General features: G+C 36.6%; 3 protein-coding genes and 1 long non-coding RNA gene across 4 annotated transcripts; 3 read left to right on the forward strand and 1 right to left on the reverse strand.

Annotated features, from left to right (window-relative positions):
• Window positions 1–24201: 24201 nt before the first annotated feature.
• LOC113333895 (expansin-A10-like) lies at window positions 24202–26029 on the reverse strand. Its single transcript, XM_026580261.1, has 3 exons — window positions 25734–26029; window positions 25293–25605; window positions 24202–24997 (listed from the first exon to the last, which is right to left on the reverse strand). The coding sequence occupies exons 1-3, from the start codon at window positions 25864–25866 to the stop codon at window positions 24691–24693; spliced, it is 753 nt and encodes a 250-aa protein (XP_026436046.1). The 5' UTR covers window positions 25867–26029; the 3' UTR covers window positions 24202–24690.
• Window positions 26030–39578: 13549 nt separating this feature from the next.
• Window positions 39579–40835, forward strand: LOC113334046. Its single transcript, XM_026580394.1, has 4 exons — window positions 39579–39790; window positions 39863–40573; window positions 40661–40789; window positions 40831–40835. Exons 2-4 carry the CDS (start codon window positions 39964–39966, stop codon window positions 40833–40835), a joined length of 744 nt encoding a protein of 247 aa, XP_026436179.1. The 5' UTR covers window positions 39579–39790; window positions 39863–39963.
• A 459-nt stretch (window positions 40836–41294) lies between these two features.
• On the forward strand, window positions 41295–42561 carry LOC113334047. Its single transcript, XM_026580395.1, has 3 exons — window positions 41295–41671; window positions 41767–41866; window positions 42079–42561. Exons 1-3 carry the CDS (start codon window positions 41322–41324, stop codon window positions 42559–42561), a joined length of 933 nt encoding a protein of 310 aa, XP_026436180.1. The 5' UTR covers window positions 41295–41321.
• Window positions 42562–43813: 1252 nt separating this feature from the next.
• On the forward strand, window positions 43814–44758 carry LOC113334226. Its single transcript, XR_003352661.1, has 2 exons — window positions 43814–43940; window positions 44043–44758. It is a non-coding gene; the product is annotated as an uncharacterized LOC113334226 (long non-coding RNA).
• Window positions 44759–72089: the final 27331 nt, after the last annotated feature.

Genomic DNA, 72089 nt, shown 5'->3' on the forward strand with positions numbered 1-72089 from the left:
CACAAACAGGTGGCAATGGACAATTGTCCTTGAGTTTTGGAATAATGAAATGATTACCGTTCACGAACGCCAAAACAACTCTTCTCTTCTTAAGGGATCCTTCGCATTTTTGCCACTTTGGGGTAAATGTTACTTTTACGGTGGGGGTAAAATAATGAACAACACATCTAAATGTATCCGCCACTAGATGCTCACAAAGCGGCATTCTCATCCAATATTGAGAAGGAAGAAAGTCCATCTCTTGCTCGGGCCCTAATACTTGGGCATGCATATCATCAAACCCCTCGCCTACACCAACCAATTGCTCATAAAAGCTCCTCTTGTTCACAAGTTGTTCGTCCATCCTCGTTCTAGCATATCGGCATGGTGTCATACCTCTACTAACCGCCGTGTCAAAGATTCCTAATTGTTCTGTCACAGCATGATAGCCATAATTTCCATCTCCATCGACATCATCCGTATATACAATATACTCGCGAATAACCTCAGGAAGTTGGTCTATGTAAGACTGTATCTTGGTATGATAACTTCTAATTGTCCTACATGTTCTGGGATCCTTATACATCTTCATATTACCCTTTTCTAACTTGATTATATCCAAACCATGCAATCTCTACACTTGCAATGTCTTTGATATGTGATGGGAGTCCATACTTCCTTGGACTACCCCTTCGCCTTGGAACTAAAACTACATCAACTTTGCTATCACTTGGGTTTGTCACCACCTTTGCCTCGTCACCTTGTTGTTCTATGTCACTTGATGTTGATACCTTTGGAGGCCTACCCCTTTTCCTTGGAACCTCCGCTAGATCGACTATGGGTATGGCTTCGGAATGCTCACCTTGTTGTTCTATGTCACTTGATGTTGATACCTTTGGAGGCCTACCCTTTTCCTTGGAACCTCCGCTAGATCGACTATGGGTATGGCTTCGGAATGCTCACCTTGTTGTTCTTGTCACTTGATGTTGATACCTTTGGCGGCCTACCCCTTTTCCTTGGAACCTCCGCTAGATCGACTATGGGTATGGCTTCGGAATGCTCACCTTGTTGTTCTTTGTAACTTGATGTTGATACCTTTGGCGGCCTACCCCTCTTCATTGGAACCTCCGATGAGTTGGCTTTTGGTGTGGATACGGAATCCTTCGTTTGTTGTTGACTTGATAGCGGTTCCTTCCTCGGCCTACCTCTTTTGTTTGGAACCTGCGCTTCCACAAACCTTTGTTCCGAAATCTCACATGCGGTTAGATCTCGTTTCTTACTTGCCGCGAGTTCTTCTTCACGTTGAGTCATTTCTTTCAATTCTACCCTTTGTTTTCTCCTTGACGTTTTAGTTTGTGGTCTACCTATTGGATCTCCCTTTCTTGGCTCTTCTTTGTGTTATCCATGGACGATAATTAGCCTTAGTTGGCTCAACAATACTTGTCGGCAGCCGAGTTGCCACGTGAGTAAGCTTCAAGAATTCCTTTGCTCCTTTGTATCCCATGGTGATTGCCAGGAGCTCCGAAAGGGGGGGGTCGAGAGATAGTTGCTTCCAAAACGGATCAATAACCTCAATAGGTATAACTTCTTCATACTTCACAAGCATATGACGACATGTAATCCCTAATGAAGACATGTCGGGACAAATACACACATCACCCGGTTTTCCGTAATTTTGCTCATATTCAATTTGTCTCATCATATGTTTTATTTCCCATGAGAGACGTTGAATTCTATTCCTTGGAGAAACTTACCATAATGAAGAAATTGAGTCATCCTTTCCATTGAGATTTTCTCAAAAGCCTCCTTGATCCTATTGATATCATCCTTAGAGTATTGCTCCATTGCCTCGGTGAGCGTAACCACATTGCCTTGACCGGACTGGATGAGATCTTTAAATCTCCCATGAGCGGACTCCGCTGCACTAGTTGCTTCACTCTTGAAGTGTCTATACCGGTTTTTCCATGCACACCCAAATTTTACCTTGAACTTATCCAACCATTGAGTATAACAATACCAGACGGCAGTCGGATAAACTTCGTTCCAATCGGCAATAAACTTCTCCAATATCTTTTCGTACCTAACCTCGGTAAGAGACCAATAAACTTTTTCCTAATCTCTTAGAAATTCCAACCACTTTTTATGATTTTCCGCATGTTCTTTGTCCACTCGCTCCTTTATCTTGCATCTCTCATCTTCTTCTTCTTCGGGGGATAGTTTGTTCTTTCGAACATCTTCCTCTAGTTGAACAATCATTCTCTTCTTCATATCCGCCTTAGTGGGTTCAAACAAGGCATGGCAAGTTTTTTTGACATTTTCACGTATATGATACATACATAGGAAATTTTGTGCGTCCGGGAAGACGTCGGATATTGCTTTCATTAATGCGTCATCTTGATCGGTTACGATGACCCTCAGAAGTTGATTTTCCCTGAATAATAATTTCAATTGTCGTAATGCCCAATGAAAATTATAGTCCCTCTCGTTTTCCATTAAACACCAAGCCAATGTGAATGTTACCTCGTCCGAGGTTTTACCCACGATGTTGAACAACGACATATTGTATTTGTTTGTCTTGTAGGTACAATCCATCAAAAGTACACCACAACATGTATTTGCCAATTGTGAAAGAAAAGGATGCGAAATGAATATTTGAAGGGGCTTCTCGTCCGGACCTCTTTTAATGATACGCGTGTAGTTGTAATCCCAAGCTATCTTCTCAAATTCTTGCATAACGGACCTCCCTTACCATTCCACCCTTCTAATAGTTGCTTGTGCACTATAAATTGTACGTAGAGAAGACACGTTAGACTCATCCTTTTGCTTGAAGCCTCTGAGAATTTGTCTCTGTTTGATAAGTGCTTTGGTCAATCTTTTTACATCCTCGAACTCATGAGGTTTTAGCTTCGCAACTAGGGAGTGACCAACAAAATCTATCGGATCCGGGTGGTTATGACAGCCACACAAAACCTCACAATCCCAATTATTCATGTAATTTAAACGGAATACAAGCTTAAACGGGCAATTATTCTTCCTCGTACGAGTATTGTATACCCTATTAGTCTTCTTTGGATATACATAATCCTTTCTCTTGTGGATATTCTTCTCCTTGTATTTCCCACTTCTCTCGCAAGCCATCTCAAAACGCCTCTTTGAACGTTCGGTATTCCTCACCAACACACACATGTTCTTAAGATCTGTCTCTTTAGCCCAAGCGATTACTTCATTTCAATCTACTATTCCCTACATAAGATCAATTTCACGTTCATTAAAAGGTTCATTACTAGCAATACATTAGTAAAATTCAAGATACTAGGTGAAAAGTATTCTTTGGTCACATACCGGAGGTATTTTATAGTATTCCGACGTATCCCGATGAAGCGGCTTTGCATTTGTTGGATTAATATATGTCACCACCTAAAGATCGAATGAAAATTAGTTCCAAACGAAATTACAACACTATGCCGGAAACCCGTACCGGCATGCTCGACCAATGTTCCGGCGTAGTCGAACTTAACGAAAACTGAAGACCAAATTTGAAACATATTCCGGCATAAAAGATTCATTAGACAGCAACGCCGGAAGCAAAGGTGCCTACATTCTCGTAATTTATTGTCCCAAGTCGGTACACGCTTCCGGCATTAAAAAAAATTCATATGTAATGCTGGTATTTAGCTTTGGAAAACATTTATTCCTGTATTTTTTTGGTAGGTACCGGCATTGTAAATTTGAAACTTAACAACGCCGGTTGCGCTACCGGCATTTTCGGTATTGATGGTACCACGCCGGTACGGAGTTCCGGCGTTGATTTTTATTAATTTCCCATGCCGGTATTTGGTTTTAGATGGAAATGTTTCCTGTATGTTTTTCATACAGTTCCGGCATGGTAACCTATCAATGAAACCATGCCGGTTTATTATTCCGTAGTATATTCCTTGGTATGTAAAAAAGTTAACTGCGTACCGGCATAGTTTTTTGGTAGAATACTATGCCGGATCAATATTCAAAATGGGGGATATCGCTCTACCGGCATAGTATTCATGTAATGAGTCTGCCGGCATGGTATTCATACCATTTCTATGCCGGCACCGAGGTTTTACAGTTGAAAAAATGGCGGGTTTAAAGAAAAAAATCGATTTTTCGACCTCCTAGCAGCTTTACCTGTGTACTGGGGATGCTTGCATGTGTGCAAGTTTACTTTCTTGTGTAGCTTCTTCGAAAAACTCTCCATACTCGTCAAAATCATCATTCAAGGTTGTTGGCTCAACAAAGAGTTGCAATTGAGAGTTGTTATCGTTAGCTGAAGATTCAAAATATGCTCCTTGTTGTAGTTGAGCTAAAGATTCAGCAGCTGCAATTCTCTCCTCACAATCATCTTCCATTTTCACAAAAAAAATTCCACTCAAAAATATTTTTCCCTCCTACTCTCACCTCACTCACCCAAATTCAAATAAAACACACACTAATCATTTATCAAAAATCTTATGATTTTACTAATTATTATTAATCACTAATCCTGATTAGTGAGGGGTAGATTAGGTAATGCGTAAAATACTTAGATAAGGAGTGACCCCGAATTGATATCTGGATCCAGTTTTTGTCATTTTCTTATATCTCCAATTTTTTTTTTATCCCCGATTTGGCATTCTGTAAAAATTATGAATCCATTGTACTTATGGGCTTGTGTAGTATCGGATCCACTATACAACTGGGATAAAGTGTGTCATTTGGATTATTTCTTGAACTCTTCTAAAGAAGAGATTCATAGCCTTTATGGCGGTTCAATCTATTGCATCAATCGGTATTTAGTTCAAAATGACAGATTAACAAATCACATGGTATTTCTCTGATATCATTAGATTTACATTTGAAATCCATGTATTTGATACTTAACTTTTTTTTTTTTTGATTAATAATGTATTTGAAGGTGTGTATGAATACTTATTACTTTCTGAATTCCATTCATGGAAGTGTCTTTCTACACCAAGAGATAACCAAAATGTAGCTCATGAATTAGTTAAACATGTTAGTAATTTGGACGGTGAGGAAGAGCGGCAAGAGTGTAGTCCATTATGGATTGGAGATTCTATCAAGAGGGATAAAGATGTTTCAAACTCTAATTAATTGTAATAAAAGAATTCTCTTTTCGTATCAAAAAAAAATCTGGCTTGATTGGGATATACCCAAATTAATTGGGTATACCTAACGAGACAAAATCCAGGTCATTTAGAAGTAAAACAGGCCACCCCTTAACCATGTATTTTCTAAATAGCTAATATACCCTTGTTTAATTAACACTAAAAAAATCTGATTAAGTTAATTAATTGAGTTTAGATTAATTAATTGGGTAGATCAAAACTTTTGAAATTATGAATTAAAGTTATGAAATTTTGTTTTTGATTAAACTCATGTGGGAAGATTTTTGATGAAGTTTTTTTCTTTCGAGAATATTTTTTCAACGAAATGAAAGCATACTAGCCAAACACTTCTAAAAACAGGATTGCAAAGCTGATGTATGAAATCATACTCAAAATTAAAGAAGATATCAACACTTTTAGTTCTGAAACTATGAAAAGTCGGCAAGGTCGACGAATGAAGAAGATGCCGACTAACTTTAGCCGGCAAGGTCGACGAATGAAGAAAATGCCGACTAGCTTTGGCCGGCAAGGTCGACGAATGAAGAAGATGGCGACTTTATTATTTTTGACACACAGGAGACTGTTGTAAATGCTTCATTAGTCGGCATCTTATTGATTTCTTACCTTTCCGGCTATCTTATAGTCGGCAAGGTCGATAAAAAATACCCCGCTGACTATAGGATTTTTGACATACAGAGAAAGGTGTTACAAATGCATTAGTCGGCAAGGTATTAATTTCATAACTTGCCGACTAAACTATAGTCGGCAAAGTATAGGGATGAATACCGTGACGACCTTGTAAATGCTAATTTCAGAGATGAAAAATCGTCACGATATTCAACCTAGGAAGCTGACGACTAGTATTAGTCGGCAAGGTCGACAAAAAATTACTCTGGCGACTAGTTTTAGTCGGAAAGGTCGACAAAAACCATACCCTGTCGACTTTTGTAAAAATTTGGAATCATACATGATTTGAGATTGGGTATGATTTCGTACCCAATCTCAAACCACGTATAAATTTGTACTCAGTTTGAAATTGGGTACAAAATCATACCCAATCTCAAATCTCGTAGGCATAATTTTTTTTTTTAGTTCCATTTTGATTTTTGATTTCATCACATTGGGTTAGAATTGGGTTGGAATTTTGAAGATAGATTTTGAAAATTATTTGGGTGATTTATTTGGATGATCATTCGGCAGGGTATTAGTAGTAAGGGTAATTTGGTCTTTAAGCATCTTTTAGACACCACTTAGCACACTACCTGGGGATGACAACAAAATGGATATACCCTAAGTAATCTGGGTATGCCCACTTGGCCAAGAAAAAAAGATCTCTTCCTCGTAAAAAAAATAAATAAATAAAATAATTAAATAGACAGGGATTGAGATAGCCGAAAATCACGGTGTTTCACGTGCATCTTGCAACTAAACCCTAAAATGTGAGCCGTCCGTCTTGCATGAGAAACAGAACAAGCATGACATCTCACGTATCTTTGAACGTATCCTTCTGGCGAAAAGACACGTGAGAGAATGACGTCCTACCTTACGATATCTTGGTATTATGGTCCGGCGGGTCAGTGGGACCCGACAAACAGACGTGTTGATTAGAATACAGAAAAAGAACGACACGTCTCCATCACTCAAGACCTAAAATTGGATACGTCGATGGATATTTTGCCATTCGTGATTGAACCCATACAGGCAGACCTACTGTCTAGCTAGAGCCCTGTTTAGGCTGGGGCACACAGCATTCAAACATTCAACTAGCTTTGAAATTTACCGTTATGTTAAATGGTGAATAGTGCTTTCTGTCTTGCTCTTTGTATGCGATTATGCGTCTATTCATGGTACAGGAACTAGTTGCAGTGGTCCAACACCCCATGTGTATCATGGCTCCATTCTCGTGAGTCGTGAATGCTTATGCTCTTTTTACATGAGTTAAAAAGGGATGCTATTAGATTTTGCGGTGGAATGTTTTTGGAGATTACTTTTGCAGCCTTCGTTTTTTATCCTGTCCATTTCATAAATTTACTGCCTGAAGTCTTGAACCACATAAGCCTTAGTTGGTAAGAGTCAGACTCCTAGTTAGTTATTCTTTTATAATATTCTGAAGAAAAAAAATAATAAAGGTAAAACACACAAAACTAAATCAAGGTTATCTATATTGAAGAGGGCACAATTGGGGATACCTCCATATTTATACTCAAAAAAAAAACATTATGAAGTAGTTGAAGTACCCCTTATCTAATGTGTTTGGGAATACTTCAAATGATACATTTTGATTAGATGAAAAAGAGGAAGGATTTTGGAAGATTTATGTGATATGAGAAGGTGCCTAAATTGATTTTAATGACTTCTAATTGCACCTTTTTTAGACAGTCAAACTTTCATCTATGAAAAAACTCCAAACCAAATCTCAATTCAAACACTAAGTCAATAAAATTTTGCATTTACAGATCCACTTTTGGTATTGTATTCATCTGGAAAAACAATACCGAAAGTACTTTCGGTATTTTATTCATCCGACAAAACAATGTCGAAAGTATTGTCGGTATTGTATTCATCCAACAAAACAATACCGAAAGTTAACCTGCTACTGAAATTCAAATTCGACTTTTTTTATTTAAATACAATTTAGACTTTTTTTTATAACCTATGTTAGAATACGGGCATCCAACTCAAAACCAACTGGCGATGAGTGGAGAGGCCCATAGGATTATAAACCGCAGGATCTTAGGAAACCCATACAATGTGGGACTAATAATCTCAACACGCCCCCTCACGTGTAGCCTCGTTGGGTCTAACACGTGGACAATAATAAATCGGGTGACGCGGAGTAAAGCGCGGTCAATGACTCGTCGCTAGATTGCTCTGATACCATGTTAGAATACGAGCATCCAACTCAAAATCAATTGGCAATGAGTGGAGTGGCCCATAGAGTTATAAACCGCAGGATCTTAGATAACCCAGACAATGTGAGACTAATAATCTCAACAACCTAGATGGTTTTGATTCAAATCATTTTGATTATCATAATTTGCGTCGTTACTCAAAATGATTTTTTTGATAACCTAAATAAAAAATCATTCATCATGATTTGTGTGATTTTTTTTGATGAAGAAGAAAAGTGAAGGGGGATACTAAAAAAAAATATGTTTTTAGTTTTTCTTTTTAATTTTTATTAGGGTAAGGATAATATGGTTATTTCACAACTAAAAAAAAGGACCCTTTAACCAAAATACAACCCCATTTAACTTTGAGTATCCCCCAATTTGTGGAGGTATCCCAATTGCGCCTTCATATTGAACCATGATCAAACATAAAAAGGTAAGAATTTAGCCGTAGATGGTCATATACCGAGTCCCATTTGCTTTCGCAACAGTGAATTACAAGAAAATGCATCATTTGACTTTACGATAGATATCGAGTCCTGGGCCAATTCCCATCGTGCTAAATGCACTATAATGATGCATTTTAGTTCTTTACTTCTTCAAAAATCTAAGTTTGGATAATTCTCTGTCTCACAATAATGAGCAGATTAGTTTTCATTCAGTATATATATGATTTACAAGAGAAGAATTCTAAACCTAAGTAAACAAACTGTACGACATTGCTGGAGATTCAAAATAAATTGTTACAAAAAATATCTTCTTATTAGTCGGAGGACTTGAATATGTACAGACTTCTTCTTCTAGTCATCAGGCTTGATAGGTGCAACGGACTTGGACTATATCAGTCTTGGACTTGTACGTTAGATATGTGTTGTGACCGCACATATCAATGTAACCTGTACATACGTCTTATACCCCCCCCTCAAGTTGGTGCCGGAGGAGAGTCAGGACGAAGGCCCAACTTGCTGGACAAACGTCAAAAATGATCCACGCCTAGAGGTTTAGTAAAAAGGTCAGCCAATTGATCAGCCGACGGAATATGAGTTGGTTTGATGAGACCAGACAATAGTTTTTCACGAACAAAATAACAATCGATCTCGATATGTTTAGTTCGTTCATGAAATACTGGGTTCTCAGAAATATGAATTGCGGCTTGATTGTCGCAATAGACCGGAATAGGCTTCGGAATACTGATTCGAAGATCCTGGAAAAGATAATGTAACCATTACAGCTCAGAAGTAAGTCTTGCAAGGGCACGATATTCCGCTTCAGCAGATGAGAGTGATATGGTTGGATGTTTCTTGGATTTCCAAGAAATAGGACTATCGCCTAGCATTGTAAAATATCCTGTCGTCGATCGACGAGTTGTGGGACATCCTGCCCAGTCAGAATCAGTATAACCGGCAACAGACAAAGTACTAGTAGCAGAAAGAAAGATGCTAGTGCTAACAGTACCCTTAAGATAACGAACAACATGATGAGCAGCCTCTAAATGACCAGAACAGGGCTGCTGCATGAATTGACTCAAGTAATTAACTGAATAAGTGATATCAGGACGGGTGACCTGAAGATAGAGTAGTCTACCGATGAGACGACGATAGATACTTGTATCAGTTAGTGGAGTACCCGAAATAGGTAGAAGCTTAACATTTTGTTCCATGGGAGAAGAAGCAATCTTAGCACCTAAAAGACCAGAATCATTAACAATGTCAAGAATGTTTTTACGTTGACAAAGAAAAATACCTTTTGGAGACGGAGAAACCTGAATCCCAAGAAAGTATTGTAAGCGACCAAGATTCTTAAGAGAAAATTGCGACTCAAAGTGTATCTTTTAGCTTTTGAATGGCAGATTCATTGTTTCCTGTAATAATAATGTCATCGACGTAAACTAAAACATATAAAGAAACATTACCAGAAAAGAAAGTAAAAAGAGAGTAATCTGCACGCGACTGGCTAAAACCAGCATTAATTAAGGCAGCAGAGAACTTAGCGAACCATTGGTGAGATGCTTGCTTGAGTCTATAGAGAGATTTGTTGAGTTTATAAACACGTGTTTCACCCTTTTTCTGAAAACCTAGAGGAATTTTCATGTAAATATCCTCAAGTAGATCACCTTGCAAAAAAGCATTGTTAACATCGAGTTGATGCAAATGCCAGTTATGAATGGCAGCAAGAGACAATAAAACACGCAGAGTAACTTATTTTGCAACCGGTGCAAAAGTATCATGAAAATCAATGCCCTCTTGTTGTGTATAACCTTTAGCAACAAGACGAGCTTTGCGACGTTCAATGTCACCATTCGGTCGATATTTTATTTTAAAAACCCATTTACATCCAATGGCAGTTTTTCCCGGTGGAAGAGGAGTGAAGGTGAAAGTATCATTGTCTCGAAGGGCTGTATGCTCCTTAACAATTGCATCACGCCATTCCGGAATTTTGATGGCCTCTGTAAAACTGCGCGGTTCATCATTGGCAATGACGGAGGAGAGAAATGCACGGTGTTGTGCAGTAAATTGATCAAAAGAAATATAATTAGTCAGAGGATAATTAGACTGTGAAGTGCATTGATTAACAGAACATATATAGTCTTTCAAGTGGGCAGGTCGGTGATGCTCCCTGGTTGAACGATGTAATTCAGGGGTCTGCAAGGAATCTGAAGAAGGTAAAAAATTGCTGCCAATAGCACGAGCTGAGTTAGAAAAGGATAACATAGGAGAATCTGTGGTCTCCCTGGCAGGGGATTCGCCGTCAGTGCGTGCCGAAGAGTCATCAGACTCGGAAAAGACATTAGACAAAAAATCACCAGATTCCCTGGCAGTAGACGCATGGGACTGTGAAGTGGATTGGGACATAATGGTCGCTGGAGGCAAACATGATTGGGAAAGAGAAGTAGCCTCATAAAAAAATCTTTTTGAGGAACTGATCGAAAGGAATCATATGTACGTATTTGTGCATCTTTGAAGGGGAAGATACATTCATGAAAAACAACATCTCTAGAGATGAATATAGACTTGGTAGACAAATACAATACTATATAACCTTTATGGTTGTATGGATATCCTAGAAAAATACCAGGAGTAGCACGAGGATCAAATTTATTGACAATTTTAGTATTGCGAGCGTAACATAGGCAACCAAAAACACGGAGGTTACGATAATCAGGTTGCTTACCCAACAAGACTTCATAAGGAGATCGTTTAGAGAGTATCGGAGTAGGTATCTTATTGATTAGATAAGTAGCAGTAAGAATGCATTCTCCCCAATAGTTAATAGGTAAGTTTGCTTGAAAACGAAGAGTACGAGCAACAGTCAACAAGTGCCGATGCTTTCGTTCCACTACTCCATTTTGCTGGGGAGTGTAAACGCAGCTATGTTGGTGATGAATACCATGATCATGCACCCAGGCCTGGAATTCATGAGAAAGAAATTCTTGACCATTATCAGATTGGATGCCTTGCAAGATAGGCAAAAAAGGTAAAGAGGCACCAGTAGATATATTAGTAAGTTGTGTTGAGTATTGAGTAACAACATACTTGGCAAAAAAAAACTTTATGAATTTGCAAGTTTCACCTTTGGAATGCATTAAATAGACCCATGTGCAACGGGAAAAATCATCTACAATTGTAAGGAAATATTTTGCACCTGTGAGAGATGGGGTAGAAAAAGGTCCCCATATATCGCAATGAACAAGTTCAAAACAACGTTTAGAAGAAATACTATGTTTATTAAAAGACAATCGATATTGTTTAGCCAATGGGAATACATCACAAGTAGTAGAAAAAGTAGAGTGCATATAATTATGCGAATTACATAAATATCGAAAACGATCTAAACTGGATGGCCAAGTCGACAATGCCAAACGTCGAATGGCGTTTTATTATTAAATAAAACTTTAGGTGATGATGAAGAAACTCGGAGCTGATATAAACCTTCATGAAGATCACCCCGACCAATCACTCTGTTCGTTGACAGGTCCTGAAAAAGAAAAGAACTGTGTGTAAGAAGAACCACACAATGGAGAGCTCGAGTCAACTGACTGACAGACAATAAATTAAATTTGAAGTTCGGAATATGATGAACATTGGATAACTTAAGAGTGGGTGAGAATACGACTTCACCAATATGTTTAACAGTGGAATAAGTACCATCTGGGAGTTGCATTTGAATTAACGTTTTAACAGGTGAGTACGAACTGAAATAAGAAAGGGAGTTGCATATATGGTGTGTAGCACCACTATAAACAAACCATGGTTCATAAAAACAGTGAGAAGCTTACCAGCAAAATTGACTCTCGGCTCCATAGGAGTGTCTTCAGCTGGAGTGTTGATGAGAGCTAACAGGCGCGAGTACTGTTCAGCTGAAAAGGCAGGCATGACAGCTGTTGTGCAGGTTGGTGTTCCGGAGCAGCAGAAATATTAGCAGCAACAAGGTTCGATACTGACGAATGTGGGAAACCATGAAGCTTATAGCAGCGATCACGTACATGGCCATGACGATTGCAAAAATCGCAGTGAGGCCTTGGGCGTTTATTCTGACTGGCAGACGGACGAGCAGCAGATTGAGATGAGGCAGAGTGATGAACATACCAGTTTGTATTGAGTGCAGAAGATTCGATGTGAGGGAGAGGACTCGCTTGAATGTGTTGTTGTTCTTCTTCCTGCTGCACCATATTGAATATGCGTAGAGCAGTAGGAAAAGGATCCATCATGAGGATCTGAATCCTGAGGTTGGAGAAGCGGTCATGTAAGCCCTGGAGAAACTCCATGGCTCGTTCACGTTCAAATATTTCCAAAAGGGATTTTCCTTTTCCACAGATACAAACTTCGGTGACAGCTACCAGGGAATCGTATTGATCCCACAAAGTTTTTATCTTTGTGTAATACATAGAGACGAACATCGATTCTTGTCTAATAGCAGCTATAGCAGACTTAAGACGAAAAAGAATAGGTGCATTAGATATACAGAATCTCACCTGGATATCCTTCCAGATTGCATGAGATGACGGAGCATAAAGACAACTTGCTCGAATATCAGGTTGACAGGAATTCAGTAACCAACTTCCAACGAGATCGTCGCACCTTTTCCAACATTGAAACTGCAGTTCATCCTTAGGTGGAGGCAACGAACCATCCACGAATCCAAGCTTACCCTTAGCATTAAGAGATTTGGTTATTCCCCTAACCCAGGAACCGTAATTATCACCTTGCAAAAGAGGAGAAGATAAAACTGTAGCAGGATTATCACTTGGGTGTATCACGTAAGGGTCTAGGGTTCGAATGTTCCCTGAAGAATTGATTTGGGTTTCAGTATTGATTTGAGTTTCATGATTGATAGGACTTTGATGAGGTGTTTGATCAGCAGATTCCACCATTGTGAGAAAGAAGGAGAAAAAAATATATATCAGAGTTTGATAGATGTGGAAGAGATAAATTTAGGTCCTGGGATAGATCAAGATGATACCATCAAAAATCTAAGTTTGGATAATTTTGTCTCACAATAATGAGCAGATTAGTTTTCATTCAGTGTATATATGATTTACAAGAGAAGAATTTTAAACCTAAGTAAACAAACTGTACGACATTGTTGGAGATTCAAAATAACTTGTTACAACAAATATCTTCTTATTAGTCGGAGGACTTGAATATGTACAGACTTGTTCTTCTAGTCATCAGGCTTGATAGGTGCAACGGACTTGGACTATATCAGTCTTGGACTTGTACGTTGGATATGTGTTGTGACCGAACATATCAATGTGACCTGTACATACGTCTTATACTTGTGTACCTTCCCTATATTAGACCGGGTACTGTTCATATCTACCCCCAAAAGGGAGTAGATTTGAGGAGAGGAGCTTGCCGGAAGAAGAGTTTCTAGGGTGCCTGAAATCGCAGGAGAGAGGGGTAGAAAAGATTTTGGGGATTACTTTTGCAGTCTTCATTTTTTTTAATGCCCATTTCGTAAATTTAGTGTATCGAATTTGAACCACATAAGCCTCAATTAATAAGTGTCGGATTCCTTCGGTTAATACTAGTTGGTAATTTTTATAATTTTCTATAAAAACTAGTTAAGATGAAACATACAAAACCAAATCAAGGTTCATCATGTTTATGTTGAATCAAGATCAAACATAAAAATTACATAAGAATTTCTGAGTAGATGGTCATATACCGAGTCCCACCTATTTTTGTGACCTTAAATTACGTAAAAAGATATCATTCAGCTTTATGATGTATATTCACTTCGGGTCAATGTCCGATTTATGAAATTCACCATAATGATGCATTATAGTTCTTTACCATCTTCACTTTTCTATATAAGTTTTATTCACATATCTACGCTTGGAAATTCGAGAGTTGTTTTACACTCATAAGGCCAAGCACTATGGGAGGGGTTATCCCTTCTCTATCCCTTAAATGTGGGGAAGGGACATGGATCAGAAGGCGATCTCATTATAGTATGCTTTTATCCCTTCCCTACATTGCACGGAAACTCAGTTTTCGTGTAAATAGTGCCAAACGGACACTCATTATCTGCTTTTTTTTCCCATTTTTATTTTCGTTGAAATATTTGTATAAGTAAAAAATAATGAGATATAATACGTAAAAAAGTTTTAGTAAAGAAAGTGTGAAAAAGGAAAGATTTAGGGTAAAACTTGGAAAACCAGAAACAAATACTTAGTTTCCAAGTCATGGATATTAAGTATCCGTTTCAATTGAAAAACGGAAACTGAGTATCCGTAAAGCACAATTTTACACAAAAATTCAGTTTCCGTGCTACTTCCCTTCCCTACTACCTGGATCAGATTTTAAATCAGGTTTAGGTTTCCCAGGAGGTGTGGGGATTAGGTTTCCCAGTTGCTAGAGTTCTCCTTTATATAGATTTCAAATCATGGTTTGCAATCTAAGTTACCTTGGTAATAAAGCATTCAATATTCACCGTTAGATGAAAACCTGATTAGATTCAAGCTAATATATTTCAACCGTTAGATCGAACTTAGCTTGTTATACACAAATGAAATGTATCTTCATTTAGGTTTGAGTAACCGTACCTAAACGTGTACACTTAGTCGATTCAACAATAGTTAACCAATGGTTAACCATATGAGCACTTTCATATCAACCTTATTCATCTTTACCATAACTAGTTCAAATGACTCAAATGAAACTAGTTAGAGAGTTGTTCAATTGCTTAGATCTCATAGAAGTATACAAGACACAATCAAAGAAAAATCGATTTTGATTCCTTCGAATCAATTCATGAACATTATAGCCACGGTTTGCAAAGATTGCATTCCTTATTATATAAATGTTTTAGTTCATGAACAAACCGATTTTAGAAAGTAACCTAAGTATGCAAACGGGTACGCATACTCAAGTAGCCGGATTGAGTTTTTTTTTTTACTTCCAAACTCCAGCAGAAATTCACGGACGTGAAACTTCCGCCAGTATGCGTACGGGTACGCATACTTACCCGGATTTCCAACAACCGCCGGTACGCGTACGGGTACGCATACTTTAGGTTCCCGTTTTTGGACTTTTACGCAAATGTGAGAACACACTATGTTTATATCCAAACATGGTTACTTGTTCTAAACTCTCATTTCAATCTTTGAAACTTTCTTAGAGGATGTCAACATAGTTTTTATCCACAAACTATTAGCATCAAAGCGATTTTCAAGTTATTGAAATAATCAAAATGACTTTCGTCACGAGTAAAGATGAACTTGGCTGAAGCGAAAGCTTACCAACACATATTTTGAGAAATAGATAAGCGACATAAAATAAGCTCGAAATAGCAAATGTGTATAATTTGAAGTCTATATAGCAATACGACTTTTGTATCAAATAGGAGATAGAGTAGATATACTTTTGAGTGATAGATAAGTTCAAGTCTCCACATACCTTTTGTTGACGAAGTTCCATAAGTTCCTTTGAGTAGTTCTTCGTCTTCATTCGATGAACGCCGTGGAGTCTAAAGCTCAACTACAATTACTATCCTAATCCGAGACTTAGTTATAAGTAGACTAGAAATCAAGACTTATAGTTTTGGCAACTAAACTTGACAAACAACTTTGAGATAGCAACGGTTGCGAGTTCGGCCGAGCAATGCTGTAACAATACAATCACATACTCACAAGACAAAATGACATACCACAGCCTAAAAAAAAAAAAAACCTCAATGAGGTTAAAAAATTACTTCATTCCAGTTGATGGCGAGTTGCTCTAACAAGATACCACGAAAAACATCAAGAAAAGGTCGGAAACAAGCCAACATTCCAAACTGAGATATACCATCATAGACTCACAAGACAAAATCACAAACCACAGCCAAAAAACAAAAAAAAAACTCAAGGAGGTTAAAAAATTACTTCATTCCAGCTGATGGCGAGTTGCTCTAACAAGATACCACGAAAAACATCTATAACACCTTTGAAATCTCTATCGCTCCTTTCATTCCACAAACATCATATAATTGTTGTAGGGATAAATTTAAGGTCCAGGGTTTCCCTTGGTGAATCAGCTCTCGCCGGCCACGATCTAACTAGACTAATAAGGTTCCGAGGGGTCACCCACATAGCAGATAAAGAAAGAAACTCCAAATATCCCAAGCCACTTTACAGTGAATGAGGAGATGATTAGTTGTTTCTTTATCTTCTACGCAAAGATAATAGTTATTTACTTACTCGCAGGACCAACCTTTCTTGCACATCACATCTTGGGTAGAGATATTTGAGTAGCTTTCCACCCACATAAAAAAATTGAATTTAGTAGGCCAAGATCTCGACCAAACTCTTTTCTTAGGGAGGAAAATGATAGGATGTGAGGTAGAATTATGGAGCCAATGAAAACAAGAACTAACAGAAAATACTCCATTCGACTTCTCCTAACACCAAACCCTGTAGTATAATCATTAACACCCATAGATTGTAAATTATCAAGTAACGGAAACAACGTTGTCAGTTCATTGATAACCCTATCATGTACTCTTCTCGAAATGTTCTTGTGTTGCTAGTTCTTTCGAGAAGGTTCGCATGAATTGCTAGTTCTATTCGAGAAGGTTGTTGCTTGATGAATAATAAGTGCTGGTGTATGAGAGGTATTTGGTTTTTGTGTGCTGGTTGGGTCTCCGCTCTACGCATCGAACGACAAGCCTAATTAGCTCCTATCGAGATGGCCACAACCCGCGAACTCGTGAATCTAAGATGCGGGCGGGGATCTAGTTAACCTTATCCCTATGCGGAAAAAAAGGAATACATGGTATGAAAAGCACCAAGGATTAACTCTGCATGTGTATCTTATTCCTACACAACCTATCCTCAGCCAAGATAAAACAATAAGGTAATGACAGGTTTGGGGAGCCAACATAAAACTCAGCCATATTAATCATGAGATCAAACCCAAAATATATAACGTTGGGGCATTACCCTCTTTGCAACGCATTCTCTTGGTTTATCTTAGCTTTCATTTTTAGCATACATCAACTTGTCTGGGATTATTTTCCCCCAGTGCTCTAACATCTTTGATATACTTTTCTTAAGATTGAGTCTCACTGTATAGTTGATTCTCTTAAAAGTATATTGGAGTTAGTCCATATAGATTGCTAAGCGAAATATTGGGCATGGTTGTTAGACCCCCGCTTTTTCGACTCCACCTCTCACTTTCCAAATATGTCGTACAATTATCCTTCATTTTTTTCTTGGAGTATATTACATAATTTATATCATATCAAGGTTTACGTGCATTCATACCTGAATTTCAAAATTGCATTATTTGAGAAAAAGATTTATCATCTTCATTACAAAGATCGCATTTCGTATTAATGTTAGGAGAGGTTGCAACAACTCTCATACTTGTTGGTAAGATTGATTGAGTTATTTTCCAGATTAAAAGCTTTATAGTTGGTATTATTTTTTTAATCTATATCCTGCCCAATGTAGTTAATATCGGATATCGGTTCATCTCGGCCGGGACCGATACACTGGTACGATTTTATGTCGGGGATATTATCGTTGAAATATCGGTTCTACATTTAGAGACTATAATTTTATATTAAACATTTCTCCACACATTTTCGGATAAGATATAATAGATAACATCAATTTTATCAAAAAAACAAAAGAGTAACTTTAGTAGACTTGCTTCGAGAGCTACATGCACCTCTACTACCACCTGGAAGACTTTCTTCGCCAAAATTACCCTTAAACTTTATAGAAAACGACCAATACCGTCTCATATCAGGAAATATAGGAAAATTTCGTATCGACCGATACGGCCGATATTTGACCGAAACGGCCGATATTCGACCGATACAGCCGATATTATCGGGCAAATATCGTATCTCCGATATCCTTCTTATCGTATCGTTCTGGGCCGATATCCGAAATATCCCCGATATATCGGCCGATACGGCCGATATTGACTACATTGATCCAGCCCAATCAGTTGTTATTATTTCTATTAATATTTACTGAGTTATATAAAGATTTAACTGTAAATTCACCATTTTTTTCCAAATTATAGTGAGAAATCCTCTAGATCATTTAATAAAAATAAGGACTTCTAGTATTTCGTTGACAGTAGTTTTTAACAAGTTTTAAGTTTGTTTTCATCTCAATTTTTGTTGTTTGTGAATGGATGAGATTTGGTTTTCCCTATTTCCCACCTTCACTTTTCCTATTTCTCATCCCCTTTACAATTTCTAAAATCAATAAACTTTTTAATTCTAAATTTTCCTATGTACCATCCGTAAAAGTCAAATTGACTCTAACTATGAGTGTTATCACTTTAATTTATCTTCTTCTTTGTTAATCTCTCTATGCCATGAAAAAAGATCCAAACACGATCAAGTTATAAACCCTAAGTTAGATTTATAAATATTGTTATACTTTACTTATATGATTCATCATGGAAGATTCCATTATTGATTTTAGGGCAGCTCAACACTGGTTCAATCAAATATCTAAAAAGATTATGGTAATTTTGTTGATTATCGAACAAGGTTAGTTATTAACATAATTTTAATCACCGATTTCCAAACTATCCCACACCCTTCCACTATAATTATAAATGAAACACCAACCACATTATTATGCATATTCTAGTCGTCTAAAACTAAAGTACTCTCTGTACTGTATTTGGTGCTCATAGTTTTGCAGCTTTAGAATCACAAGAAAATGCATTCAAAAGGAAGAACCAGTGGTCCATCCACTTAACTGGTTTGCGTGAAGGAAACAATTTTATCTCCACTGTGATGTATTTTTCACTTGTAAAGAACTTGTGATGATGAGTTATGGAGATGGAGAAGCAGTCAGCCAGTGGTGGAGATGGAGATGACGGAGACGGAGACGTGAGTTGTTATCTAGGGTTTTTTTTCTTCTTTTTCTAGGGTAATATATTATTGGGTGTGAATAAAAAGTCAAAGATGATATTTAGGATATATGAGATTTTGTATGGACTGTACTTAGGATAATTGGGGATAGGAATTAAGGTGAATTGGAAATAGGAAAAATAGGGATGGGAAATAGGGAGAACCTGAGATTTTTTTTCATATTTTCAGTACATGTGCTTGGTTTTTGGGGTGAGAAATAGTATTTGATATCCATTGATCCTCCCAAATATCAATTAGCTTCCTATTTCTTACTTCTCGTCTACAATTTTTCTTTATTTTTTCAACTATGTATCCTTTTCCTTACCTATATATCCTCGTCATTTGGTTTAGGCTTATTATGCACGTAATATGTCACATTCAATCTCCACCGTATCTTTGCAATCATTGCCAGATCAAAATCTTGTGTGTTTCGTATACCTAAACCTCATTTTTCGAAAGATTTACAAATTGAACCCCGTGCTTCTTAAGTATACTTTATTCTTTCTTACGCCCACCAACAGTTTAGTTAGAGTTTTATAAATTTTCTTTGGAATTTTAAAACAATTCGTTCACTGCGAATGAAGATGTTATATTCTCAAGCATTACAGTTCTTCCCGCATTATTCTCTCTGTCTGGGACCACATGCTGACATGCTTAGTGTTTGGTTCTTGATTTTTGGTTGGTAATGAAACCTCACCCTTTACCAATTTTAATTTCGATCATTAATTTTCAACGGTTGATTTTTCAAAGCGATGAATGGTGATATTGTACGTCTAGACTTGTGCTCATTTTATGTAGGATTACCGAGTTTCATAAAAATAATATATCAACAAAGCATTGCCTTCAAATTTTTTTGTCATTTGGACTCGAAAGAAAAATTTGATCTAACCCATATTACCTCAGTTTCAAAATAATAGGTAGGACGGAGTATAAAATAGTATCCATATAAAATTGTTCATGCATCCTCCTTTACTAGTAAATTTACATGCAATACATTACTTGCCCCATAAAAATATTTAATGCCCAGAAGATTATGAGAAAGTAGACATTTTACTCTGTCACTGTAACAATTTGGATTTTCCACCGAACCATTTCTTATACGCCATACACCCCAAGTCTATGTGGTAGCTAGTCCATCACCGTGGTGCTGGCAACTGGCATAGTTAATCGCATTTGCGAAGTTTAACCTTGGTTAATTTCGTATTGTACTGTCATGGTGTATCTATTTCGTATCCACAATGACATGACTGAGTGGACTCGGGGTCTCTTTATCCTCATTAATTTTGTTGTTGCATTTTCCTTGAGAGTTATTGCACTTGTTATTTAACCAACAAAACATAAACACCCTGGTTGGTGAAACAAAAACTCTAAACCTAGCTATTTATTTTAGTAAATCCTGGCTAAATTGGGACCTATACCACTTAATTGGGGTCTATAGCTAGATGACAAAAAAAGTCATTAGAAATCACCTACGTACCACCCCTTATCAAAATAATTACCTAACTACCTATTTTATCCCTGATTAATTAGCACTAATCAATCGTATTATGGATTAATTTTGTTTCGGATGTGAGATTAACTAATGTTAGAGAGTTCATCGAAACATCAAATGTTTTGATTTTTTTTTCGTAAACAGTACCCAGAATCGGTTTACGTTCATTCACTTGTAAACCGACTCTGGATTGGTGTTTACGAATTAACAGAGGACATCCATAATCGGTTAATTTTGACATGTTTATAACCCGATTTAGGGAATCGGATTTTACTTATGACACATATAAACCAATTGTTTCCTTTCATTACCAATTTTCATTCATTGCATTATTATTGTAGGATGCATTTAGCACATGCATCAAGCCTTTAAACCTCTAGGCGACCCTAGTGGACGATTTATAGTCTCGTGAGGGTTTACATAGAGGTCTACCCACAAAACCTATGCAAAAACTTCTAAAGCCATCAATCTTCCTCCGACGAAGACGATATAGCATCCAAGTAGTCCGGGTTATCCTTCGGGATTCTTTTTGTCAAGAAATGATAGCTTGCATCGAATGCGAATGCTTCCCCCTTTTCCTCCAAGTAGCGCGCTTTCACGACTTCGTGCTACAAAAACACAAAAACAAACTTACATTTGTTAGTGGTGTTTCATTGAGAGATTAAACAACATGGGTTACGTAAAATAAACCACAAAATTACTCACAAATTCTGCAATGGACAAGGTGAAGGGGCGAATGTTAAAAATCCGAGGTTGGAGAGCTAAAAAAGCAAGCATCACATTTTCGATTACTAGGTGCCTAGCGTGCACTTGTTGAACACTTCTTGCGTTAGGATTCCCAAACTCTTGGCTAAATTTGTTGTGTACCCTAGCCAAAAAGGTTGTGGAATCCACCCTTTCGGAGGATTGACGTCTAAGTCGATTTTCCGCATACCATGCTTTGGTGATTGCCAAATCTTCGATTGAATCAAATGAAGCCATTTCTTGTATGTAGATGTATGAAATGAGTAGTTGTGGAGTATATGGAGTGAGGGGAATAAAATGATCAATTTTGGGGCAAATGGGGTCCAAGCGTGAGGTCTCTATTTATAGACAAAGTCCCAAACGGCTATTTTTTTTTTGAAAAACGTGAAATAATTTGAATTAATCGGTCTTTTAGAAGGACTGCAAACCTCGATTGTGTTTGTATGCCACAAGGAATCGGACTTTCTTGCAACCAACGTAGACCGATTTAAAAAAACATCAGGAATCAGTTTATATATATTCATATGTAAAAACCGATTCTAGCTTGGCTTGAAAACATCCAGGAAGAATGGCTTGCACAATCGGTTTATGTTGACATATTGAGTAAACCGATTGTTGGCATGTCAGGCTAGAATCAATTTAAACATTAAGTGCATTAAGTTCAACACAAGATCATCCAAAATAAAAACATCAACCACACAAATATCATCCAAAATACAAACATCAACCATCCCAAAAGAGTTAAAACAACCACAAGTCTTGTAAACTTAAAGTTTTAGTATTTAAAAGTTAAACTTAAAAACTTAAGGAGCACCAGGAGCATATGCAGCAGCAACAGCATCAGGAGCAGCACCACCACCACCAGCACCAGCATCAGGAGCAGCAGCAGCACCAGCACCAACAACAGTATCATCAAGAGCAGCAGCTTCTGCATCATCCATGGCTATATGTTCAGCCATTTGTTCAAACAGACCTTCCAATTCTTGGTGGCGATCCCTCTCAGCTGATATAATGTTTCTCCTCGTCCTAGCGAACCTCATGACCTCAACAAGCTCTTCTAGTGCAAGCATATCAATCAATGCGAGGGCTTGTTCAAGACGGGTCTCAGCTCCGAAAGCAAACTTATATAGGCTTCTCTCTGGCACTCTTTGTGGTTTCCTCAGAACATCCTCCAAGGTTACCTCTCGATTGTAAAATGCTAGGTGTGCGAAGTCCATTCTACAAAAAAAAAAAAAAAATACAAAAAAAAAAAAAAAAAGTAAGAAATCGATACATATATAAACATAAGTAGTCTGATTCTGAAGAGACTCAAAGAATCGGGTTATGTGGTACATGTATAAAACCCGATTATGGCAAGGAAGATGAAGAGACTATAGTAATCGGATTATACATATTACATATATAAACCAATTTTGGTGATGTATTTTAAATATTTCATTTCTACCACACATCGGGCTATGTTAATCACCATGTAAACCGATTACTGTGCATGCTCTTCATGGACGAAAACAAAACCCAGAATCGGTTTATTCGATAGGTCAATAAAAATCGATTCTTGGTGCAATCAGAATTTTGATTTGTCAAAAACGAAGATTTAAACATGTAAATCAACAAGATATGAAGAATCATAGATTGGGTTGATGGAGATTTACCTTTTTCTTGTGTGGATCGTAGATTCGTTGGAGAAGAAGATGAAAATTAGAGTTTTGAGAATTTGGAAAGATTATGATGGAAATAGAAATTTTTTTTTAGGTCTAAGTTTTTTTTGCTTTTGGATTTACTAAAAATAGAATTATATGAGAGAGTTTTAGTAATTAATGTGCGGTTAGATTAGTATTTTTTAAAACTTTGGATGCCTATAGTAATTTGGTGGTTTGGGAAGGAAAATTTGATAGGCCCAATTATATGGTATAGGCCCCAATTTAGCTAGGTTAGCAAACTAGCAACAACTCGCTGCTCTATTTAATGCGACTCTGTATTAAGCATGTAGTAGTATGGAAGCAAGAGCGTAAGAAGAATCATAGAGAAACTGTGGCCAACAACGCCACCACGAGACACCTTCTAGCCTTCTAGGTGCTTACTCACTGCATGCCATCAAAACGGCTCTACTTGGACCACCGACCACTTAACTTAATCTAGCCACTCGCGTTAACTTGAAGGTACACGTATCTTCCCAATAAAAGGCTATACTGAGTCCGCACATGTAAAAAGAGTGTCACTTACTACTTAATAGTAAATATAAGTATCAGGTGCATGTTTTCTTGCTGCCTTCCTGGTGGAGTCACTGGCGGTGGGGTTGAGCTTGCTCAAGGTAAATTAAGTAGTGAAAGCATGTGCAAAAGACCAAAAGTAGGAGCATGTGCTGCGCTTTTCTTACAAAAGCAACATAGACCAGCCAGCTTGGTTATGGCCGTGTACTTTTTAGGAATGCGCTATGCCTATAAGCTAGCCAATTACATTCCAAATTTATTATCAACACTCACATCAAGCGCGCTATATAATGTCAGTCCCAAGGGCCTAGTCCCAGATTTGAAATCTAATACAGGACCTGTGGCTGTAGCTGCACATGGTAAAAATTCCAGACAACTGATAATATATAAATTTAATTCTCATTAATAGTGCAACCGAAAATTTTACAATTACACTCCGATTCAACACAACCTTATGCATAGAACAAAATGTAGAACATATTAGGTTCGTTTCATATTCTCATTTTTGACCCCAAACAAAAGACATAAACAAAGTAAGCGCGGGTGGTAAAAGTCCACCACTGCCAACATTCTGCCATAATTATGATAACAGAAATCCCTACTAGAATTTAATACTACTGAGTACTGACCCATATAATAAAATAGTTAAAAAGAGGTCCTTCAAATGAAAACTAATCAAAGGACCTTCCCAAAAAAAGAGATAATAAAGAAAAACCCACAATGACAATAAAAAGGACCATTTTAAAATAAGCCCTTTTTTCAAGTTGACCCCCCCAACTCATCCTCATATTTACTGTTACTACTATAAAAACTAGTACTATATATCATCACTCCCACCAACTGCAAAATAGAGTTTTTTTTTAGGCTTTTCAGCGGAATTGAGCACCACTGTAAGTCTGACCAAAAGACCAACCGGAAGGGGCAACATTGTAAGAAGTAAGAGTTCTACCATCACTTGTAATGACCTTGAATGAAAGACTCTGTCCATTGAGGTAAGAATTGCTTTGCCAGTTTTGACCCCAGTTTCTTGACATTGCTTGCCAACCAGTCCTCGAACCTTTGATGAATGCAGCATGAACATCACCAGCTCCACCAACATTTGTTATCAAAACCAAATTGAAGTAAGAATGCCCATTGATTGTGAACCTAATTCCTCCTCTCTTCCTGCATGACACCCTTCAAAATCCAAAAAACAACAAACAAGATTTTTAGCCTTGAGAATTAAGAAAAGTGAAAAAGAGGCAAAATGGACAAATAATTATGAAAAAAAGGCATTTTTCACTTGTCTTTCATTATGGTCTAACCACCACCAAGGCCACAAGAAAAGTGAAAAGGGGACTACATAGTGGGGGGCTAAGGTTTTGATTGGTTCAGGGTTCACAGAAAAAAAGTAAAACAGAAAAAAGATCCTCAAAGAGATGCACCTAGACTCACATGGAGTAGAAGGGTAAAGTGGAAAATTGCATCATACCTTCTGTAAGCAACAGGAACAATTCCGGCCCGGTACTGAGCAATGTGTTGGTAAACAGGCTGAGAAAGATCAAAATGGTGTTGAGGAGGGTTGCACCAGCCTCCAGCATTGTTAGGAAGAGCATTATTTGGTGGGCAGAAATTAGTAGCTGTGACCACAATGGAACCAGGCAGACACCATTTCCGGTCATTCACACACTTGATTTCATAACAAGATCCACATGATAAACCATTGTTGAACATTGCTGTACTTAGAGCTGCTGTGTTTGTTCCATAACCTTGGCTGTAAAGATTCCCATAACCACAAGCACCACCTGAAAAAGGCAGCAGCAACCACAAAATTGTCAAAAATGGGTCTAACAAGAAAGGGTTTTTGAAAACAAAGAAAAAAAAATCAAAAAATTTCTACAAAGGATTATGTTTTGGGAGATTTTAGACATACCCATTGTTCCAGATGCATCACCACCACCATAAAAGGTAGCATGAGCACTAGACCATCCACCACCATACCCATAAACAGTGGAAGCCATCGAGAGTAAACCCATCATCACTAACAAACCAAGAGAGGCGGCCATTTTTCCTGCACCGTTGAATGCTAGAGATGGATAGAGATGATAACCTTGAAAGTTGAAACAAAGGAAGAAAAGGGAGGAGAGAGGAGAGAAGACTGGACTGTGGAGTGAAGGAGTGTGGATTTGTGGTGGAAATGAGGGGATGGGGTGGGGGGAATAAATAGAGTTTGTGTGGGAAGAGTGAGGGTCTGTAGAGTGATGTCAAAAAAGAAAAAGGCTACAACTGACTTAAGTTGAGCTGTTGGGACCAAATACCCCCCAAGTGGTTTCAAAATAGTGTAAAACAAAGGACACTCATGGATTTTTATCAACAGTGGTTTTGTGGGTTTGGATTTTCTGAAACCGCGTGGTTTTGAGGAGGAAAAAACCTGTTTGGGAAGGGGTTTTTTCTATTTCTTGAGAGGGGTATAAATGTCTTTTCCACATATTTTGAACCAGAACCGGTAATTAAAGTAAGTATTATTCTCTAATATGGCAGGCAAAACTTTTGATTAAGCAATCTTTTTTCAATGCGACTTTAGCACTGATTCCAGTCAGTTTTCTGTTAAAATTTGATTCTAAAGAAACATAAAGACCAAAAGTAAAACCATAAAATTATCATGTCTAGTGGATATAATATCAATTTGCAAAAAGAATAAATCCAATGACTCGAAAAACCACAAATTAAGCGGTAATCTGCTCTATCGTATCTGTAACTGTTGATACTGATCCAAGATCCTTATTTTATCTGTATTTCTGAGTATCAGTTTATATCTGCCGATACTAATCGTATCTGTGTCGTCCGATCCGTTTAGCCATGCCATTGGAGATGAAAATTTCGATTTTTTTTTTCTTTTTTTTTTTTTGTGAGGCATGAAAATTCAGAAAATGTGAAAGGAAGTTTCCTTGGAAATTAATATTGGCTCACATTTTCTTCAACATAAAACTTAATTGTACTATATCCACTGCCAGGACCACTGGGCTCAGTATATTCAATCTATGTTAGGTACAAAACACTAGTTCTAATGCTGCAGACAGTAATGCCAATACCACATGGGTGTTGACCCTCTAAATTAAATAAAACATTTTACCTTACATTTGAAAGAAGTTATTAAATGCTGATCTTCTCAAGAAAATAAAATAAATTTCCAAAATGGGGATTTTTTTTTTTCTTAAAAGAAAAGGCTGAAAAACTGCATGGGGTAACATTTGGTTTCATCTGTTCCGCACCAAATATCTCTAAAACCGTAGGTTTTTTCTTGTTTTAATTTTTGCAATGAAGACAATAACTACTACTTTTTCTTTTAGGTATAACTAACTTTGTTAGTTGCAAGATTAAAAAAATAATAATTGTAATAAAGTCTTCAAGAATTGATAAATAATAATTGAATTTAATTTATAAAGGAGAAGAATTGCTTACAAAATCATGGAGCCGAGAATCACGGTATCAATTTTTTAATTGAAGCATGAAAGGAGTATCATTGTCTCTAGTCAAATACTTGTTGGGCTTTTTACTAAAGTGACCATGTTTTTGTACTATATTTAAGAAACTGGCCGTTATTTCAAATCTTTTTATAAAGTGGCCGATATTGACAATTTCATCCCGTTTTTTTAAAAAAACGGGTAACTGCAGTTAACCGTGTATGTGTCCGTTATTCTACTTAAGAAAAGACATGTTAACCCCTCTTTTGAACTAACTCGGTCGAACCTAGTTAAACGGTACCAAGAGACTAGCTAGGTTACTACCTAGTTAAACCATGAGCGATTCATGTTCTTCTTCCTGTAACGTGTTCTTCCCCAAATTGAATCATTATCAAGAACCCTAATCAACCAAAGCTCTTAAGTCTTAACACATCACCAAAAGTCCTACCACATAAACTCTAAATCATCCATCAATCACCTAAGACAGAGAAATTTATTCACTTCTCCCTGTCTTTTCTCTGCCAAAATTGATCAAGCTATGATATTCTCTCTCTGTCAATTTATCATTGCAAATTTCGAATCATCAATTCATTAAAAACACAACTATCCGCATCTTGAATTAGTAAAAAGAAATTCATATATGATAAAACCCCTAAATTTCTCAAGAACCCTAATTAAGAGAGGATCCCCAATTTAACATTCAAAAATCCTAATTCATGAAATTAAATTCAAACAAACATGCATAAGATGAATCAACACAAACCCATTGTCTCAAATTGAATCAATTAATGAATCATCAAAATCGTCAAAAAAAATATATAACTACCAACTTACAAGAGATTAAAAACAATTGAGACAAAGAAGTTCTGCTGGTGGTAGATCGTTCAATTCTCACAATATTAGAAACTCCAAAACAATCCAAACTTCCAACCTATATCAGAAATCAAAACCACTCAATTGAAGAAGAAGATGGAAGAACTTTCTGCAGCTCTCCTCCTTTGATTTCTGATATCTTCCCAAAACTTCAAACATCTTCTAAACATAGTACTATTGATCTTCTCCTCTTAATTTCTTAAAACTTTAAAAATCTTCTAACTGCTCACCAACTACGTCTCCTTCTACATACTACAGCTCTCGCTCTCCTCTGCTTGAGATTTTTTTTCTGAAACGAAAATAGGGTGGACACAGTAAAGAGATATCTAGGGTTACTTAGGATATGGTGGTAATTTTGATGGGGATAGTTGACTAAATCAAAATGGTTGACCATTTTGGTGGATCCGGTTGGAAAATCTAACGGAAAGGCCATTTTATAAAAGAATTTGAAATTCTGGCCGGTTTATTAATTGTATGCTCGGAAGCTGGTCAATTTCTTAATTTGCCCATACTTGTTTTATTGTGAAAGAAAAAGAAGGCGCACAAATTAAAGAAAAAACGGAATTAGGAAGTAAAGAACCACATACACTACAAAACAAAAGGTTTCTTGGGACGGCTAAAAAGCGTCCCAAGAAGCCCAAATCCGTCCCAAGAAGATATTAGTGACGTTTTTCTGACCGTCTCCTGTTCCACCGTCACTAATACTATTTGGTCGTCATTTCTTTTAGGGACGGTCATATTGTTTCCTTAATTTAAAAATTTGATCACTAATAGGGACGATTACTCCATGAACGTCCCAAATAATCCTCTTTAGGGACGGTTTTGAAAAAAAAGCCTGTCCCTACAAGCTACTTATTTTGTAGTGATAACTTCAATGCTTCATAGTTTAAATAAGAATTTGGGAGGGTGTTTTTGTTTGACTTGACTATTGTGTTTGTATTTCTTGATAATCTTCGGAGCCAATCTTATGGGTAGTCCTCAAATGAAGTCTATCTCTTTCGTATGAAAGAGTACTCGTCCAATAGAAAGGATGAAGCTACTATGGTCAAAATTGAAAGAGGACACTGTACAGGTAATCATCTCTCGTTTAGTTTTTTTTTTTTTTTTAAATTTAGTAGTAAAATAATGGTTGGAGGGAAAAATTTGTTTTAAAAAACTGATTTTCAAGCATTCACGGGGGACAGTCCTCCGTGAGATAGTGAAAAGCATTATAGACGGGGGACAGTCCCCCGTCTAGTGTACACTACCGACCACTCGTTCGTGTGAACGAGCGTATGAACGTGTTGGGGTGGAAATAGGTAAAAACTACCCATAACAGCTTCTAATTAGAGCAAAATGGTAGTTCACTCCTTCAAATGAAAGAATGACACTACTCATAGGACTTGCTCTTACAAAGGCTAGTACCAAGGAGTGGATGATTTTCTTGAAAATCACCCATGAGTATAGTCATCGTTTAGGCCTTTGATAAGTAAGAGCGTTCACAGTCATGAAAAGATCAAACATTGTACTAAATCCTAAAGTAAGTTGGTATTTTTAGGCGTGAAGGGCAGCACGAAAAAGAATAAATTTAGTCATGTACACATTGTACTTGCGTTCGGTGATCAGGCGCACATTATATTTGTGCCTGATGGTTAAGGTGGATGGTTGTCTTATCTTTCGGTGGGTTGTGTTTAGGCAGGCAAGCCGGCGTAAAAACTTTTGCCACACTTTTACGAGACGATTCTTCGCGAGATAGTCTCTAGCCCTACCCGGGACTTGTTCCTGGACAAAAGGGCTTCTGGTTTCTGGTTAAGGTAGTTGGTTAGGCGCATATTATATCTACGCTAGACCAGAAGATGTTGCTTCAATCTGCGCCTAATACGTTATGCTCATAATCTGAAGTACTCACTATGTCGACGCTCGGAGAAGTGCGCATATTATATCTACGCTAGACCAGCAGAATGAAGTCATTTTCGGGTTCGGACGAAGAAGTACGGGAAAATATTCAAGGAGAAAAACGACGATCTATAGCACAAGAATCGGCATTGCTATTAACAGTGCGGATTGTAACACTAATTCAGGCAGAGAAGTCATATTTTTGACCCTTATATTCGGAATTTCTCATTGAAAATCGACCATACCGACTGGAGCAAGTTCTGTGGAAGAGATTTAGAGTATTTTGACCCTAGAATCGGCACGGCTCATTGGATTTCGACCACGTCAACTATGGTAAATCTAACGGATATGCTTTGACGTATTTTGACTTCTGCAACAAGGAAATTTGGGTATAATGGGATTCTAAATTCTAAGAAGAGGTGCTACTTGGGGTCCAAATATTGAAGACTATCAAAGAAGACATCCAAGGCTCAAACAAAGGACTTTAACATCTCGGGAGAATTAAATCTCTACCTCTTATAGTTCTCTTCTTCATCACAAACCTAGGGTCCCCTTATGATAAACCAATCTTATTCTTGTATATTTTTCATGAGTTTTAGTAAACCCATGACTAGGTAACTTTGTTATATTGGTTGGAGATGCAGTTAGAAATCCTAAACAATGTAAATCATTCTGGATGGTTAGTTTTAATGTAAATGATCTCTTTTATTGCTTATGTTATACTATTTATACCGTCATATACGATTGAAGACTTGTTCTTTTGAGTTACAAATTAGATGAACATATATTGATATCTAAAGCTAGACTAGATTTTTGAGATCCGGAATTGTCGAAGAACTCTATTTCACAAGTAATATACATAGTTGTTAACGAAGGGATGTTTCCATGCGATTATGTACAGAAGCTTAACCTAAGTTAAATCTGTATGGCTCTTGCGCCGGATTGCTTTGAATAACCTCAACTCACGAAAACTATTGCTTTCATTGGGTTAAACTTGAGCGGCTCTTGTGTCGAGTTATTCATTGAGAAGAATTCAAATAGTGGATCTTGGGCCTTTGATGATAGAAGGAGTTTTGCCGGAATAAGCCCGCGATAGGACGCTTTAGGGTTACTGGTATGAGAAGAATTGAATGTTAACTCGAATTGATTGATGGGCATGTTTGGTGATGGAAGATGAAACCTCTAACCGGTATACTCTTCCCTTGATCTCAATCTTCATTTACTTTGTTTTATTTTATTAGTATTATATAGTTTAGAAATTCTATAACCACGTTTGGTTAGATAAGAAGTCAACAACATATAACAATTAGACAACTCTTCGTGGGATCCTTACTTCTTCTGTAATACTACTTGTTAGTATTAGTGGGAAATATTTAAACTAATTTGTTGCGTGAACGACACGGACCAGCACGCAACACATGCCTGAGATGTTGCTTGATCTCGAGTAATGACACATTCTATAGTATGCGTTATGCGAAAAATACAGATGTTATACCACCCCTCCCCCCACCCTCATCAACCTCTGTCTTTGGAAATACTTTTCAGCATCACTTTTTGCACAACACTGTTTTTCAGCAATCAAGAGGTTATTTGGCTGAGGTCTTAATTTTGGCACTTGAACTTTAGGATTTTGGCAATTGATTTGTATTTCTTAGCATATACCACTTCTCTCCTTAGTTTGATCATCACTTGAGTTCTTTTCCCTTTTCAACCGTGCTTTCTTTATGTCAAAAGTGAAAAGAAGAGGTGCCAAGTACATCACTAACTTTTTCGTTCGTGAACTTGTATGTACAAATGGAAAATCCATTGACAACCAATATGTATACTAACACCTGTAGTTTTGGCATGGCTCATGCTCAAAGATGTATCATTGTCTTACGTTGCGTATTAATAGTAACATTAGAATAAGGCCAATGATGCACCACTATGGTGCATTTTGTAGGCTATATTTCCAAAGGTCAACGTCGCACCATAATGGTGCATCACGCCAGTAGGATGGCTGGCCCAGAGAAATGTAGCGCCACCATGGCGCATCACGTAAACTATATTGGCAACAACCAATATCTCACCACTATGGTGCATCAAGCTAGAGCAGAATGGACGAGGTAATGTAGTGCCAACATGGCAGAACATTCAAGTAGGCTTGCGGGTCAGAAACCGAAATACAGCCATCTTGGCACTTCACGATATTTGGCCTTGACAACGATCATGAATAGTAAAATTGTCACTTCGTGAATGTCAAAGTAGTCCCTAACTTCTAGTTTTCTAAATATAAATAAGACATATATAGGGTACTTGGGTAAATGTATATATGTAGATTATGAACAAGTAAGCTTCATAACTTAGACGGCATATGATGCCTAGGCATCACCATGCCATGTTACGAACTAAGCAATGCATTGCCTTGATGCTTTTCCAATGGAGTGGACAATGATACACATTCTTGCGCATCATTTGCAAATGAACTTTTGGTCTATATGGACTAGGCCTATTGCCTGGCTTTGGCCTTGCATTACGAGTTGGTTTTAGTTGCTTGTCCTGACGTAGATGACTACGGTCAGTGCTTGATATCTTCAAGGTACGAAGGAGAGTACGTAGGCAGCTGCAATGAGTTGCAGTATTGATGGTCGAGCACGTTGTCTCTCATATCATCTAATTGCGAGATGATTGTGACACCATGGTAACTCATATTGTCTAGCTCGGCAGGGAGATACAAGGGATGATTATTTCCATACTTGATGAGGTAAGTTGTATTTCATTCATTGGATGCTCATACTTTATATCAAGGCGTTCAACGTACCAAGAAATTAAGTTTTATCTGTATGCAAGTTAGGTGATTTTGCATAAGCAATTCGCATCACAAAGATGATGCAAGGATAGTAAAACATGAGCCTGACTGATGCACCCTTGGTACGAACAAGATCAGTGCACACTTCCAGCTCGATGCCCAACTGAGGTAAGCAGAAATAAGCCTGTAATGGCCTATGTGCGAGATCAAGGTATGCACTACATCTGGACAAAAATCGACATCCAGCGATGCATGCAAGGCATCAACATCAACCTTTATGGATTTAAACTCTTTGCAAGAAAACAATAAATTGGAATGGTGCGAAAGCTAAGTTTAGCTGCATCATGCTTGCCATAAATGCTTGCAAAGGCAAATGGACGTGATTTTGGATGGCGTGAAGTGAAATCTTAAGGACCGATTACTATCATCAGAGTGGCGCATCGGGGAGTTATGCGCTGCGTTCCCTGGCGCGCTAGGCATAATATTTTGGTCCGTCACATATAAGATTTTTCAGAATAAGATCCTTGTACCTGATTGTAAACACAAGTTCAACCTAGTATGTATATGATCCTTATACGAACCGAGTTCCAACAAAAACAAGTCTTGCAATATTTATTTCTAGATGTGAATGCATAAGTATAAATCTTACAGGTTGTTTACAAGTAAGCTAAAAACTATCTAGGTTGATTAACGTATTACTTGTGATATTTCAATCATAAATATAAACAATATAATGGGGACAATAATTAAACGTCAAAACACCAAAAATTATGTTAACGAATAAAGTTGCACATGCTGAAAAACACTGAGACTTCTTCCAGTTTGAACAATCCACTATATTATGCTGCTGTAAACACTAGCCTACTATCAGGATTCGGATTTGACTGTAGTTGAGACCGAATCAACCTTCTTAGGAATTCAACTTCAGTTACCTCCCTATGTCACTTAGTTCTCTCAAGACCTTATGCACTACATTTCCCTAGACGACGTCTTTTACAGGTCTAAGAGTTGCTTCAGCTGAAGTGAAGACTTTAACGAATCTGCCTCGAACAAATTGCCTATTGATTTCGTTAAAAAAGATATTGTAAGGACCTAAGGTCCTTCAAAATATTAATGTTTATACCTCGCATACTATAAATATCTTTTTACTAATTCATTTTTTTTACAACAACCATAACTTTTCAAAATCTAGAAATATCATGTTAAACTTGAAGTTCCTGAAATGCATGAGTTTGTTTTGCAAATACTTAGCTTTTAATATATGGACAAAGGTTATTTAGCTAGGTCAGGAATCTCCAACCCAATTTAGCCACTTTGTTCACTTGGACCAGAAAGAGAAATTCTAATCTGCCTAGTTTTTTCCTTATGCAAAGCTATTTGATGCATCATATATAATTGTAAAGAAAGAACAAAGGTAATTTGTTCAGACCTCGAATTATTCGTAGGCATAAAGACCATGAACGTAGATAATTATTTAGACATCGGTTTCCCGACCACAAATCTAAATCAGAGTTAAACTTGAGAAATTTTAATAAAATAAATTTTTTTAATCCAAAATTAATTGTCTGGAACAACCACTAAAAGACTCTGAAATAGACTAGGGAAAAAACCATAACTTGTCTTATAAGAGAAGATTAAAACAACTGAAAACCAACTCAAACTCGAAATTTACTACTTTTGACAAATCTGAGATTTTTCTGAAAATGAAAGTACTTATAAAATAAAACTTTATATCACAATGACGATTCAAATATATTCTGGAAGAAAGATTCATTAAAAAAAATGTAATTTCCTAAAACGGCAAAAACGAATCTTAGAAACCTTAGACAAACGAATTAGGCTTATTTGAGTGGACCATCTCCTCGTCTTTATTGAGCCATTTCACGTTAAAATCGACATCCACAATGATAGTCAGGTTTTTTGCCTCCTAATAAGATATCGCGTACTCGCCTGCATCACTATTCCCGTCAAATGGCTTCCTCGAGTCATGACTGTGTCCCCACCTATTTTCAAAATGACATTTTAAATGATTGGAGTTATCATGAAACAAATAAGAATGAGCGCCAAGACTGATTAATAAGTTGTGTTCGTTCCCAACCGTTTATACATCAATCTTTTCTATCACGAAATTAGAAGTGACGAACTTGTTTGTTAGCTTAAGAATTTTAGTACCCGTAAACCATATATTTCTCCTAAGACTCCATCACTTGTACACTTATATTTGCAGGACATTATAAAGTCACTTATAATTTCTATCAATTGTAGCCTCTACTAAAACACCTTTACAGACTTCACTTTGTATTTCGAAAAACCAACTCAAACTCGAAATTTACTACTTTTGACAAATCTGAGATTTTTCTGAAAATGAAAGTACTTATAAAATAAAACTTTATATCACAATGACGATTCAAATATATTCTGGAAGAAAGATTCATTAAAAAAATGTGATTTCCTAAAACGGCAAAAACGAATCTTAGAAACCTTAGACAAAGGAATTAAGCTTAATTGAGTGGACCATCGCCTCGTCTTTATTGAGCCATTTCATGTTAAAATCGACATCCACAATGATAGTCAGGTTTTTTGCCTCCTAATAAGCTATCGCGTACTCGCCTGCATCACTATTCCCGTCAAATGGCTTCCTTGAGTCATGACTGTGTCCCCACCTATTTTCAAAATGACATTTCAAATGATTGGAGTTGTCATGAAACAAATAAGAATGAGCTCCAAGACTGATTAATAAGTTGTGTTCGTTCCCAACCGTTTATACATCAATCTTTTCTATCACGAAATTAGAAGTGACGAACTTGTTTGTTAGCTTAAGAATTTTAGTACAGTAAACCATATATTTCTCCTAACTCCATCACTTGTACACTTATATTTGCAGGACATTATAAAGTCACTTATATTTTCTATCAATTGTAGCCTCTACTAAAACACCTTTACGGACTTCACTTTGTATTTCGAAAAACCAACTCAAACTCGAAATTTACTACTTTTAACAAATCTGAGATTTTTCTGAAAATGAAAGTACTTATAAAATAAAACTTTATATCACAATGACGATTCAAATATATTATGGAAGAAAGATTCATTAGAAAAATGTGATTTCCTAAAACGGCAAAAACGAATCTTATAAACCTTAGACAAAGGAATTAAGCTTAATTGAGTGGACCATCGCCTCGTCTTTATTGAGCCATTTCACGTTAAAATCGACATCCACAATGATAGTCAGGTTTTTTGCCTCCTAATAAGCTATCGCGTACTCGCCTACATCACTATTCCCGTCAAATGGCTTTCTTGAGTCATGACTGTGTCCCCACCTATTTTCAAAATGACATTTTAAATGATTGGAGTTGTCATGAAACAAATAAGAATGAGCGCCAAGACTGATTAATAAGTTGTATTCGTTCCCAACCGTTTATACATCAATCTTTTCTATCACGAAATTAGAAGTGACGAACTTGTTTGTTAGCTTAAGAATTTTAGTACACGTAAATCATATATTTCTCCTAAGACTCCATCACTTGTACACTTATATTTGCAGGACATTATAAAGTCACTTATATTTTCTATCAATTGTAGCCTCTACTAAAACACCTTTACGGACTTCACTTTGTATTTCGAAAAACTCGCTCCTTGTCAAGACAAAATAAACTAATCATATGTTACTGATTGGATAACTTCTTCCTTTGTAGGTTATTCGACAACTTCAATATCTACACTAGGATATATAATTGAAAAAAATGTTCGAAATTCATTATATTTTTATAGGGTAAATATCAGAGAAATTGGGTCATTTGCCCAGAAACCTTCAACTTCTGGTTGAAAAAAACAAATAAGTTTTGGTCTGGCTTAAATGGACGAAAAATAATTAAACATGAAACTAACCATTGTACCCTGGTCTGATTACTCTTTATATCGTCCACAAAGAAACCATCGACAATAATATTCTCCTTTCTCCTCCATCTCCAAATCCGACACCACCAGTACCATTTCGACATCTTTTGTTCTCCGCCATCTCGATCTTTAATTCCTCCACATCAATAACCACCACTAGCGGCAACATCAACCATAACCGCAACAACCATCATCAACTGTAACTACAACCACCACCACCACCATCGCCGACAGTAAACAAAAATCATAGTTGAAATTGGTTTCTCCACCGACCGCAAACACCATGAACAATAATATCATAGTTGAAATTGGTTTCTCAACCGACTGCAAACACCAACACCAACACAACCATGAAAGATTTCTAGCCTAATTAGGGTTCGAATCAATCAATTCAACAAAATGTCTCCTTGAACTTGTAAGTTTCAAGACCATAACTTTGTTTTGATTTTATTTTATTTTCGGAACTGCTGATTAACTTCTTGAATTGGTTGATTTTATTTTCATTTAACTTTGGATGAAATTGGTTTTGGCAAAAGCTAATTCTCCATTATCGAAGTCATGCTCAGCAGGTCTTTGTAAGAAATGCAGAAAGTAGAAGATAAAACTGGTTTCATCCAATCCAAAATTATTTTCGTTAGAGTCTGTGCAGGTTGGATATGTTTTTTCTTCGGAATATGAAGAATGAAACTAGTTTCACCCTGACCAAAAATTTGTTGTTGTTTTTTTTTCAGAATATGAAGAATGAAACCAGTTTAACCCTGGCCAAAAATATGTTGTTTTTTTCTTCTTCAGAATGAAACCAGTTTCACCCTGGCCAAAAATCTTATTTTCTTTTAAGAATATGAAGGATGAAACCAGGTTCACCCTGGCAAAAAAATTTGTTGATGGTAAAACTTGTTTGTGGCGTGTTTGGAAATTATTTTCATTCATGTTTTGCCCTACTCTCATTGTAAGTAACAAATAAAAATCAATTATTGATCTGGATATGTTGTTTATGATTGTCATAAAGGTAATGCAGTAATCGTATAATCTGTTTTGAAATTATTTTAGTTTCATCCACGCTTATACTTGGATGAAATTGGTATCATCCTGTTTTGGACTGGGCTAAAATTGTTTCATCTTAATTTAAACAAGGATGAAACTGGTATCATCCAGTTTTGGATTGAGTTAAAATTGTTTCATCTAAATTCAAAAAAAAGGATGAAACTGGTTCCATCTTGCGTTTCTATCGGATACAACTGATTATATCTTGTACTATTAATGGATGAAACTGATTTCATCCATAAATTTAAAATGGGAATTTTAACAAATTGCCACACTTGCAAATCCCGATTCAAGAAACTGCCACCGTTTTTTTCAGAGTTTATTTAATGCCACAACCGTTAGCACTAACGTCTTGGACCCACATGATTGGTCAAACTTTTTTGACTTTGTCCAGATTACTTACACGTGTCTTATGTGGACGGCTCAAGATGTCGAGCACGAGATTATTACACGTAGCACAGGCTAAATGACTATTTTATCCTTCGTGGGATTGAAAACAGTTTGCAACTTTGTATCGTTTCATTTTTCTTCTAGGGTTTGCTCATTCTCTCTGTCCGCTCTGTTCTCTAGTGGAAGAAATTAGGGTTTGGGTCAGTTTTCAGCGGGATTTTGCTTAGGTTTAGTGTCTGAGTAAAGGGTTGGGGAGCGATCGAGATTCAGAAAAAGAAGGGGAAGGACAAGCAGCAGATATGGTATGATTGCAAACCCTAATTTCGTTTTTATGAGTTGAATTAGGGGTTTTCTTTTAGGTTTCTGTTTCTCTTTCTTGTACTTTTTTTCTCTTGCTCTATGTCCGCTCTGTTCTCTAGTGGAAGAAATTAGGGTTTGGGTCAGTTTTCAGCGGGATTTTGCTTAGGTTTAGTGTCTGAGTAAAGGGTTGGGGAGCTGAAGATGAAGAAGAATAAGGGGAAGGACAAGCAGCAGATATGGTACGATTTCAAACCCTAATTTCGTGTGTTTGATGAGTTTTATTTTAGGAGTTTTCTGTGTGAAGTGTGGAATTTTTAAAACCCTAATTTCGTGTGTTTGATGAATTGATGAATTTTATTTTAGGGGTTTTCTGTGTGAAGTGTGGAATTTGATGAATTTTATTTTGTTTGTTCATTTACAGTGATCATACATATTATCCATATAGAGATATCAGTGTGTTTGTTGTGAATAGTAAACTTAATTTGCTATTCCCTCACATGGATAGAGATAGAATTGACCTTAAGGAATTTGAGAAGATATTGCGTGTTAAGTTGCATCTTGATGAAACAGAAATTCCAAATTTATATTGGACCATAGACCCATGTCTGCCTGAGTATTTGGTTACAAATGAAGACTTGTTTAAGTTTTGGGAGCATGCTATACCTGATGATAAAGGCTTCATATGTTTACAAATGAGTGTAATGAATTCCGAATTTAGGAATGATAATGACTTCATTAAGGCTGCAATGGAACAACCAGTAGTAACAATTGATGAGACTCCTAAGAAGGCACCTAAGAGGATTGCTAAGAAGCCAGTTTCAAAGGAAAAGTCAGTAAAGATATCACCTACAAGGAGATCACCAAGGTTGCATGCTCAATCAAAGAATGAAAACTCAAATGGAGGAGCATCTAGGAAGTTGTTGTTCATGGATCTGTTAAATGAAGTGGAATCTCAGGGTTTTTCTTGCCTAAGTCAAGCCACTGTTGTTGGTTCTAGCAGTACACCAGTTTATAACTTTAATCATGATTACTGGGTTGATGAAGTAAACAACACTGCTGCAGTGGATAACACTGATGCAGGGGATAAGACTGATACAGGGGATAAGGCTGATGCAGGGGATAAGACTGATACAGGGGATAAGACTGATGCAGGGGACAATAGTGATGGTGATGATGAGGACAATGTGGTGCTAGAGAACACTACTGTAGATGAATGTCACCCCATTGAAGACCCAAATGCTCCACCAATCTTTGACAGTGATGAAGAAAATGATATTGATTATGAAGATATTGTCAAGACATACAAAGTTGGAGATGAAAGCAGTGATTCAAGCAGTAGTGAAGAAGACAATGAAGAAGGTATGGACTCTTTAGTGTTTATAATTTTTTGTTTATTTTTTACATGTACTAACACTTTGATGTTGATTGCAGTTTCTAATGATGACAAGAATAATGATAAGGATAATGATGGTCCTGAAGTAAATGATGATAAATATTCCAAACCAAAGCTTGATTACCAGAAGTGGAAAGAAATGTTCAATATGCACAGTGATGAAGAAGAAGAACCATTATTCCCTGTAGAAGAAGAGGTGACTCCTGTTGATCCTACTAAGATGGAGGTAAAGTATGCTTTTAATAACAAGAGTGCTTATAAGAAACATCTTAGGGGTTACTGTGTAAAACATAATTATCAGTATACGGTCTATAAGAGTGACAAAACAAGATTAAGAGTGAGATGTAGGTTTAGGGAAGAGTATGGCTGTAACTGGTTTGTAAATGCTAGCATAAAAAGGCATGAGCCTACTTTTATTGTTAGGAAGGTTAATCTAGAACACACTTGTGTTGCGGATCCAAAGAGTTTTAACAGATCCGCGGATCCTGAGTTCGTAAAAGATGTGGTACATGAGAAGTTAAAGCAGACAGCTGGGGCCTTAATTCCAAAGCCTAAACACATTGCAAGAGACTTTTTTGTAACTCATAACATCAATATACCTTATATTTGTGCATGGAAGGCTAGAAATCTTCTTTTAGAAGATCTGTTTGGTAATTATGAAGACAGCTACAAGGATGTACCCATCTTTTGTGCAATGGTGGCTCATACTAATCCAGGGTCTGTTGCTAAATACACTTATGGGAAAAGAGGTATACATTATGTTAAGACATTCATGGTTGATTCATTTATTTGTAATTGGTGCTCAGTTATTTAATGGTTGGTTACTAAATGTGCAGATAAGACATTCATGAGCATGACTATTTCATTTGCTGCACCAATGAGAGGATTTCAGAAAGCTTGCAGGGGAGTCATAGGTTTAGATGCATGCCATCTAACTGGCAAGCGTGGTGGTGTTCTAATGGCTGGTCAGAATTCTCTGGTGCCTTTAGGCATTAAGGTGGCTAAGAGTGAAACCAAGGAGAGCTGGACTGGGTTCCTCAAGGATTTGGCTCCATCAATCAATGCACATCATGCTGGCAGAATTACCTTTATTTCTGATAGGCAAAAAGGGTTGTTGGAATCTGTTCCAAAGGTTTTCCCTGGTGCAAGAGTTAGATATTGCTTCAGGCACTTGTACAAGAACTTCAAGAAGTACCACAAGGCACCAACCTTGCACAACTTATTGTGGAATGCATGCAAAGCTTACAAAGTGAGGCATTTTCAGGTTTGTGCCTCTCTTTTTTAAATATCCCTATGTTTTTTGATTCATAGTTAGTAGGTTATATAATAACTCAGGTTACTATAATGTAGGAGCACTTTGACAACATATGCAAAGAAAGTCCGGCTGCTGGTGAATATCTTAGGAAAGAAGATCCAAGTACTTGGTCTAGGGCTTATTTTGATCCCCTTAGCTGTTGTGAGCATATGAATAACAATTTCTCAGAATCATTTAATTCTATGAGTTCTAATATGAGAGATAAACCAATAATCCAACTAGGCATGATGTATGGTCAGTTAGTAATGGGTTTGTTATTTAAGAGAAGGGAAGAATCTGCTAAGTGGAATCAAAATGATTTGGTCCCTGCTGCTGTTAAGTTGATAAATAAGATGCTTGACTTGGTTGGGAAGTTTGATACAGAAGGAAGTGTGGTTGGACAGGTTTATTTGGTAACTAATGTGTCTACCAAGAAAATTTTCACAGTGAACATTGTAGACAAACAATGCACTTGTTTGCAATGGCAGCTAAGGGGATTCCCTTGTCAACATGCTGTATGTGCATTGAAACTGCTCAGGCCAAACTGGAAAGAGTAAGAAATTTTGTAATATGCTATTACTTTTGGGTTGTAATATTCTATTACTTTTGTTTCTGTAAACTGACACATTTGTTTGATTGGTTGAACAGTTATTGTGCTCCTTACTACTCTGTGGAATATTATAGGACCATATATGCAGATGCTGTAAATCCACTAGAAGACATAAGTGAATGGAACTGGGAAGATAAGGTACTTTTTTCAGCATTAAATATATTATTGAATGTGATGCATTCATATTTTCTCTACTTTATTATATCCTTATTTTTCTCTATTTTTTTCTCTACTTTATTATATCCTTATTTTTCTCTACTTTAACTTTCTCATTTCTTTTAGGGTTAGGGTTTCATTTCTTTACTTTAACTTTCTCATTCCTTTTCTCTTCTTCTTATCTTAATTGGCAGGCATCCATGGACATCAACTTAAAGCCTCCTCCTTATCAAAGAAAAACTGGAAGACCATCAAAGAAGAGGAAGAGGAGCTATGATGAACCTGAAACTGTGGTGAAGAAAAGGAAATGTGGAATGTGTGGATCTACTGCTGGTCATAATAAGAGAACCTGTGCTGGTGGTGATGTTGGTAAAAACCCAACTGGATTCATGCCAAGCACCGAGTATGATGCTGCAAACTGCACCTTCACTAGTAGAGATCATCCTGAAAGTAGCAGTGCAAGGGGCAAAGCAAAGGTGAACAAATCCAGAGGTACATCTTCATTTGTTGGTGAGTCAACAGGACCTAAAAACTTTGGAAGAGCACCAGCAGAACCTAGCACCCATGGATCTACACAAGATGTTCTGAATTTCAGTCAGAACTTTACTGGTATTGGATCTGTTAGTCAACATATTCCTGTCACAAAGGGAAAGCAAAGCAAGTCTAAGAAGAAGTAGAAGTGTGTGTGTGCTTCTTGTTGTGTTAGATCTTTTTTTTTTTTGCTTTAGACACTGATATCATAGTGTTAGATCTGTTTTTTTTATGTACCAGAATTCAGTTTTATTTTGATGGATAATCTTACTTTATGAATGGAAATGATATTAGTTAAGAACTAATTACATGTTAATAGTCTTTTGAAGTTCCTTACATATGGCATTGAGATTGAAACTTGAATGGATAACCCTATTTTTTTCTGCAATGAAAAGGTGGTCTGATACCCATCTAAATGCTTCACAATCTGTGCAGATCAGGTAAGCAATGTTTCTATTGTGTTCATTTTTGCATCTTCTCAGCTGCATTATTGACTTGCATTGCTCTTTGTAGCATTCTTGCTTATGCAGTGGGCATTCTTTGTAACAGTGGGTCTCTTCTCCACAAGCACAACAACAATTCTCTTTGGGTAGCTTTATATTCTTGGATTTGAGTGGATGACTGGCAGAATCAAACCATTCAAAGTAGGTGTAGGTAGGATTTGAACACTTCAAGAACATTTCTCCATCTGTTTCTCTTGTGCTGGATCTTAGTAGTTGTCTTATACCATTACAAGGTATATGTTTGCATCTAGAGTACATCCAGGGACAAACCTTAGACTCATGACTTCCTTGTTCACATGTTGGACATAGATCTGGGGTAGTTTGCTGTCTAAATTTGCTGCTGTTGCTGCTCTTGCTACTACTGCAACTGTTACTACCTGGAGAGTTTATAACCTTTTGGCTCATTTTTATGTGTTGAACTTCTGAAGAAATTGACTAATGAAGAGTTTGGGATCTTCATTAGTATATATAGCTTCAAGATGATGAATAAGACCGTTATAAATCCAGGTAAAATATGGATCGTCGATTTTTTCTCTTAGATTGATCCCACGTGTATTCCGACCGTTAGCAAATCTTGCACGTTTTTCTCACGTGCACCGAGTCGCGAGTTAACTCACTACTCTATAGCCGGTTAACTCAATCCCAGTGAACTGATTAACTCAATCCCTGTTAACTGATTCAGGGGCTTCTATGTAATTTTGGACGGGTTATTTAATGCCACATATGCACTAACAGAGACTAACATCCGTTAACCGTTATCTCAAAAAAACGGGATGAAAAAAGTCAAGAGTATGGCATTTAATAAACTCTGAAAAAAACGGTGGCATTTTCAGAAACTGCATATTGGAAGTGTGGCACTTTATTAAAATCCCCATTTAAAATCTTTGCTATATAGTTTTTGCATAAATTTAAATCTCTGATTTCCTTAACTCTTCTGCCGTTGGTGACATGGGTAAATTGAATACATGAACTGTAGCAGAATATCAGTTTGGATCAAAGCAGAGATGTGTGTTTAAGGCAAGGTAATCATAAACTTTAATGTATTATATCTCCCATCTTTGGAGTATGTTTCCAAATAAGAAATCTTCTCTTTTGTGATTTCAATTAAGATTGTGTTCCTTTAGTTGTTGGTTGCAGCTATGAAGAATAACAGAAAATAAAAAATAGAAAGCAAAAGAAGGTCCAACGGAATTAACTTGAAGAACAAAGTGAAAAGAAGAAAGGAAGAGATCATGTGTTGATGGTCGGGCAATAGCTCTCTAGATTCCCGGTCAAGGAAGGTGCACACATCAGTACTCTTGTCGTCGGATTTCTGTTTAGGCATTAAACTCAAGCCACCAAGGTATGGCGCCATTAAACCTCCTGATGTAATAGCCGGTGTTGACATGGCGGAGCTTAAGAATGCTATTGCTGTTGGAAGAGCTGCGATGTTTGTAGGACTGATTCTCCTTGGGTTTGACAGCCATGTAAGAGACTTATCTGTTGTTCCCACCAGAAGGTTCGCCAGCACTTGCTATGCAAATGCTAGATATGGAAAATCCAATTCCAGTGGTAGCTGGCACCACCTCAGACCTCGTCTCAAGTCCGAAACTGTAATCTTCATCAAACTAGAGGAATTTGGCAAATTCCAGTTTCTCGCGTACAGGTGCAATTATCCATATCATCAGATACATCATACATGAAAACGATACTTAATTTTGAAATTTAGTGATTAAAATCAGTGTAAATTATATCAAATTATATCATTTTAAGGGGGTATTTGAGGCAAAAATATTTAGTTTATTTACATTTTCCTGGGCAGATTTTCCAGAATGGTTAAATGAAAAATATATTTTTTCAATTCTCGTCCATTTAAACAATAACAAATTTTGTATGTCTTTTTCATCCAGAAATTACGATTTTTAGATTAATTGACCAATTTTGTGTAAATATAGGAAATGACACCAATATGCTAATAGTAAAATAATGTAATAAATACTGATTTATTGATAAATGAATAATACCCTTGTCCTTTTCTTTTGGTCCAAAGAAATTGGATATGCATTTGCCAATGTTGTGCACCACCGATCTTCATTAGGCGCCAAAACAATACAGACCTTTTTCCATGTCATAAAACTTTAAAGTATAACCGAATGGATTCGATTCCATCGAGGCGTTTCAAGTCTCCAACCGTTATACCTCAACAGACAACATCGGCGCATGATATCCTCTTCTTTTTCTTTTCCTTTATTTTTAATCTTTTTTTGCTTTCATTGCTGAACAAAAAGTTATCTTCGGAGGCAAATAAAAAAAAGAAGAAAGAAAAGAATAACTTTATTTTAAAAAAATCTGAACCCTGAATATTGTCTCTCTACCATATTCTTATCTCTCGGCACAATCAAGATCAGATGACTGATTCTGCAAAGAGATTTGGTCTGTCTTGTTCTGCATTTTTATCTATCTGACCTTTCCCTGCCATGAAAGGATTCATTGCGAGTTTCACATTGTGCAAATCTCCTCTCTGGTCTAGGTTTACCCCCTAGACCTTATCTATACTTTCGGCCTCTTCGCCTTAAGACCAACCCTTGCCTAACTAGTTCAGTTTAACCGACCGTAAATTTTTATCGATGGTATTAGTTTTCGTGTGAAATTTACGATACCAAAAGGGTCCTCCTCCTCTCCAAGACCCCCCCCCCCCCCCTCTGTTGGAGATTGGAGTACGGGGCACCTTTAGTTGACTGGACTAGTTCTCTCGTACAAAAATGCATGTGAATCTATTACAGAAATCTGAAATATAATAGTGGCGTCAACTGAATAATATCTTTGGTTGTTTGTGACAGATAGATTGAACCCGTGATTAATGGCAGCTTTAAAAAGATTTTGTTGCCTGCCAGAGATTACTAGTAGATTTTTGCGGGTCTTTATTAGGAATTATTATTGTTAACTTAATTGTGTGCACCCCAACTACTTGAGGGAAGTGATGAGTGTGTTTTTATTTCGAGTGAAGGAAAAATGAATGCATTCATGTTTAGGGGGTAATTATGAGGAGAGTAATGCTTACTCTGAATGCAAGTTTATTACGCGAGGAGTGCGTTGCTGAATTGTGTTTAAAGATATATAGATTCTTCTTTTGATGATTTGGTTTCATCATTCCATGAAGCATATCAGGCGAGCTGCAGGGTAAGTCATGATTGTTTTTTCCTCCTAACAGCGCAAAAGTGTAATTTGATTTTGAATTTGAGTTCATCTATGGCTAATGTTGAATAATTTTGAAGTTCTCTTGGACCAAATTCACTCTTTTTAGTACAAAAGCAGTATGAAAATCGAGAAACATTAATTTTGTAGCTAAAATATCAAACATACAAGTTCCCTTGTGGGTTTCAGCTTTCCATGGCTAGATAGCAATCGTTCGTTAATCAGCAGATCTACATCCTCCGAGTTTGATCTTTACTTTGCAAATCTTATAATTGTGATGTATCAATTAATCATCTAACTGAATATTTCATTGGTTCGTTTTCACCCTCAATAATAACATGGCCAGTTTGGAGCCTAGGTGAATTATTTGGGGCTTATTAATACGTGAAAAATAAGACATTTTGAAGTAAAATGAAAAGCCTCTTAGCCAAGTATTTTCTTTAATGGCTATTTTATCTCTGTTTAATTAGTGTTAATTCAGGTGATTAAGGGCAATTCCTATGGCAATGTTCAAATGAAATTTTTTGGTGAACCAGGTGGATGGTCAAATGGGGTTTTGCACTATCGGAAAGAAGTGGGCGGTTGACCGTCAAGCGCTAGGACGAAGTGTTGCCGCTGGCATACGTGGTACAAACGTTGGCTCGTAGTACAAGCGCGAGCGTGCGTAGCAGAGCCGCTAGCGTCTGATTCAAGATCGCCAACGACTACTTTTGAATGATCACCGAAATGACTAGTTTCTACCTCCATAACAGCTCGAGTTTGATCTCACAAATTCACAACAATCTTTCATCCGATCAATCTTTTCTTAATTTCAATTACTTTCGATTTTCAATCATGAATTCTGATTTTTATTTTTCTAAGGAAGACATGGAGATGGATGAAATGTTGTATGAAGAAGAGGAAGGAATGTGTATGGAGTTTTTGCGTCAAATGGATGAACATGCAATTCAAGATAGAAGAAGGCGAAATTTTATGTTGCAATTACAAACCGAGATCATACCAAAGCCTTTAGAGCCATATGAAGTTGCTTCTAGAAGATGGACGTGGCGAGATCGACATTTTTACCACGAAAAGATGATGCATGATTATTTTAATCATGATTGTGTCTATTGCGATGAGGATTTTCAGCGATGATTCCGCATGGGCCGCAACTTGACGCAAAGGATTATTGTCGAGCTTTGTCAGGTACAAACTTTATCAGCACGACATGTACGAGGCTTTAGTCCTGAACAAAAGGTCACTGCGGCCCTCCGTATACTATGTTACGGGGTACCAACGGATTCCACGGATGATTACATCTGTATTGGGAAAACAACCTCCTTTAGGTATCTCAAATTGTATTGCGAAACAATAGTCAATCATTTTGGTCCAAACTTTTTAAGAAAGCCTACTCAGGAAGATGTTCAAAGAATAACTGCAGAAAACACCAAGAGGGGTTTTCCAGGAATGCTAGGTAGTCTTGACTGCGTGCACTGAACGTGGCATGCATGTCCAGTTGAATGGGCAGGCCAGTATAAGGGTGATTATCCAAAACCAACTGTAATTTTGGAAGCTTCAGCTACTTATGATTGTTGGTTTTGGCATGCCTTTTTTTGACTCCCGGGTTCAAATAACAATCTCAACGTTTTATATAAGTCACAATTGTTTGAAGATATTAAGAATGGGATCGCGCCGCACTGTAATTTCACCATCAACGATCATCATGCACTCAAGGTTATTATCTAGCGGACGGAATCTATCCAAAATGGTCAACTGTGGTTCAAGCTTATAGTCAGGTAGGTTTTGGACCGACGACTTCGAATGATATGAAGTACTTTAACACCCAACAAATGAAATGCAGAAAGGATGTTGAACGTGCTTTTGACATACTGAAAAGGAAGTTTTCCATCATAGCTGGGTCGACACGCTTTTTGATCTTCAAGAAATGAACAAAATTATGCTGACTTGTATCATTCTGCATAATATGGTAATTGAAGAAACCAGACGTGACCCAACCTGGACTAGTTTTCCAGATGAACACTTGAGGCCAAATATTGTGGTGAAGCATGGGCGTCCGACAAGAGAATATAGACTTGCCACTGACAGACTCCAAAACCTAGGAATCTATGGACAACTAAGACAAGATCTAACTAAGCACCTTTGTACTTTAAAAGGAGCGAGAGAAGATGCGCGGGGGCGAGGGAGAGGCAGATAGATGTTATTTTCAATTTAGTGTTGTTTATTTTAATTAATATGTTTTTTAGGAAGATAGATTTTATTTTCAATTTAGTTTTGTTTATTTTAATTAATATGTTTTTCAATTTAAAGTTGTTTGTTTAAATGACTACACTTAAAATTAAAATTAAGGCAGTTATATTAAAAGTAATTTTAAATAAACGAGTACAATTAAATTAATCTTAACTAAACAAGAATTAAAATCAGTTATCAAGACTGTGTTCATCTTCGTTTTCTTCCGAGGCATCATCTTCGTCTTCTTCCACATTCCCATACTGGCCACTTTGTTGAGGGACTTGTTGTTGTTGTTCGGCCGCATCCATTTCCTTAGTCCATGCAGCAAGTTGTCGTTCTTTCATTGCCGAAGTGTTCAAGGCGAGTAACTTTTTTAGCTTACAATCCATGTAGTATTGTTCTCGCGAAAGACGACTTTTTTCGTTGTTGATTTATATCAATGCCACGGTCCTTGGATCTATCTGCTTCTATCTTCAACTCGAATTCCTTGTACTCAGCATAGTTGAACGCGTTTGAACCTCCTTCTAATGCTCGTTAGGCTGCGTCTCTCGCTGCTTTTGCAGCTTTCTGACCCTCCTCTTCTTTTCTCGACGTTGTTAATATCTAGATTAGTGTTGTGTTGTTCCTGACTACTTGGAGACCCGGTATATGGAGATCCAGTTCCTTAAAGTGAGGATCAGGCCCTCCATTCTGAAAATCCTACGATATTGGACCATGTGGTGATCTTGCAGGCACTTGATTACCTTCCAGCAAGTATGGATTAAACTTGTTAAGTACCCTCAAAATGGTGAAACAAGTTTCATGATGGAAGCTTGTTTTGTGGGATCTTTGCCGCTCTTCCTGACATCTTCGTTCCACATCCGGTTCGCCATCACCACTTTTTCTGTTGCGCCACATTTGAGTGATCAAAGCTACATATTCATTAACTGCTGCTGAAATTTTGTGAAAACGATGACACAACCCATCGGCATCACGACTATTGATGTTACCGGTTTCTTCAGATTTTTTTTGTAAAATCTTATCATAAAAAGTTTTTTTTCTTGATAAATACCATTGATTTCATCTAATGTATATAATACATAATTTCTACAAAGTGACTCGTCTTCATCCATCGTATACTTGATACCACGAATTCTTGTGTTTCTTGGTTGTGATTGTTGTGTATTTTGTTGTGTTTATTGTTATGATTGTTGTTGTGTTTGTTGTGGTGTTTGTTGTTGTGATCGTTGTTGTGAGGATGCCATATTTGTTAGAAATGAAATGTATAGAGATTATATTTTTTCTGGTAGATTCAGTTGATATGAATATTTTTGTTTGAAATAAAAGAAAAATTAGAGATGGTATGAAATTGTGTAATTTTGAGGTAGTGATGAAGAATGTGTGAGTTTTAAGTTTGGAGATAAACTGAATTTATAAGGAAACAAAAATGAGTAACAACCGTTGGATGGAAGGATCCGTTGGAGCTTTTACCAAAAACGGGGCGCGTTTACCAAAAACGCTGGCGTGTGAAATACCAACGGGCAGTTTTTCCCAAGCTCGCCCGGTCTTCCATCGCGCGCGCGCTTATTCTTCCATATAACTCAACAAACCAACAAATTTGTTGGCTTTTCCATCCATTTTTCATGTTTGTTGAGTCCATAGTGGGATCAAAATCAACAAATTCTTGTTTTGTTGAGTCCATAGGTACTGCTCTGATAGATGTTTGATCAAGTTAACCTTGAAATCAACAAACTTTAATACATCATCAAAAGATGATTTATTTTTTTATTTATCTTTACAGAAATCAATTCATAATCGGTAGATGTTCATGCACTCGCAGACCGATTATGGATTGAAGTTTTAATTCACAAAGAGTACTAAGAATCAGCACTGCACATTAATTACTACACAACCTGATTGTAAGAATCGGTGAGCATGATACACGCACATGGACCGATTCTAGACAATGCATGTAAAGAAACGGATTATACGAGTGCTCATGTAATCTGATTCCGGGTTAAAAAGTACAGAAATAAATTGGGCATTTTCTCCATTAAGAATCAGATTATGTAGACATGAACATCAAACTATTATGGTTAGATATTCTTCAGCCAGATAACACATACCAAATAAATCGATTGACGTGGTCACGGACATCGACCGATGTCATAGAAATCGGTAAATATGGAACCGATTATGGTTAAACATAATAACTGAAGATTGTTTGTGATTTTCAATCTTGAATGGATAAATCAATCAAGAGCAAGACGAATTGAAATCCTTACCCAATTTAGGAAACATGGAACTAAACTGAGTCGTTATATTTCCTGATAATAAAATTTAGTTGGTGGATCTCAGGAATTCCCGTATTTTATTTTCGGTGTGAACATTACATATATACCATTGGATCAGATGACTTTCATCCATTTTATCTAATTGTAGCTGTCTAGATGATAAAATATTTCGGTGTGATATGTGTCTTATTATGGGGTATTTATTTATTTAATGTACCTATACTTTTAAAGGACTAAATTCGGAAATGTATATAAAACTAAATATCATAATTTCTCTTCTCTCTTTTTCATCGATTAGCACTCTGAAATGCAAATGGTTGAATTTCAGAAATGATCGGGATGATGATGCCATACTGATTAAACCCCAATCCTGCATCTAAGTTTTCATTGCAAGTTTCAATTTGATCTATGTTAACCAGAGTTACTATTAAGAACCTTAATTTGCTTTCCCAAAGGGATTTTCTTTTCAAATTAGGGTTTCAATTGAGAAACTTTAACCAAAAGAGATTGAACTGGGAAAAATCATCGAATTGCATAATTCGACTGATTCAACGGGTTAGTTTCTTCATTTTATTATATTGATTTATTTTCTGTGATAATTGATTTTTTATTATTTTTGGTAATTTTCGATTCTGAGAATAGAAAATTGAAACTAGGTCAAGATTTGTATGAATAAGTGGAGTGCATATGTTGGGACCCTAGTCCCACATTGGTAGATGGGTCTTAATTGGATAGTTTATAAGTCAATGGGATCCCTCGTCTAGTCAACCGGTTTTCGAGTTGAGTTATATCCACGGGCTTACGACGAGTTTAGGGTCGGTACCCTAACATTTGTTATCAGAGCCAACCACCACGACCCATGCCCGCTCCACGGAAGGGGTGACCTATAGGCTAGATTAAAGTGTTGGGGGACCTACGTATGGGCTTAGTTGTCACCCGCATTGAATACTGATAGGGGAGTGAAGCCGCCATAAGAGAAAGGGCTACCTTCGGGTCATTGTCGATAGAGTGGGCCAACGAGGACGTTGGGTCTGGAAGCGTGGTGGAATGTTGGGACCTTAGTCCCACATTGGTAGATGGGCTTAATTGGATAGTTTATAAGTCAATAAGATCCCTCATCTAGTCAACCGATTTTCGAGTTGAGTTATATCCATGGGCTTACGACGAGTTTAGGGTCGGTACCCTAACAACATATATGACGCTAAGGTTGAGTTGTATACATACAACTATGTAGTTTTCGATTCTGTATATAGAAAATTGAATTTATGGAAAATTTTATATGAACAAATGAAATGCTAGGGTTGAATTGTATACATACAGTTGTGTAATTGAGTTGTAGTTGATGATGAATGGTTAATCAAATTGAAGATCTAATGCCTGTGTTTGACATGTAATCTCGACTAAAAATTTATGTGGTAGACAATATAAACTACAATGAAATCCTAAGTGATATCGGTAAACATGTTATATGTGAATCTTGAACCAAATCCATCGTTCCTAGAGTAGTCCTCAGCTAAACCTATTTAAACTTTTGGACTCTATCAAGCACACATGGTTGCAACAAAAAAATCCAACTAGTTGGCAACAAAAAAAATATCCAATAGGAAAGGTTGATTTAGCTCGGCTAATCAAGCAAAACCTCTACTTTGCTGGAAGTCAGAAAACAATAGTTAATCAAGTTTCATAATGCATGGTATAAAATAGTTTCCCGAAACAGCTGACTTAATATGCAAACAGATAAGATCTTCAAATCCAGTTTAGTAGTATAAACTGCCATTGATTATAATTTGATCATCTAGAAATTCATACGACTCTTCCTGTTTTTGTGAAAACATACTGGCAACTTTGAGCCTATAAACACCATTTATTGGTTATCTTATGTGCCACAGTGATCCTTTTTTCATCGTTGTTTTTCAGCTCCCCTGCTCTACTTCATAACATTTCTTGTTTAAAAAGTTAAATATGTGGTTGATACAAAAGCACAATCTAAAGGGAGTTGTAGAAAACAAAATTAAACTTTCTTGAAAGTAAAAATATATTTGCTTCTGGGATTATATATGGTTCTGATATCCGAACACTCTCTTAGTATTTGATAAATAATTAAATATTTATAGTTGGGACCTTATAAAAATAAGGATTACAACCATGGGTGGTTAGACCTGGTTCTAGCTTCCTAAAAATACGAAAACCCATAATTAGACCTTGATTTCCTTCGTAATTCATGTTTAATCCTCCAAATTTAAGAATTTAGCCCCTCATTTCTTAAATTTTCTGAGTTTGTGCCACAAGCCCCTTTATACTAAAACCTGGTTCCGCTACTGATTACAACCTAAGTAGCACGTACACGTCTAAAATGGTCATGTGTTCGCGTCAGGCTCGTGCCCACACTTAGACGCGCGCGTCTCCGCGTCAAATACATTGGTGGCATCATATGCATATGTCACATACTATTTTAATATGAACATATACGAATAATGCATGAATTTTTGATGTATGTATTATTTCGTTGGTATATATCCTTATTCTTACTCAAATTTGTTATTTATCAAAAATTTATTAGGACTGCTCATATATTAGATTCATAATATATACATTTTAATGGGAAACATCAATAATTTTATTTGTGTCCGTATCCTAATTTTTTGAGAATTTGACCGTGTATGCGTCAAATCACTAATCTGTGGTATAGTCTGTTGTAGCGATAACCGGTCATGGAAAATTAATCAATCCAAAATTAGGCGACTAACCCTACAATCCGCAATCAAACTATGAGATAATTGATCTCATGTTTTTTAAGAGACCACCCTGTCTTCTAATACAAAACATTATGCAAAGCATGAACAAAAATCTATTTATGAATTAGTTATGCTATTTGTGCTATTTTTAGTGGCTTTTTAGTCTCATCCGAACTCATCTGCTCAAACAGACAATTCAAGTATGTCTCCAACTGCTATTAGTCTTGTTTTGGAAGTATTTACCTTCAACCTTACATTGAACTCAAAGTAATGAAGTACAGAAAATAGATTATGCAATTCTTCTTGTTTGTTATCCACATAAAATATCGTATCATCTGCATAGAAATGAATTGTTGTGAATTGTTGTTGTGATCGTTGTTGTGAGGATGCCATATTTGTTAGAAATGAAACTTATAGAGATTATATTTTTTCTGGTAGATTCAGTTGATATGAATATTTTTGTTTGAAATAAAAGAAAAATTAGAGATGGTATGAAAAATTGTGTAATTTTGAGGTAGTGATGAAGAAGGTGTGAGTTTTAAGTTTGGAGATGAACTGAATTTATAAGGAAACAAAAATGAGTAACAACCGTTGGATGGAAGGAGCCGTTGGAGCTTTTACCAAAAACGGGGCGCGTTTACCAAAAACGCTGGCGTGTGAAATACCAACGAGAAGTTTTGCCCAAGCTCGTCTGGTCTTCCATCGCGCGCGCGCTTATTCTTCCATATAACTCAACAAACCAACAAATTTGTTGGTTTTTCCATCCATTTTTCATGTTTGTTGAGTCCATAGTGGGATCAAAATCAACAAATTCTTGTTTTGTTGAGTCCATAGGTACTGCTTTGATAGATGTTTGATCGAATTAACCTTGAAATCAACAAACTTTAATTCATCAAAACATGATTTATATTTTTATTTATTTTTACAGAAATCAATCCATAATCGGTAGATGTTCATGCACTCGCAGACCGATTATGGATTGAAGTTTTAATTCACAAAGAGTACTAAGAATCAGTACTGCACATTAATTACTACACAACCCGATTGTAAGAATCGGTGAGCATGATACACGCACATGGACCGATTCTAGACAATGCATGTAAAGAATCGGATTATACGAGTGCTCATGTAATCTGATTCCGGGTTAAAAAGTACAGAAATAAATTGGGCATTTTCTCCATTAAGAATCGGATTATGTAGACATGAACATCAAAATATTCTGGTTAGATGTTCTTCAGCCAGATAACACATACCAAATAAATCGATTGACGTGGTCATGGACATCGACCGATTTCATAGGGATCGGTAAATATGGACATGAACGTCGACCGATTATGGTTAAACACAATAACTGAAGATTGTTTGTGATTTTCAATCTTGAATGGATAAATCAGTCAAGAGCAAGACAAATTGAAATCTTTACCCAATTTAGGAAACATGGAACTAAAGTGAGTCGTTAGATTTCCTGATAATAAAATTTAGTTGGTGGATCTCAGGAATTCCCGTATTTTATTTTCGGTGTGAACATTACATATAAACCATTGGATCATATGACTTTCATCCATTTTATCTAATTGTAGCTGTCTAGATGATAAAATATTTCGGTGTGATATGTGACTTATTATGGGGTATTTATTTATTTAATGTACCAATACTTTTAAAGGACTAAATTCGGAAATGTATATAAAACTAAACATCAGAAGAAACCAAATTTTTTTTGTTTTCTCTTTAGATGATAAAATATTTCGGTCTGATATATGACATATTATGGGTAGCTAGTTGGCGCTAAGCCCAATAAAAAGCAGCATGGAACCCCGTAATTGAAAGACATAAGGCCAAATTATCTATTTAGAGATATACTTCACTTTCAGAAAGAGGTAAACTTGCTTTAGTGAAGTGCATTCTTACTCCGTTACCTATATAGTACTTCTCTTTGTTCAGATCTTCTGTTTCCATCATCAGAATTCTAAAAAAGAAAATAAAAATTTTCTTATAGGAATTCATTCCGAGTTATAAGACTTCACATCTTGTTAATATGGTGATTAATACATGGCAAGCTGAATACCATGAACGTTCTACAACTTAAAGGTATGACTCTGCATAATTGTTGCGTACTTTGTGGTGATGTCATCAAGACACGAGAATACTTAATTCTCCACTGTAAAATTGCTCACTGTATTTGGTCAGTTTCCATACTACTTGGGCATGGGTGGTTCATAATACTATGAAAATGTTGGCTGATCTCTGGCATCACTCAAATTTCTCAAGCTCTAGAAGCTATATTTGGAGTCTCATACCTGCGGCAGTTTTCAGTACTATTTGGAAGGAAAAGAATTGTCGTACGTTTGAAGAAAAATATCAATTCAAGACAGATGTTGATCTGGGAATTGAAGCTAAATCTTTAGTGTTGGATTGGGCTGCTGCAGCAGGACATCAGGTACACTTAAACTTTACAGAAATAAATTATCCTTGCACATAATCAATCTTTGCAGAAATAAAAGTTTGGTCCAAGCAAACCAACATGAAGAAAACTAAAATACAAATAATCCAAAACAAATAAAAAACCACACATAAATTAATCCTTGCACAAAAGCTAGGGAGGTGTATACTTCGGATATTTCTTACAACCTGCCCCGTTGTGACCTTCTTACGTGCAATTGCTGCAATGTACTTTCCTTTTCCTCTCTTTTCACCTTTACTTTACATCTTTTTCCCTTAGGATCTACCTGATTGTTTCTTTACAATACACAGGTTGATGGTGCTATCTTCATCAATATCAGCAGGCATGTTATAGTTGGGAATCGGCTGGATGCCACGCATATAGTCTTCCTAAAATAGTCGCTTGTAAGATACGGTGAAATGAAGTCAATAGCTTGACGTTTAATCTTTCATATGGATGCAAGAGCATGAGCACAAGGAACCCGTATACACGCCACCTTCAAAAAAAAAAAGAATATAAACAAAACAAAAAGTATAAAAGCATACAAAAATCAGTTACACATGCATATAGAGGATGTGTATCTTGTAGTTACACATGCAAATATGATGTGTAATTACTAGTTACATATGCATATAGAGGATGTATATCTTGTAGTTACACATGCAAATATGATGTGTAACTAGTAGTTACAGATGCATATATCTAGTGTAACTAGAAGCTACACATTCTTTAGCCTAACAAAAAAGAACATACAAAAAAAGAAGCATAAGAAACATAACCTTTGACAGGTGCAAGTCCAGAGCTCTAGGTCCACTCTGTGAGTCCTTTCGCTAAAAAATTCAAAAACAGTAGACTAGCCACCAACACTTGCTAAGCCAAACCTTCATCTTGAATATCCTCTAGCTTTTTTCTCATCCTTTGGAGTTAACTGAGTCATCATCTTAGCGCCATCATTACCATTACTTCATCCTAATATGAAAAAAAAAACTTATGAATGTACAAAGTGACAAAATAAGAAACAAAACAAAAAAGAGAAAAGGCACGCTACTGACATGATCAAGAAGAGCAGATACATGCATCTTCTTGTGAATCATAATCCCGCTATTGAATGATTCTGCAAGAGTACTAGTTGTGCGTCCATACCGACATCCTTTGAAATAGGCATTCACATATGATTCAGGTGGGATGTCATCAATGTAATCAGTCACCCAATCCTAGTGAAAAAGCGGGGGTCTAACAACCACACCAAATATTTCGCGCAGCAATATGTATGGACAAATTCCAATATACTTTCAAGAGAATCAACTAGACAGTCAGACTTAATCTTAAGAAAAGTACACCCAGGAGTTATATCTCAATTTCTTAATTCAATCTGCAATCAAACAAATAGGAATTTGCGAGCCCGATTGAATATAAGAAATAACTTGGACGATATCAAAAATTAATATCCAAGTGTCAATCAATATAATCAACAACCAAATGTTGGATTCGCAATTGATTGAACTTACGCACAACCTGTGATATTTCAATTATATGGAAACTATAATGCGGAAAAGAAATAACACAGACACCAGAAATTTTGTCAATGAGGAAACCCAAATGCAGAAAAACCCCAGGACCTAGTCCATATTTAAATACCACACTGTATTAAGCCGCTACAGACACTAGCTTACTCCAAGTTAACTTCAGACTGGAATGTAGTTGAGCCCTAACCAATCTCACACTGATCAAGGTACAGTCGCGTTCCTTACACCTCTAGAACCACGCCGGATTCTGCGCAGGGATGGATCCAGGATGACGGATTTTTCATTTTAGACCCGAGCTAATACACATGATTAACCAAAAAATCGGCTAAAATGGGAAAAATTAAACCATTCCCCGATAGTCATTTTACCCGGATTTTTCATTTTATATATCAAGCCCGGGAATTCAAAAAACTGTTTATTATGTAATCTAATTTGCACATAAAACCATTCCCCGATAGTCATTAAGACCATACAGTTTAACTCGAAGATTATCAGACCACTCTACTCCAGCTATCTATAGATATTCCCAATTGTTTTTATCACGGCAATTATCCCCAAATTATAATAAAAAACAAAAAGTAAATTAAGAAAGAGATGGGCGAAGCAGACATTATCATCAAAACTCACAAGAGATAACAAGAGATATCTTTTTCTTTCCGAGAGTAAATGAATCCAGCATTACATCCACACGAATCATCATTCATCAGTATACTGTTGCTCATTGCTGGATTCATTACAAGAAGCAAATAAACCCAACTAACAAATCACTTCTAATCAGCATTTAAGCTCTAGTTTCTTCAAATCCTAAATCTAAACTCTCACTTTATCTCTCTTTTTCCCCACATTCACTTCCTAAGTCCCCAATGTACGAAAAGCAAGCACCACGGCATTCTTTATTTGCACCCAATAAAAATTGCCTGAGTTGAAAATTATTACGGATCATTAAGAATCGTAAAAGTATTACTTACCGACAGAGAAATGTCACTTGATATGTGAAAAACATCGAACACTTGATCGGTAGTACTTTAGTGAGTTGTCGTGCACAAAACTGCTACTTGGATTTTGAATTATTGGAGCAAATCGTCGGAAAATGACATGCATGCACTCATACGACATGCATGCACTCATACGGTGCTGCGACGGACTTGTAAAAGAGCTAATCTGGGCTTCAATGTTAAATTTTTCCATCTTTTCCCACTAGTTCTTACCTCCAGCCAAGCTCGCACTCTCATTTTATTCAATTTTGGTCTGTATTACGCCTTGCATGGTAAATTGGATGCGACCCAACCAAAACGGTAGATTCCATCTGCTGCTCACCCCTACGGCAATCAGTATGAATGCAGTTGGGATCAGTTGAGGATCAACTGGCACAACGTCCCAATACGTCGATGATGTAAGGTTCGTCCAAGGATCTATCAGTCATGTCTTGTTGTTTGCCATATGTGCGGTTGTCCGTAGTAACACCAACAGTGCACATGAAGTTGAAAGAGAGGGGAAATGGTCCCTCACAAAATGGATAAACGGTCCATGGACTATCTCATTAGATTTGAGTAGTGGGCCTAGCCAACAAAAGATCATATAGTTGGGTCTCTTTAAATGAGTGTGAAAGAAATGGTTAACAGATGATGATGTTAATGTTTTAGGGTTTTTCGGTATTTGATAGTAACTTGAGCATGGATTAAACCCCTACATTTCTAGTAGTTCCACTATATAAAACTAGAGATAGATACATAGATATTGGTAGAGTAATATCCAGTCAAAATGATGCGTCTATTATCCCTTTTTGGGGACCTAGAAGAGCTCTTCAGAAATATCGTGGTTTTATCATTTTGGAGATGCAAAACAACGCTAAAAAATATTGCACCTCTAGTCAAAGGGAAAAAGAAGAATAAGGAGCTAAATTGTATCAAGTGGGAGATTAGGATTTTCTTCCTAGTGTACCGTGGTACATAGATTGGTAGCAACCTAACCCTGAGTAGAGTGCCTAGGTTCACATCAGCTCGTTTCTTCCTACTGTATCTTAAGTCTGGTCGTAATCAATTTATGGCGCCAATTATTTACGTGTATTTTTATCATTAATATAGGACTCCTTTTCGTGCACATGCGACCATGACACCTGTACCAGCTTTGTAATTCCTAAAAGGGCTCAGAAATCCATTCTGATAGTTTTATCACGAGCAAAGACGTTCAAATCTTACAACTTGTTTGTGGACAAATAAATACTGCCAGCATTGGAAGACAACTCATTGGGTACTAATGGGAAAAAGAGAACACAAAATTGGTTAAAAAGACCAAAATCAACAATTCCTGGGTGAAAAAGACATTTAGATTTTGATATTGTTTAAATGGACAAAAATGTAAAAATAGCCAGGATGTAAACAATTTCATCCTACCCATTTTCAAATACCTTTTCTTATTTTTAATTTACATCAGGATGCATCCAGTTTCATCCTTGCTATTTTTTAAGTTTAAGTCAGGATGAATCCAGTTTCATCCTTGTTATTATTTTGGTGACCATTTCACCCGTAATAATTTTTACTCGTCCACTTGAACCATGTTTTAAAAATATTTGGACAAATGACCCATTTTCTGAAAAGAGAATTCCTAAGCTGCTTAAGAAGGATCAATATTTTGGCAACTCTTTATAGCACTTATCATGTTGTAGCTTTATCTTTCGTCAAGGTTTTAACCTTACGTGTATTTGCACTCAATTTTTTTGTTTTTTTTTTCTTTTTTTTTTTAATGTCATACCAATCCATCTACTCTCCTTATGGTTTTACCTGGGAAATCTTTAGTCGAATCTAAATGGAAGCACAAAAAGTGAAGCTAACCAGTGACCCAGATTGACCAAATGACTTGGAGAATAAAATAAATCATGGAAGTCAAACTAAACTTTCCATTTCAAGCAGATATATATCATGTTTGAGGTTTCTAATTCAAGACATCCAACGGGTCCGAAATTGGTCCGTGTCTTCTGTTCATGCCACTAGGCCCATTAAGTTGACAACGAAGTTAACTAAACCACCCACTCTACCTATTTCTTTGCTTGGAAGCGGCTCTTTTGAATGGTCGGGAAGAAAGAAATATTGGTTTCCGAGTAGATTAATCAATTTGTAAGTGTGTGCTCATTTTTAATCTTTATTAGCTTGAATCTAACTTTTCTCGACAAAGTAACTATGTACAATTTTTTTCATTTTCTTCATTTTTGACCAATAAATTTTTGACGCCGATGAGTTTTAAAATTAAATTATTGTATTATTGCCCAAAAATTTTACACTTTGTCTATGAATTTTCTACATTATAGGCAAATATGTGAAAATAGAAGTTACGACCAGGTTACACCTAGTTCTTTATATACTCCCTCCGTTTCGAAAAGACAGTCCGCTTTGACTTTGTCAAAATATTAAAGAGACCATAATATTTTATTTGACTACCCTTAATTACTTACCTAGTTTATTTTAATAAAAATGTTAGCAATAAAAACTATCTAAATTTGTTAGGAGGATTATAAAAACAGAATGTAAAAGAAAAATCAAAAGATATCAAACTTACGGTGTATAAAATTTATAAGGAATTTAATTGGATGTAATATATATTCTCGTAAATGGAATGAAAGATATATTTATTTGCATAATTATACAAATTTATTTAATATTTTAGATTAAAAATGAATTTATTAATATAAAAAATTTAAGGATATATCAGAGAGTTCATTGGATATATACGTCTATAAACAACAGCTGGACATAATTTTAAAACAGACGAAAATGGAATAAAGAACGGTCTTTTTGAAACGGGGAGAGTACTTAATCTGTAATCAAATTCTTAACTAACATGGGATAAAATCCATTTCCCCACCGTGGTCCGAATCACAAAGTTTAATCTCAAAAATTATTAGTAGAGGCGGACCACATGGAAGGATGGTGTTTAATCGCCCATTCAGCCCAGCTGGCTCCTAAGCTCATTTGTGACTATTTAAGCTAATTCTTAGGTATTTTAGCTTATTTACACCCCAAATTGCACCGATTGTTAATTTGCATGCCCATTTTCTAAAACCTGGCTACCATTTACCAGACTACTTTGGTCCCAGTACATTCCTAAGTAACCCTAGTTCTTGTTATTTTTTCTTAACTACCACCAGTTGTATTCTTATGACTAAAGAACAAAAAGTAAATTAAGAAAGGGATGTGTGAAGCAGCAGACACTATCATCAAAATTCATAAGAGATAAGCAAGTGGTATCTTTTCTTCTGAGAGTAAATGAACCCAGCATCGTCAAGACATGTTTAACAATCTTGCGAGAAAGATGATTTAAGTATAGGGAGGTCGACGAGTCTTCTACTTGATAATATGCTATGTTTCTTTTTTGTTTGTTTGCAAGTAGCTTTTTGAAATTCAGGCACGTCAAGATGTGTTTTCAACGGCTAATCTTCTTTGTGTACTTAGAATTTGTCTATCTTTAGTTCTAGCCTTGTGCTATTTGTTTTCCTTTGGGATCGTACTCATCTTTATTTGTATTTGCCTGCACACGGCTTGTGTACCCTATAATCTATTCTATTCGATCGATAAAAAAAAAAAAAAAAAAATGAACCCATCATACATCCACACGACTCACTAGTGACAACTCAATGTTGCTGATCATATATTCTGGCGTAGAGGTAATTTAGCACTTCGAGAAAAAAAAATAAGGAGTAAACCCAGCTAAAAAATCACATCTAATCAGCATTTAAGCTCTACCGTACTTCAAAATCCTAAATCAACAACTAATTGTACCCAAATGTTGCCTCAATTTCACAATCATTCCAGATCATTAGAATCGTAAATGTAATAACCGACAGAGAGATGTCACTCGATAAGTGAAAACATGGAACACTTGATCGATACTACTGGATTGAGTTGTCGTGCTCAAAACTGGAGTACTCTAATGAATCGGAAAATGACATGCTACATCGTGCATGGTAAATTGGATGCGACGGGGCTAAATCCGATAAATTCCATCACCCAGGAAATTAGTAATGAATGCAATTGGGATCAGTTGAGGAGCAAGTAGTACAAAGTCCCAATACGACGATGATGCAAGGTTCGTCCAAGGATCCATCAGTCATGTCTTGTTGTTTGCCATATGTGCGATTGTTCGCAGTAACACCAACAGTGCACATGAAGTCGATTGTTGGAGTATCTCATTAAATTTGTGTTATTGGCCCACCCAACAAGGGATCACAATGTTAGGTCTTCTTTAAATGAGTGTGAAAATAATGGTTAACTTACTATAAGAGATGATGATGTTAATGTTTAGGGTTTTTTTAGGTTTTTGATGGCAACATGAGCATAGGTTAAAACCTTACATTTGTAGCAGTTGCACCATATAAAACTAGAGATAGACATATATAGATATCGGTAGAGTGATATCCAGTTAAAAAGATGCGTCTATTATTCCCCTTGTATAAAGTTGCACTATAAAACCGAACGGTATACTTTTTTTTTTGTTTTGTATGAAACCAAAATAACATAACTGTATAAAGTTACTAAATTCATATAAAAACTAAATCCATATAAAACAAAATAAATCTCAACAAGAAATTTACAGGGTTAATAACATCAGCGAAAATTTGATAATAACTTCTTATAACAACCTTAGAATGGTCGTTGTACACTTGTATTCATAAAAAGTGATATTTTTCTTTTTAGATAAAAAAAGAAGATTTTATAAAATGAAAGAATATATACAAGAGTTCTACTAGAGGTAGATAAGAAAACTAAAAAAATAAAATTACAGGAAATTGTGTCCCAATTAATGAGGACCGAGTTTGCAAAGTTCAAATGAACTCTTTCCCTTGCAGCCGTAGCCCAAGCTAAAACTAAGGATTTAGCTTCAATACCCAAGTTGGTATTTGTCTTGAAGTTGTGTTTCCTGTCAAAGACACGGCTATTCCTTTCATTCCAAATGGTAAACACAACTGCCGCACGGATGAGATCCCATATGTGGTTTCTTGAATAAGAGAAGTAAGTGTGATGCAACTATGACCCAAATTTTCCAAAGAGCTAGGACCCCCTATGTCCGGAAGCTACTAGATAGAATGAAGGACCATACCTTATGTGCTATTTTACAGCGGAGAAAGAGATGATTTTGTGTTTCGGCAGCATTCCGCAAAGCACACAAGAGTTATATAGTGAAATACCTTTACGTCGCATCATGTCATTGGTGTTTAGTCTAGCATGGATCAAACACCAAACCAATAAATATACTTTAGGAGCAGGGGGCGGAGCCAAGGGTTGACTAACCCTGGCTCTAGTCCCCTAAAATCAAAATAATCACATTTTCACCCTTAGTTTTATAATATATTTAGAATTTGGCCCACCATTATTTAGTATTTATCCCACTAAACTTCATTATATTTATAGATTTTTTTTAGCCCCCCTTTACATGAATGGCTGGTTCCGCCACTGTTTAGGAGGAATGGCTTTCTTCCAAATAAAAGCATGTGGGAAAACAGAGAAGTTGTTCAAAATATAGCAGCTACCTCACGGTTACAGAATTGCATTCTGCTGGGCTAAACATAACACCAAGCTGAATGGTTTCATCATAATACATAGTAGTTTAATTGGGAGTGATATCCGTTACATCAAAAGACTGACGAGTAATGAGTAATTGCTGGAGGTTTGGCCCCTTCCAGTTGAAGTTTGCAAGATGAATAGACTGAATAAATTTTTTTGCTAATCTAATTGCCGATAAATTTGGATGATGTTGAACTTTGTTTAATTTACCTAGGACAAAGTCAATTGCTTTAGTGGAATCCTAGGTGAAATCTTTCTTGAACCTCCTTTTGATATGCATTCTATATTGCGTTGAAAGTAGGGTCATCTTGAGCTTCAAAGTTGATATTGGCTTTGTGAAGCTCCTTTTACCATTCCAGCGCTAAATCAACTCCTCTCGAGGCTCTATTGATTCCAGAGGTATTTTGTTTGTAGTTCCGTGCTCCCATGCAATTTTCTGAAGAGGACAAAGCAAATAAAGCATAATTAGTATTAGAGTATAACTCGGTCGACCTCGCATGCATTGCTATATCAAGCATGTTTGTCAATGTTAGTGATGAAAACTATGAGTCTTGACTTCTAGTCTATTATATCTAAGTCTCGGACTAGGATAGAAAAATGTAGTTGAGCTCAAGGACTTCATGGCGATTCATCATACAACAACGAAGATCTACTCAAGGAACCGTGGAACTTCATCAAAAAAAAAGTATGTAGAGACTTGAACTTATCTATCACTCAAAAGTCTATCTATTCTATCTCCTACTTCTTATGAGATAAAAAGTCGTATGCTATATAGACTGGATCATACACATTTGACATTTCGAGCTGAGTATTCACTACTTATCTTTTTCTCGAAATCGTGTGTTGGTAAAGCATTTCGCTTTGATCAAGTTTATCTTCACCTAGTGACGAAAGTCATGAAAAGTTTCAATTACTTTGAGAATTGCTCTGACATGAAACGATCTGTGAATAACGGCTATATAACGTCCTCTGAGAATGTCTCAATGATTGGAATGAGAGTTTAGATTACATAACCATGTATTCCTTAATCCGAAGTTTTCAAATTTTGTTGATTGAGAGAAACCGGAGGAATTTGCTTTGCCAAGTCCGCGAACTCAGTTTTCGAACTCAGTCCGCGAACTGACGAAAGTTCTCTTGCCGAGAATTTCTGCTGGGATTTCCAAAAACTCCTTTGCGTGTTTAGTCCGCGAACTCAGTCCGCGAACTGACAGAAGTCTCTTTGCCGAGATTTTTTGCTGAGTTTGGAAAACTCTGCCGGTTGCCTTAAGTCCGCGAACTTGTTTGTGAGCTTAAGTGGTTATGATCTAAAGATGTGCTCTGAACATGAAACTTAAATTACTAAGGAATGCTTTATGCAAACCGTGGCTATAAAGTTGATGAGCAGATTCAATCGAATCGAATCATCTTTGTTTCAATTGTGTCTTGTGTAGTTACATAAGATCTCATAGCAATTGAAAAACTCTCTAACTAGTTCATTTGAGTCAATTGAACTAGTTATGGTGAAGAAGAACTAGGTTAGTATGAATTGCTCATATGGTTAACCTTTTGGGTTACTATGTTGAACCAACATACACGTACACGTTCGGGCATGGTTTTCACAAACCCAGTAAACGTCTACCCAAGTGTGTGCGACAAGTTAAGTTTTCGATCTAACGGTTGAGAAATATTAGCTTGAACCTAAACCAGGTTTTCATCTAACGGTGAATATGGATTGCTTTGTAACTAAGGAAAAATCCTGATTCGAAGGATATATAAAGGAGACATCTAGCATTGTGCAAAACTAATCCCTACACGTCTGTGTGATACTAGTGCGCTCGCTAGATTCGATTCCCCTTTAACCTTTGGTTTTCTTCTCTAAAACTAGGTTAACGACTTAAAGACTTCATTGGGATTGTGAAGCCAGACCCATACTACTTTTATCTTAGTTGTGTGATCTGATCTTGCATCTTATATCGTACGAGTACAATCTATTGATTGGCTTGAGATCATGAGAGTTCTCCGATAGGCAAGATAAAGTAGCCACAAACATCTTCGTCCTCGACAAACCGCTTGTGTAGTCAAGAAGGATTGTTGAGAGGTGATTGATTAATATAGACTGTTCTTCATGAATATAAGACCAGATTATCAATTGGTTCCTGTTCACCTTGATTTTATATCTAAAGACGGAACAAAAACCTAGGGTTTTTCTGTGGGAGACAGATTTATCCTTTGATAGACTTTTCTGTGTGAGACAGATTTGTTTATTATCAAGTCTGCGATTTGGGTTGCAACAACTCTTGGTTGTGGGTGAGATCAGCTAAGGGAATCAAGTGCGCAGTATCCTGCTGGGATCAGAGGCGTAGGAGTACAAATGTACCTTGGATCGGTGGGAGACTGATTGGGGTTAAACTATAGTCCAGTCCGAAGTTAGCTTGGAGTAGGCTAGTTCTGTAGCGTCTTAATACAGTGTGTATTCAATCTGAACTAGGTCCCGAGTTTTTTCTGCATTTGCGGTTTCCTCGTTAACAAAACTTATGGTGTCTGTGTTATTTCTTTTCCGCATTATATGTTATATAATTCAAATAATACATGTTGTGCGCTAAGATCATCAATTGGAAATCCAACCTTTGGTTGTTGATTGATATTGATTGATCCTTGGATATTGGTATTTGGTACCGTCCAAGTTATTCCTTGTGTTTGATTAAAGACTCGCTATTGTTTTAGCTTGAGTAAATCAAAACAAGTGAGAGATATTGACTCCTTGAGATACTTTAATCTAGATTGAGTCTGACTGTCTAGTTGATTCTCTAGTAAAGTATTTCGGAGTTTGTCCATACAGATTGCTAATCTAATTATTGGGTGGTCTTCTTAGACCCCCGCTTTTTCAGTTAGTGTAAAGAAAGATATCACCATTAACATCACGCAAGAAAACTTACATGGTACTGATGCTAATAGTGATCCCAAATCTATCTTTATGGGTTGTTATAATTCTGTCATTACTGTCATCATGATTCTGATGATACTAAAGGTTGTTAAGAATGTGCCCTGGATGGTGATATCTTGCTAGCAGTAATAGTAGCATTAGGATTAATTTTTTTGAAGATCAAGTCACATCTAGCTTTCCAGATAAACCAACAAATAGTGGCTAGAGTGGCATTCCATCTTGATGTGAGAGTATTTGGTTAGAACCATTTGTTAATCCAATCATGAAAGGTATTGAAATTCCAAAACATGTGGTGGTGTAAACCAAAAAGCTGTATCCAGACTCAGAGGCAGCATGACAGGACATTAGAGCATGAGTGATATTCTCATGAGCACATTTGCAGACTATGCAAATAGGATCAATATAATGAAGGATGATGACAGTCTTAGCATTGGTTGGAAGTATTCCATGAGCACATTTCCAAATGAAGAGATGGATAGCTGGGGAGGTATTCAGATTCTATATATTCTTCCTAAGGAATGTTGGAGGTCTCATTAGCTAATCGAATTATTGGGTGGTGTTGTTAGACCCCCACTTTTACAATTGGTATCAGAGCAGGAAAACACGTTAAAGACCTCATCTGTCTGTGTTTGTAGCGATCTGACTCTATGGACGGAAGTGTTATCTCTGTAAACGTACCACCGGTCTTCGATGACTCAAACTATCTATGGTGGAAAGTTGCTATGCGCACATTTCTTCAGTCGCGTGACTTCCAATCATGGACTTATGCTGTGAATGGCTATGAAACTCCCGTTGTTATGGAAAGAGATGCATTTGTACCTAAAGAATTTCTTATGTATAATGCTGCCGAGTTAATTGCTGCAAGGCAAAACTCCGACGGGCTGAACTCCATCCTGCATGCTATTACACAAAATCTTCGACATCATGTGGCCCTGTGCACGACATTTAAAAAAGCTTGGGATACTTTGGAAAGCGTATTTGAAGGTAACCCCAGTGAAAAGGAAGTTAGGCTTCAAAACCTTAATTCCGAAATAATATATGGCGCCAATTATTTATGTGTATTTTTATTATTAGTAGGACTCCCTTCATGCATGCACATGTTGTCGTGATACTTGTATCATCTTTGTAATTCCTAAAGGGATCATGAATCTATTCTGATAGTTTTATCACTAGCAAAGACGCTCAAACCTAACAACTTGTTTGTGGACAAATAAATACTGCCAGCATTAGAAGACAATTCACTGGATACTGATGTAAAACAAAAAAATTCTGAGATGCTGAAGAAGTATCAAATGTTTTGACGACTTTTTTCAGGGCTTATGTAAGCTAAGCTTTTTATTTCGTCAAGGTTTTAACCTTATGTGTATTCGTACTCAATATTTTTTATTTATTTTTTATCTCATATCAATCTATATGTTCTCCTTATGGTTTTAACTTCAAGGTTTTAACCTTGTGTGTGTTCGTACTCAATGTTTATCTATTTATTTTTTTATCTCATATAAATCCATCTGTTCTCCTTATGGTTTTAACTGGGAAATATTTATTCAAATTTGAATTGGAGCACGAACACTGAATCTAACCAGTGACTTAGATTAACAAAATTACTTGGAGAATAAATCACAGAAGTCAAACTAAACTTTTCATTTCAAGTGGAGACATCATGTTTGAGGTTTCTAATTAAAGACATCCAAGGGAATGGAAATTGGTATAGTTCTTCTGTTCATACCACTAGACCCATTATACCCACCCGACGTGATGATAAGTGCATAATTCGTATGATTTTAGTATCCATTCCATATTTGTTTTAGCTATTATTCTTGCATGTAGTCGTATTATTACTGTTGTTTTCTCTTATGTGCCTCTATTAGGTGAATCATCCAAAAATGAGCTACAAAGTGCTGAAAATAGCTAAGAAGATAAGTATTTCAAGCGCCCAAGTCCAAGATAAGTGGAAGAAGTGTCGCGAAAAGGAGCAAAACGCTCAAAATCAAGAGAAGGGACAAAGACCGATCTTAACCCATTCAAATTAAGGATTTCTCATCATCATCTTGAAGAGAATTGAAAGATAAAAATAATTCAAAAATAATGAGGTCATTCCGAGTTCGGATGAAGAAGTTGTGGCCAAAACGAGGTTTTATTGAATACCGAAACAGTAAAGTACGCGTACCGGGTACGCATACTTAATTCCGAAAATTTCTGCTGGAATTTGAGGTACGCATACCAGGTACGCATACTTAGCTAGTAGGAAAACGTGTATTCATACCTTGGAAGGCCCAAGGTCACGTTTGGGGTCGTTATTTTGTTATTTCGGGTCGGGTTCTTGAACCGAACTAAATACTTGATGGCCAAGCAATGTAAACCTATAAAAAGGTATTAGGTCATAGAATACAATCTCATATCACAAGTTCTACATCAAAAACCTAGGGTTTACCCCTTTAGGGGGAAACCACCATCCTTCTTCTTCTTTTTAATATGAGTAGCTAAATCCTTTGTTTATTAAGGATGAATTCAATGTTCTAAGCGTGAAGCTTTATTAATAATACAAATCTATTGAGAGTTTTTATCATCATCGTGTTGTTTTCACTATTTATAGGGTTTATGATTGATTAATTAGATTGTTTGGAGTGCACGCTAGATTAATCTATTGATCATTTTATTGCTAGTAAAGGGTTAGGATATCCGTGTAATTGTTGAATAACCCTTACACAAGTACCGAACGTGAGACCTCGCAGAGGGATTCTATTGAGAAATTGTGTGTGAAGACAACACTAGTAAGTGGACCTTGCGCTAAGAGTCTAACTGCTAGGATCAATCTAAGTTCACATAACTTAAAGCTTCCGATAGGGTTACACCTTGAGTACGCTACTACTTGGTGGTTCGGTTAGATATAACTTGATATGCGAGCGCTTCGGTATCAAGTTACACAAGGAAATTTGGGGATAACACTGCTCTAGCTTCTAGTCTACGGTTGGTGATGAATGGTTCTTACGAACGATAGATAAGTATATTAATCCATCTATCGCTTGGTAACGACGAAGGATTCCTTGGTCATCTCTTTTCTTTATTATTGTCTTTATAATTATGTCACAACCAAACCCCCTTTGTTATTTACTTTATCTTGCTGATCAAATAACCTATCAATTACACAACTCTCTGTGGGAACGATCTCTTACTACCGCTATGTTACCCGTTAATTAGTGGGAAACATATTTATTAATTTGTTGTGCCTACGAAATCCCATACACGTGATAAGTTAGCTAGCCTGACCTACAACCACCCTCTCTATCTATTTTCTGGTTTTCGAGTAGATATTAAACAATTATAACCGCGTAAGCTTCTCTACTAGCAATGAGATAGAAAGAGCGAGAGAGAAATGGCGGAGGGAGAAAACTTATTCAACTGGAGCGAAAAAGCTTTGAGATTACAAGGGAGATGTTCAATGACAAGGAGCTGACCAGGATTTTGGAGCGTTGATGGGGAGGTATTAGGGTTTGGGTTGCTTTTCCAAATCATATGGTTTTCTGGTTAATTTAGAACCTAAAATCTTTTTATAAAGGAAAAAATAAAAAACCACAGTATGAAGAAGTTGATGGAGAAAACGTGTATGAAATTAAATTGCAGAAGAATAACGAAGGGGTGTATATTCGTGTTTCAAGACGTAAAAAGACTGATGGAGATAATGGAGTGAGCATCTGCATTCCAAGTGGTGACAATAAAAGTTGTTGGTCCATTTTGGCGGAGGTTTTGGATTGAAGAAGGTGATGCAGGAAGTGCCAGAGGTAGATGATTTTCCACAATTGTTTCCTGATTCAATCCAGTTAGCTTTAACAAGAGTAATATCTGATCATAAGCTTATTATGTAGATGACTAAACCAAACATTCAGTGTAAGCCGTATTTCAAGTTTGAGAAAAGTTGGTTGCTACATAAATATTTTTTAAAGAAGATGCAAGAATGGTGGAAGGTAATGGTATTTCAGGGGGAAGCCTAGTTTTGTGTTTTTTAAGAATTTGCAAAACTTAAATTTTTTTTGAAAGAGTGGAGTAGAAAAGAGTTTGTGTGTGTGTGGGGGTGGGGGGGGGGGGGGGGGGGGGAGGCACATTTAACTGAACAAATTGGTCTTTTAGATCAAATGGAGGAGACTTTGGTTCTGACAGATGAGCAGTTTGAAGAAATATTAAAATATTTACTGAAGTAGAGAAATTTGAATGCAATGGAATCTAGGAAATGGCATGTTAGAGATAAACAAAATGACTTTAGATGGGGGGATTCCAATATTGCTTATTTTCATAGAATAGCTAATGCAAGAAAGAAAAGGAACACAATTGCAAAACTGGAGATTGATGGGGTAGAATGTTTCGAGCAGGAAAGTATTAAGGTGGCAATGAGAAGTTATTATGAAGACCTTTTCCCTGAGAAGGCTGATGTTGCTTTTCAGTTTAGATAATTTGAAATTTCCTAAGATTGCAGAGGAGGAGAAATTGATATGGAGAAGAATTTTACTAAAGCTGAGGTGTATGAAGTTATTAAGCATTTTGGTGTTAACAAATCTCCAGGTCCAGATGGATTTTCTATGGAGTTTTTTATAAGAAGTGTTGGAGCATTATTAAGGAAGATTTCATGAGTTTGATGGGGGAATTTAGCAAGTATGGCAATTGGGATTGGAGATTGAATGTTTCTTTTATTTCTTTAATTCCTAAGAAGGAGGATTCTTGTACTCCAAGGGATTACATGCCTTTGAGTTTGCTTGGAAGTGCCTACAAGATTCTATCAAAAGTGCTTGCAAATAAATTGAAGAAGGTAACGCATAGATTGATTTCTGATTTTCAAGGGGATTTCATTAAAGAAAAACAGATTTTGGATGGTGTTTTGATAGCTGGATAATGTATTGATAGTAGGATCAAGAGTAAGATTCCTGGAGTGTTGTGTAAAATTGACATGGAGAAAGCATTTGATAATATTAAGCGGAAGTCTTTACTGAGGATAATGGAGAAGAATGGTTTTGGTAGAAAATGGATTTCTTGGATGCACTGGTGTATATCAACTTCTCATATTTCTGTTTTGGTTAATGGAAGCTCTACATAGAAATTCAAGCCTACAAAAGGGTTGAGACTGGGAGACTCTTTGTCACATTTTCTTTTTCTTTTGGTAGTGGAGGTTTTGTCAAAACTTATTGAGGATGTAGTTTCTAGGAGGCAACTACATGGTTTTCAAGTGGTTGAAAATGGTGCCATTATTCTCATTTACAATTTGCAGATGACACATTGATTTTTGTGGATGCAAATGTAGATGAGATAAGAAGATTGCTTCTTATTCTGT

This window comes from Papaver somniferum, unplaced genomic scaffold, assembly GCF_003573695.1.
Source record: "Papaver somniferum cultivar HN1 unplaced genomic scaffold, ASM357369v1 unplaced-scaffold_135, whole genome shotgun sequence".
Lineage (NCBI taxonomy): Eukaryota > Viridiplantae > Streptophyta > Magnoliopsida > Ranunculales > Papaveraceae > Papaver > Papaver somniferum.

Excerpts from the sequence above, each read along its gene's own strand:
- LOC113333895 (XM_026580261.1), bottom strand. The coding sequence starts at position 25,866 with ATGGCCGCCTCTCTTGGTTTGTTAGTGATGATGGGTTTACTCTCGATG. Across the intron at positions 25,606-25,733 it reads TGATGCATCTGGAACAATGG|GTGGTGCTTGTGGTTATGGG; the intron begins GTATGTCTAAAA and ends TGCCTTTTTCAG. Across the intron at positions 24,998-25,292 it reads GTTCCTGTTGCTTACAGAAG|GGTGTCATGCAGGAAGAGAG; the intron begins GTATGATGCAAT and ends TGGATTTTGAAG.
- LOC113334046 (XM_026580394.1), top strand. The coding sequence starts at position 39,964 with ATGTTCAATATGCACAGTGATGAAGAAGAAGAACCATTATTCCCTGTA. Across the intron at positions 40,574-40,660 it reads ATACACTTATGGGAAAAGAG|ATAAGACATTCATGAGCATG; the intron begins GTATACATTATG and ends CTAAATGTGCAG.
- LOC113334047 (XM_026580395.1), top strand. The coding sequence starts at position 41,322 with ATGAGTTCTAATATGAGAGATAAACCAATAATCCAACTAGGCATGATG. Across the intron at positions 41,672-41,766 it reads CTCAGGCCAAACTGGAAAGA|TTATTGTGCTCCTTACTACT; the intron begins GTAAGAAATTTT and ends TTGGTTGAACAG. Across the intron at positions 41,867-42,078 it reads AATGGAACTGGGAAGATAAG|GCATCCATGGACATCAACTT; the intron begins GTACTTTTTTCA and ends CTTAATTGGCAG.